The sequence below is a fragment of the Rhea pennata genome, chromosome 14 (genome assembly GCF_028389875.1).
Source record: "Rhea pennata isolate bPtePen1 chromosome 14, bPtePen1.pri, whole genome shotgun sequence".
NCBI lineage: Eukaryota > Metazoa > Chordata > Aves > Rheiformes > Rheidae > Rhea > Rhea pennata.
Window position 1 is genome coordinate 20,488,021 of NC_084676.1, and position 54,534 is coordinate 20,542,554.

Genomic DNA, 54,534 nt, shown 5'->3' on the forward strand with positions numbered 1-54,534 from the left:
CGCCATGGGCGCGGCGAGGGCCCGCGGGGTGGCTGGGGGCTGGCGCTGACTGCGGATCGCTGCTGTTTCTCGAGGGCGGCGGGGCAGCGGCCCCCGCCGTCCTGCCCAGTCGGCCCGGGTCTCGGGGCTCCGGGCAGCTCACAGGAGTTCGGGGGCTGACAGGGCTCCGCGGTGGAGGGGCGCGGACAGGCCCCGGCGGTGGTGATGGGGCTCTGAGGGCTGACAGGGCCCTGAGGGAGGCTGACAGGGCTCTGAGAGCTGACAAGGCTCGGGGGGGCTGACAGGGCTCTGAGAGCTGACAGGGCTCGGGGGGGGGGCTGACAGGGCTCGGGGGGGGCTGACAGGGCTCGGGGGGGGCTGACAGGGCTCGGAGGGGCTGACAGGGCTCGGGGGGGCTGACAGGGCTCTGAGAGCTGACAGGGCTCGGGGGGGGCTGACAGGGCTCGGGGGGGGCTGACAGGGCTCGGGGGGCTGACAGGGCTCGGGGAGGGCTGACGGGGCTCGGGGGGGCTGGCAGGGCTCGGAGGGGCTGACAGGGCTCAGGGGGGCTGACAGGGCTCGGGGGGGGGGCTGACAGGGTTCGGGGGGTGTTTATATCTTTTTCCCCTTTCTCTAATCTGTTTCTTACTGCCCCTTAGCTATTTCTGCACCCCCAAGTGCTTCTCATGACAGGGCACAGGGCTTCGTTCACCTCGCTTTCCTCTCCACGCTGCCTCTACTCCGGACGCAGAGGCCTGGTGTTCCACAGCAGAACAGTAATAATCAGCAATAAGCATCAAGTGCAGAAATAAACTGCAGGTTGTAACACTTTAATTGCAGTGTATTTTGCCAGTGGGTTATAGGTGGAAGTCAGAATGTGGACAGGATTGGTCTGGAGCTTATGGAAGGGCTTCTAGTGTCGTACGAGAAATGTATCGCACAAGAAACGTATCATCCCGTGTTGCAGGGCTGGGATCATGCTGGTCGTGACAGGACTCTGCCATTTCCTCACCCCCAGACAAAGTGTCAACAAGTGAGTCAGCAAGCTCCAGGACACGGTGTTAAGGAAAATACGGTTGCTTCACTATTTTTATGTTGACACAACATCAGTGCTTTACTGTATGCAAAAATTCCTACATTAATAGAGTCATTTAGCACCAAAAAATGCATAACCCAAAGGCCTGATGAGAGAACAGGGAGTTACATGCGGGTAGACTGAACTTTAGGAACCAGGTCCCCGTAGAAAATGCTGCACGAAAAAAGGTTGCACTGAAGGGGAGAGCCAAGGAGAACAGTCCCGAAAGATGGAGAGGGCTGATAGGGAACACAAATGGCACAAGATGCGAAGACGCCGGCAGGAGTGGAGGTAGGAGGGGGGCGGTGGTGGCCGTGCTCTGTAAAGCGGGACCAAAGACGCCCTTTTAGGAGCAGGAGGTAAAACGGCTCCCGGCAGGTATGGGGGTGCCACGCCAGCGAGAAGAGGTGGAGGGGTTTTGCCGCGGCAGTAATCGACGGTGGCGAAGGGGCAGCAGCTCTGCGGGACGCGCCGGCGCTCAGACCCGGCCCCGCCGCCGCACGCGGGCCGGCCGCACGGCCGGTGCCCTCGGCGGGGACGGGAGCGGAAACGCGCTTCCTCCCTGCGGGGCCTTTTTATCCGACGACTACGCCGCAGCGACCCGAGGCGCGCCGGGGGGCGCGGAGGGCAGGCGGCTCCTCGCCGCCCACCGCGGCACGGCTCGGCCCGGGCCGCCCCCGCGAGCCCCGCAGCGGGCCGCGCCGGGGCCGGGCCGGGGCAGGGCCGGGCCGGGGCGGGTCGGGACCGGGGCGGGACCCGCCGCGCGCAGCCGCCGACCGCGCCGGGGCGCTGCCGCCCCTCCCGCAGCGCCGAGCCGGGCCGGGCCGGGCCGAAGCGGGCCGGGCGCGGCCGCCCCGGGCGAGTAAGGCCGGGCCGGCGGGGGGATGCGGGTCCGCCGGAGGCAGCGGAGAGGAGCCCGAGCACGGCGGGCTGCTGCAGCCCGGGGGGGCGGGGACCGCTGTTGTTCGGCCGTCTGACGGGGAGGGGGGTCCTGGTCCTTCATCGCGGGCTCCCCCCAGGAAAACGGGCGGCAGAATTGCGCTTTCCCCTTTGCAAACGAGCAAGTGGCCTGGCCGTCCCGCCCCGCGAGGACGTCGGGGCTAGCTCGGCGGCTGCGATGTTGCCTGGTAATTTTTTTTTCTCTTGGTTTTGACAGCGGCTCCCGCCTGGGCAATTGGCTGGAAGAGTTGCTATGAAGTGCCCTGGACCTTCGGAGAGCCTGAGACTTGCCCTCTTCCTGGAAAATGCCTTAGCCAGCGAGGCTAGGATATGGAAAGTGCCAGTTTTCCAGGATCTCATCCTGAAGGTATTCTCCCTCTGTCCTCTTTGGAAGCACCTAAGGGGCTGTGCGGATGCAGTGCTAGTCCTGCCATCTAGTCCACCTGAATGCAAAAGTCATCTTAAGTGGACTGAGCTAAAGGAATGGAGGGAGGAAAGGTCTTATTTTACATCTTACGCTCCGTTTAAAGCATGGTTTAGAGGTGCTTTGCATTTTGTTTTGACTCAGCCAGTTTGGGGAACTCTGCTGGAGCAGGCAGGTAAGAGCAGACTCTAAGTCAATTTATTTAGCCATAAGTAAAAATGTCACACTATAGTTAATTGTGCTCTACTGCTTTGTAGTTGTCTCCTTCTATGAGTTCCATGCATTCAAATGGGAGAGGAAAGAATTCAGTGAGAGCTAACAGAAACCAGCCCCATTCCTGGCTGTTAAATTGAGTCGGTCAATTATCGTAGGAAGCTACAACACTTAAGGTCCTTCCGACTACGATGGAAACAGTGAGGCTCAGCTGCTTTTGTAAGGTGCTTCAGATTTGTGAAATAATGCACAAAACTTCCCTGAAAGCCTTGCCCCCTTTTTTTTCTTTTTTCTTTACTTTTTTGCAGTAGTGTAGAAATGCTATTTTTCTGAGCAAAATAGCAAAATGGATAATGTGAAAACTTAATGTTAAGCAAATTAGCAGCGTTACCTGCTCAGCCCTTTCAGCTACCCTTACATTAATGTTCAAATGCATGCCACGGACTATCTGTGGCATTGTAACGGCAGCAAGATTAAAGTCTTTCATCTTTCCTGAATGCATCTTAAAATAAAATGCAAGTAAGAAAAAGCCTGAATATATTTGCATTGTGCTGGGGGAGGGGGGTCGTAAACCCAGTTTCTCTGTGGTTCCAAGGCCTCAAGGACTGTAAAAAACAAACAAAAAACTTAAAAGAGCAAATCAAGATATGCTCCCAATTACAGTTTCTCTCCCCATCAAGACTGTCTGAATGCAACACATGCTGCAGCAGAGGTTCTGCCCTTTTCTGAAGGGGGAGAAATAACGCGCATCCTCAGCACCTTGGGAAAAAGAGCTCAGTTTGGTGGTTCAGACATGATGTGCAAGGCTGGACTGGAGTCCAGTCCTCCAGTGAAAATCCAGTACCTAAGTGGTCCTCAGCACAGCTAGAGCCAGACTAACTGAGTAACATGGACAAGTGCTTAAAACTGCTCAGAAGTTTGGGTTTTCCTTTGTTGTGTAGACACAACCAACAACTTTCTTCATTTCAAGCCTCCAGACATCTGAAATGTTAATTAGAGCACTTAAAATGATTTGAATCTTCCTTTGGAGATATGTTAACAAAATCATCAAGGGACTAACTTTTTTTTTTTTTTTTTTTAAAAAAAAAAAAAAAAAAAACTTTCTTTCTTCCCCTCAGGGTACAGATATCTCTCTCTTGTGTTACGAGAAGGTGGTTCTCTGGATTGCAGAAATAAGCTCTCGGTTCCAATTTTACCCTGAAACATTTGCCTTAGCTATCAGCATCCTTAACCGGTTACTGGCATCAGTAAAGGTAAAGAGTCTCTATCAGTTTTTTTTTCTCCTGGTAGCTTACTGATTAGACATATAAGGGATATGAAATCAGTTTGTACCCAAAGCAGATACCGCTGTCTGGCAGCAGATTTAGGAAGCAGCCAGGGTCTTCACTGGGGAAGGCTTTTAAGCACACAAACTTGAGTGTGTGCTGAGCTTCCACTGATTTACAGTCCTTAGTAGAGGTGTTTGTATGAATTGTCCAAATGCTGTGATAAATACAGAGAACTCATTATCACCCCATTGTCTCTGCTAAACAGAAAACAATTTCACTATCACTTTTAGTATTTTAGTTTTGAAACCACTATTTTTATCTCAACTGTGGGCCCCTCTTTTTCTGCCATTGAAGTGACAGCAAAGTTATAAGTAGAATTGAATCTTGCTGCTTAATTCCTTTTAGGTCTATACTGGCATTTGTCAAAAACATACTAGTTAGCATCTTAGCTGAGAAGAGGAATAATACTGCATTTGGCACTGCATAGTCAAAATCATGGGGTACCTTAACAAAACTTGCAGCAAGAAGAGGATTTATTTTGTTCACTTTGGATTTGCTTGCTGTTTGCAGCTTCAAATGATTCTTACTGCAGCTCAGCTAATTCAGAAGCAACTATAACCTAAACGAAAGTTTGAAACTTGTGTATTTGTAGTAGACAGTTATTTCCCCCAAGACTGTTATCTTCCCTGCTCAGTGTTTTCTTCTTCTCCCTTCAGGCCCAATTAAAGTATCTTGAGTGCATAGCAATTTCCTGCCTTGTCCTTGCAGCAAAAACCAATGAAGAAGATGAGGTCTGTATGTTTAATTTTAAACACACTAAGCTCGTCTTTGGTTGTTTCCAAATTATTTGTAGTTTCAAGTTTTTTAACAAGTTGAGCATAATGAAAACTTGGTAACCCTGAGTAATTCCTAAGGGGGATAACAGCAACATTTTCACCGCTGTTTCATCATTGTTTGGAAAAGCTGTGACTTGTATGGATGAAGGACTTGTATTTACTTCTGTAGTGGATCTGTTTCCCTGCTCTGCCCCTTCACCTCTTCTACCCCTTCAGAATCCGCAGCTTGCAGCAGAGCTTGGTCCAGGAGTACATGTGCATGTACATGTGCCTGTACAGTTTAGGGCTTGTGAGCATTGGCAATTCTGTTGCAATAGGTCCTGGGAGGGTAAGGTAGGCAAGATGGAACAGAGGCTTTTCAGAGGAAGTTTAAAATAGATGACTTTGCTTGGAGTCAAAACTTGCTACTGAACATGTAGAGGAAATGACTCAGGTTTGTACCTCAAGGGGAGTATGTAAAGTCAGCAGCTACACATGTAAGCGTGAGATTGCATAGGATAATTATCCAGTGCTTACAGCTAAAACTTTGTGTCCGAAGTGCACTGATAGACTTCCATGAGCCAAACAGTCCTTGAAAAGCATTCCAGATTGCATTTCTCCCCTTTTCTTCCTTCCATTTTGAAAAATAAGGGCTGTGGGTTACAGCCAGAAACCTAGGAGTTGGAGTCATGCATTCTCCTTGCATTTCTGCTACAGTGAAATGCTCTTCATAGCCTTTTTTAAGATGCGCTATCTTGAGGTTATTCTTCTTTTCCCTTCAGCTAAAAACAAGAAGTTAAGTCAATGACCACAGGAAACAAGACAAGCATGAGCAGCTCTGTAAAGCAGGCCAACAGGAAGCCTCCTCCCAGCTTGTCAGACAGCAAAAGCACTAAGACTGTAAGCAGTGAACCTGCATCACAGAGGCAGTTAGAGACTCGCAGCGACCCTGGGAGCTACAGCCATCATTCCTCCCATTGGCCTGGGTTTGCAGGCAGGTGCCTGTGATGAGCATGGCCAGTCTTTGGTTAGGTTGGGAGTTACGTAGGAAAGTGGTACTCCTGAATGAACATTCTGCCTAGCATTTTGGGATGCGTACAGACTTGTTAGATCCCTCAGCAATACACAGAAACACACAGAGCACTGTGTAGGAAGTTGTCTTTATTTCTTAAGTTTTTTTTTTGTTTTTTGTTTTTTTTTTGTTTTTTTTAATACAGGTAATACCATCGGTGAAGATGCTTGCAGTGCAGAGTGGTTGTAAACGCTCTCCAGCTGAGATCTTGAGAATGGAAAGAATTATACTAGATAAGCTTCACTGGGATCTTTACACAGCAACACCAATGGATTTCTTAAATATTGTAAGCACTAAGTTTTGCAAAATTTAAATTATTTTTTGTTTAAAGAAACAGCTTCTTTATCAAATAAGACTAGAAAACGTAGATGCGAGCACATACACACATATACACATTCTTCCCAAGATGTTTTGCAAGCTGCCTGATTTTAGCTATCTGCAAGTCTTTTGAAGAATGTTACTGTGAATTTCTTTAAATGTACTAATATTCAAAACCTTTTTTCAAAAAAAATTATTCTCATTTTTAAAGGACAGCTAAAATGAATGTTAAAAAGATTCTCATAATGCTATATGCCATTTTTTAATACACACTGCAAAAATATTTCTAACTCTTTCCATTCTATTAATACTGTACATAGAAACTTGTCAGAGTTTTGCTACATTTCACACACAGGTCATCTTAAACTATTTTCCTTTTCATCCTACTAATAATTTACCCTTGTTTTAGGCAATTAGATAATCCCATTGTGGCACTTAATTCACACTGCAGTTGCTAAGTATTTGATAGAAACAAACTGCATCTTCCAGAAATGGTCATGTGCTAGTAAGGCAAAAATCATGTGATATGAACACATCCTGGATCCCTTTCTATGGTAATGTGCAAATATTAAGCCATCTCGGCTGCTGATTGTGAGAACTGCCTCTCCTTAGGTGCTTGTTTCCTCAGTAAATTCAGAGTACAATCATAATTACTAGGTTTACTCCTTTTGTATCTGCTGGCCTGAATTGAATCTCATAGATAGCAATCTGGATAATATAGAAACTTCAGAAATTGTTAGGAAACACAGACCTTTTACATTCATTATAAGCTCAAAAACAGTTCAATGGTTGGCAAGTACAAACACAAAACACAAAAAAAGGGGAAAATCCTCTAGGCTTCCTGATATGAATCAAAATTTTCTGTACTTCTAGTTGATAACATATGAAAACATACAAAGTTCACTGACCTCTGCTTTTTTTAATATATATATATACATATATATATATATATATTTAATCTTCTCTCCAGTTCCATGCCATGGTGATGTCCAACTGGCCCCATCTACTAAACGGGCTGCCTCAGATGAATCCTTCCCGCCATGTCGCATTCTTGACCAAACAGCTACAGCACTGTATGGCATGCCACCAACTATTGCAGTTTAAGGGCTCCACATTGGCTTTGGTGATCATCACCTTAGAGTTGGAGAGGCTGACTCCTGACTGGTTTCCTGTTATTACTGATCTGCTAAAAAAAGCACAGGTAGGAGTCAAAATGGCCTTTGATCTCAAATCTGAGGCCTGGACATTGATAAATTAATACCGGGCACCTGGATTTACAACCAACATTGCACCTCAGCAGACAGTTCAGAGAAGCGTGTCCATGTTCTGTCTTTGCTAGCATGGCCTTACTAATATGAACAGAAGAGGAAATAAAACTGCAGTCAGGGGCTGGGAATGGGGAAGGGGCCCTCCATTTGGCAGGGAAAGGAGGTTTCCAAAAGAGCTTGGCTGCAGATGGCTCCCTGTCTCCTGAACAGGGAGGAGATTTTCCCCCAATGGGAGTGTTTAAAAATCTGCCCACGCATTTTTGTCCTCAGGTTTGCACTGAGAAATCCTTGCAGTCCTCAGTGAAATTACATTGCTTTAAAATATAATCAGTTTGGCTTCTCATGATATATATTAAAGGTCAGCTCCGTTTCTCTAACTTTTCTCCAGTTTCATAAAACACACGCTTTTTCAATAGATTGTATACCTAGAAGGCAAAAGACTTGGATTGTCTACTTACCATAGATTCATCTTCTGGTCTTGAATTTGTCTCAGATAACCTAGCCTTCCTCTATCGCTTCTGGCTGTTAATAGTCTCATCAAAAGAAAGGGAGAGCTTGCCCACCTTTTCTGTAGTAGTTCAGGATCTCCTGCTGAAGTGCATTGCATTAGGGCTAAGATGGACCTCTCGAATCCAGTATAGCCTGTCCCTCCCCTCTCTCCAGTCACACAGTTATGGGAGCACTGGCCAGAACAGAGAGTATTTTATCACGAACTTACAAAGAATCTGTATTTTCCTTACAGGTTAACAGCACCAAATTCATCCACTGCAAGGAGCGTGTGGATCAACAGTTAATGCACTTCCAGACATCCAATGCCATTTATATTTTTTATCCCACCAGTCAAGCCATCCAGGCCCATCCCCAGGCAAGGTTGCCCTACTCTTCTGAATGGAAGAATTCCTATCAGGTGAGGCTGCGGGTCACTGGTCACCAGCCAGTTTCAACAGCTTTCACCTCTACTGCAGCCCAAATTCCAGATGACACCATGGAGACAGATGAATACTATGATGGATTCAGGTGCCTGTACAGCGAGGATAGGGGAGCAGATAGCGGAAGGGTGAGCATGGGCAGCTTGTGCCCCCAGCTGAGGCCTGGAGAAGGCAGCTCCCCGTGTCCCCCCTTAGAGCCGCCCGAAAGGGACTAGCGGGAACCTTCCTGCCTCGGAAGCAGCGACTGCAGAACCAGGATGTTCCCGCGAACAGAACAGCCAATGCAACAGAGCAAAAGCCCTGCTTTGTTTTTCAGAGGATAATGACAAAATGTGTTATGTTTCATATCCTTCCTAAATAGTGTTTGCTAACCCCAGTTTTTATCATTTAAGTATAGAAAGTTGGGGAGAGGAGGGACTCACAATCCTACAACTCAGGGATCAGTTCAGCAGAGGGCTACATACTGCACCAGAGAACTAAATGCCTTGAGGTTTGGGTGGGTTTTTTTTTGTTTTTTTTTAATAGTTGTGATGAAATGTGACAGATTCAGCATTTCATCGAGCTCATTGCATTGCTCTCTTATTAAAGCTAATCCGACTTACCCCACGGAGATGAAAGGAGCAGCCATCAAGGAAGGGGGAGTTTCCACTGCTGGTTCCTTACAAAGAAACCCCAGCTGGGACCAAGGTTTTGATTTAATAGGAAAAAGACCAGGAGGCAAAACTCCCAGTTTTTCTTAAGGCCTTATCCTGGAATCCTAGGGTCTGAGGGCTGTGCTCCTTCCTGGTTAACCTATTAAAGACCCCATACAAATTCCTGTGTGCTGTGGGAAAAGCCTTCTTGTGTGGCCCTCGCAGACCAGCTTGTGGTGTTCAGTTTTGTTTTGTCTTGCCAGACTGGACTATGCAAAATGCCTTTAACTACCCCCCCCACCTCCAAAATCAGTTTTTGTTAACAGCTAATTTCAATAGCAAAACAGTTAAACTGACCTTTGTAGTCTGTTGAAGTCTCTACTCCACTTTTAAAACTAGCATTACACTATTTTTAAAAAATAAAGGTTACTTTTTAAAAACTTTTTTTTTTTTTAACTATAGGGCCAGCCTTTTTTAGATATTTTGTTATAATAGTACAATAGTTCGGAGATTTAATCCAAACAGTACTGTCCAAGTAGCAATACCACCCCTGCAAGTCCTGTCACAGAACAGACGAGGTTTTCATCCAGACCTGCGCAGGCTAAATGCTGAGGCGACATCTCACGTAATGACACAGGGTAAGTGACCGTGGGACAGGGATGAGACAGGAGCAAGGACTCACACGCCCCAAGCGTCCTGTTCTGATAACTCTACTCTGCTAGGCAGCAGCACGCATCACTGCGGGAAGAAAGTTTCTGGCCTTCCTTCTCCTGGTTCCTTGTCTTACCTTACAGGAGCAAAATTCCTGGACTTTGGGCTGTGCAGGACTGATGCCCTGTGCAGCTCTGTCCGCAACGTATTACACGTAGCTGCTGCCAGAACTGGCATCGAGAAAAGTGAGTTTTGTGCATCTGCAAGGAGAAAGCCATGCTTTTCTTTTGCAACCGCCAAGAAAGCGGTGCTTAAGCATTCCAAAAAGAAACATTCAGCATCAAAGACTTAAGTGCAAATTACAGGTGTGAGCAGGTGGGATCTCAGCCAGTGCTGAAACCCAGGAGGTCCCGCGAGGCGAAGTCAGAGCTACTGCAAACCGAGCGCGCCGCGGTGCGAGGGGAGCCGCGGCGGCGGCCCCGCGCTCGCTGCGGGGAGCCGGGCTCGGCGCGCTCGGGACGCTCCCCGTCCGTCCTGCCGGAGGGAAGGTTTGCGTCCCGTCGTGCGGCGCCTTCCTTTTCTACCACAAGCTGTGTCTTGGCTGCCCGACTTTTCGAGGAGGCGGGCTGTCGTCTGTAGTTTTCGTTAAATAAAATACAACCTCGGTCCGTGCGTTCTCAGCACCCTCCTTTACGACTGCGGCTGAAAGCTGGTGCCCGCGGAGATCCTTGCGAGGCGCCAGGGTCCGTTTAGTTCTGTTTTTCTTCCCATCCTTTCTTACGCCTCGTCTCAAACACCTTCACCAGCTGCATTAGCCGGCGGGACGTAGCAGAGAAACTGCACGCGCAGCCGCGAGCACGCTGCGGCGCTGGGAGGGGAGCACCCAACCCGGCACCCGCGGGCCCCTCTGCGCCCCGCCGCTGCTTCTCCAAAGGACCCACCGGACCGACGCTCCTGCTGGGCCGCGGCAGGGTAAAAGCGCCGCCTTTCGCACCCCGGCGCCCCGGTTCTGCTGCCCGTTTCCGGGGAAAACTTTTTGTGTTGCAGACCAGGGGAGCAGCCGAAGCTTTCAAGCAGGCCCGCAGCAAACTCGCGTTCGACGACGTCTCCTTCGGAATCCAGTAACGTTCCCGAGCGAAAGCTTCTTTCATCAGAGATTTGAGATTCGCGGCCTTCCTCTCCCATTCCAGAGGGCGCGGAGGCAGGCGCCGCCACCGCCGACGGCGGTTAAAACCCCAGGCGACGTACAGCGCGCCACGGCAGACGTCTCGGCCGCTGCCTCGCGTCGGCTCGGGGTGCCCGCGGTTAACGCCACCGCGTAAGCGGATCTGCAGCTGCATCCGAAGCCGCCTGCGGTAAGCATCCGGGGAATCGTTCTGTCCTCCGGGAAGTTTTCTGAGCGATGCCGTCGCTGTTCGTCAACGCTGAGATTTGGAGTCAACCAAAACACGGACGGGCGACGAGCACTAACTCACCCACGGGCACAGCGGCGCCCTGGCCGGGGCAGCGTCCGCCGGAGCGCAGCGCTCGCGGCTCCGTCCTCCAGGGACGCGGAGCAGGGCAGCGAGCGGAGACGCGCCGGCGGGGTGCCAGCGCCGGGGTGCGTTTTATACCCAAACATACGCAGAAAGGGGGTGAGCAGAGGAAAACGGGAATAACAGCGAGTGTTGTGAACTTGACAGCAAACGTTTAACATACAAAACGTGTTTTTGAGATTGCTTGTTTAACAAGTCAGTTTTGTGTTTATTAAACCCAACTTTGGTACAAGCAGGTCATTCCTGCGATTAGTTTACAAGTTTTAAAACAAAACTAAGACTATATGGCTTCACCGCATTCCTGAGCGAACTTAAGAGAGGGGCACTGAGACGACTGCCTCCCCCTTTTTTCTTCTTTTTAACAGCTGCCTACGGGGAAGTCGGTCTGTTATAAACACAGAGCTCTCGGCCCTGAACTCCCCGTCTCCAGCTTTCAACCGTTTCCCCTCCGGTAACGAAAGACATTTCGGTGTCGTTGCAAACGGTTCCACGGCCGCTGCTCCCAGCAAGGGCTTCACCGGAGGAGCCCGGCGCCAGCGCGCGGGGGGACACGGAGGGAGCTTCGGGAAAGGGGGCGAAGCTGGGCGTTATCCCTACGAAAACCAAACGAAGGGAGGGCTGGGGGATTTTGGTTACGGAAGCCGTAAGTCTAGGGAAGAAAGCTAATAAGGGGTTATTGCTAGGAAACGCGAGGTGGCTGGTTAAGGCCGTTAGAAGGTTCTCTCGTTACAGACCCAAACCACAGCGAGAAGAGGCACAAATGAAGCCAGTTGAAAACTGGCCTCACGCTAACACCACGTTGCTCCTCCTCCACTTGGAAGTTTGGTCACAGCGTTAAATACTTTGCGTGGGCTCTTACCCAGAGATTAGTGTCTTAGTTTAAGTGCAAGCCATGCATCAGCCTTAATTAGCAATTTATCTTTGGGCAAGTAGCTTAAATTTCAACTTTATCATGAAACCTGATCAAGCCAACTTTTCCCAAACGTGAGATACAATGCATCTTAGTCCTTGCTATATAATCTCTTCTGTGCAATGTATTGCAAGCATTAAGGTGAAAACATCAATTAATTTCTTCTGCATGAGATGTTTTGGCCTTAATAAATCTTCTAAGTAACATGTCTTCCTGATGTTATGGAGCACGCACTGGGAAGACTAAAAAAGCTACAGAAAGAACAAAAGAGAATCAATACTTAATTTTCAGTTATTTATATTAAGTGTAGACAGCATGAAAGGTCACAGTACAACTCCAGCATATGCTGCCTGATGATGGGCAGGGTGGGGTACCTAGGAGATGCATTTTACTTCAAACCATCCCAACCTGGGAGGGTTTCTACAGCAGCCAAGCTCTTGTTTGGAATTGGTAATTAGAGGGTCGATTTAAAATTTTAATGAGGGAGGAGTGCTGAAAGAGAACACCTGAGAAGTCAGCGATTACTGTGGGAAGAGGAGCAGAGCAGCCTCTGTCTGCCCCACTTTCGTCTGCCCCACTTTCGCCACGACCGCAGCTGCTCAGGACCAGCGACCCCCTGCTTCTCCTGAAACTGTAGGACGAGGAGGGTATCCACCTCACTGTAGGAATGCTTTAAGTAATACTTTGCATTTCTCATCCTTTTACAAGCATATCTCGTCCTTTCCACAAGCATTTCTAGTAGTTTTCTACACAGATTAATGAATGAATAATCTTAACATCACTCCTGCAGAGAAACACTTGACAAAGTCCATTGCCCCAACTGACCACGTGCCCCATCTGGCAGGTGACCAGCTACTCCACCTCCATATGCTTTTCCGCTTAGCTCTCGTGTACCCAAATGCACTTTCTCTTCTCTGCTCTCCAGTAACGTTTGGCTTTACAAGTATTTGGCGGGAGAGTTGCAAAACATTTCAGAGAGACCGCTTGGCACCAACTGCTAGTCCCTGCTGAGGACTATCCATCAAAAATACAACAGGCTCAAGCGATGGGAACAGGCTGCACACCAAGCGAGCAGAACTGCCCCTGCCTTTGAAACAAGCTGCATGTTAAACATAAAAAGCAAAGATCTCTTATACAAACCAACTCCTGCAGCAACAGCACAGTGCTCTCATTCCTAATAGGATTGCCAAGGCAGCCAGCACCACCAGCTTGTTGCTGTTCTTGAAATTGGAGAATTGGAGGGTGCAGAAGCAGCTTCCATCAGCAGCACTGCTTCAGCAAAGGCTGTGCATCAGCCAAACTCCACCTTCTGTTTTGTCCTGTTTAAGGGCAGATGGATCTCATAGTCCAGTGGCAAACAAATCAGAGAGATGCTAGGTAAACCAAATATAACTTCAGAGGCAGCAATGTCCCACGGGACATACGCTAAAACCAGGTTAAACTTCATCAGCCAGCCTCCCTGACCTGCTACTGCAGAATTTCTCCCCAGAGATGAGGTGCCGCCCCCACATCCAGCGTGATGGCGAAAGCCCCTATTTTTGTTTTGGAAGGCTCCTAGCAGTCACACAGGAACTGCGGCGATCCAGGTAAGCTTTCAACCGTCCCACGTTATCATTTCAATAGAGATCCACTAGATAACAGAGGAAATCCACTGCTAAATAAATGACACCACAAAACTCAAAATAAATGTGAGATTTAATAAAAGAAAAAAAGTACAAAGTGAGTGGAAAGAACTGAAAGTCAAAAAAAACCCAACGACAACAAAAACCCCAGCACATTGCGAATGGCAGAGGCAGCAGACGTGGCAGGTGGGAGAAGCGTGCCAGCTCCTTGACAGAGAGCAGACAACATACAGTGGTAAATGTTTACATGATTCAAAAAATGGACAGTTTTTCCCATTAGTACCAACCTTGTACAGATACATGTATAAAACAGTTGGAAGATGTGTAACCAAACAGCTTCAGTTATTTCTGAAGGGTTTCTCTTTCACTTCTTCTAGCCTACAAGACGCAAGTCTTCAGACTGTAGTGAGATTAGCATCACAACGTATTCATAATTTGTTAAATAACAATAAAAATAACAATAACTACACTATATACCACATTTCATCTCATCTTAGCCCAAAAGGAAAAAAATCAAGTACTAAAGAAATTAAGGAAAAAAAAAAATCAAAAAAAACCAAAAAAAAAACAACAACAAACCCGCTCAGTCCTGTTGGGGAAGTTAGGATGTTAACTGCTCTAAGGAGCTGAGTGGCCATAATGAAGTTAAGGTCAACAAAGAACTACATGGGAAAAAGGATATCCATCACAACAAAGTCAACGTATATATAATAGTCATCATTAAAATAGTTACATACATTCTGAATGTCTTCATCAGAAATAGCTGGAAATTTCTCCACAATGCCCATGGATTTTGAAATTTAAATTTACTCTTTCATGGCTATCATTACTTTTAACTACCAGCTATTCTAGTGGGGGAAAAAAAACAATAATCTCTGATGAGCCAAGTCAGAAAGAAACCAATTGCATAGATGTTGCTGGCAGCAGCATGAGATCAGGGGAAAGCTATTGACTGCAGACTCGACTGGCGAGGCAGCCGTTTGCACGCACAGTATCATCGCCTGGGATTTTATTCCTGCCTTCTGCAATGTTGGCCTGTGAGAAGGACAGCGAGGAACCAAGTAGTGTTGCTTACTCATGCAGTTAGTGCACCAGAGTTTTTCATGAGTAAGAATCAAAATCAGGCTCCTTGTTCGCCGCGCGAGCAGGCTTTATTCCCTGGGGAATTTGCATTGTCTTCTTGCACGTAACAGGACCTTGTGTTCCTTGTATGCTTCTCTTAGAAGAACACATTAACTCCCATAACAACTGACAATTACTCTTTATAATATATCTAGCTTTGAGGCACAGCCTTAAAAATTAAGTGTTCAGCTTTCAGCAGACTCTTAAGTGCGCATAATTTTTTACTCTTTTAAAAACGGTCTGTTCTAAAAGGTACCTGTGACATTTTCATGAGGTTCTTCCATACAAGTATCAAGCAACACTGACATGATTTTCAGTATATCCATATAAAAGGCTAATGTCCATATGAAACAGTTCAACACCTGAGTATATATTAAAAAAAAGAAAAGAAAAAGAGCTGCTTTAATGAGATATGCAAGTTATAGAACCTCATAATCCAGCAAAATGCTGCCTTCAAACAGACCTGTAAAGGCTCAGATGCAAAGCTGTGCACCTCTATTTAAAAGTCAAATAAGGAATTTGCTAACGTATTAGCTTAAAGACAAATATTTAAAAAGAGAAGTCTTATAACATTAATAAGTAAATAAAAATGCACACACTCACAACTAACACTTAGCCAGCCAGTGTTTTTATGAACTATAAACACACTATATGGGCACTAATATATTTGCTTTCTTTTAGCCTACTATCTGATAAAATTGGGTCTATCTATTTTTCCTTAACAACACAGCTAGTGAAGCTCTATCAAGTTATTGTCCTGCTTCACCACAGAATGGTTTGAGTGGAAAAAAGTAATATTGATCTTAATTATTCCTGCAAGCTCAGCTGCCCAGGAAAACATGGCTCTACATGACAAAAGCATTAAAGAAAACACCTTCTAGGAGGAACATAGGGCATCAGCATAAATATCATGCATAGTTCTCAATATCTGGAGACTCTCCTTGTTAGGCACATGTTTACAGATGCCATTTTTTGTTTGTTTCGAACAATCTAAAGGTAAAGACGACCGATTAAATAGTGTTTCCACAACAGTAAAGCACACTGGTAAATGACAAGTGAAGTTACACAAATCCTGCAGTTCCACATTATACAACAAACTTATGAAAAATCTTCCTAATTAAGTGTTCTACTTTAGCTGTAAAGAAAAATCAAAACATTGTCACATGAATTTTATTAACCATTCTCTCTATATATATTATACATGACAAAAAGTGTTTAGAGAAATTCAGGATTAAAATATATAATTGCTGGAATGAAGGTTACTCGGACTATGATTCCCAGGGCAGAAGTTCTAAGCACGAGGTTTTTCACCCACTCAAATCAAAAGTTGTTAGAAAAAATAAACGTTTCAGCATTCCTCAGACCACTCCCCAGAACTGTGCACGTACAGGGAAGGTCTATGCGGGGCGGGGGGAAGGCTGAGCCCCATCTCAAGCACTCACCTTAGCCAGTAAAAAGTAATCTAGAAAGCAAGGATGCAGCTGTTGGCAAGAGGAGTTCAGACAGTTATGGTCACTTTATACACAGTTACTTAATCACTAGGTTTAGAACAAAACTTCTCCTCGCTTTTGGGATTAGTTGACTTTGTTTAAACAAAAAGAAAAAAGTTATATGGTAAGTGTACTTCCTTAAAACCTACTGATAAGTTAACAGCAAGTCGTTACACTGCCACCATGGAAGATGCTCATTTTCTCTTTCACTTTGGTCCACTCACACACTGTTATGACAGAAGGATCACAAGGTGGGAAACGCAAGCAACAACACATGACAGTACCAAGTCCACTCTTGGCCTGAAAGTCTGTGTGTGATTAACTGAAAGAAACAAAACAAAACAAAAAAGCATGAATTAAAGTTATGAAAATTAAACAAAAGCAGAATGTAGTGAAATGTTAAAACAAAAACAACAAAAAAAAAAAGCCACGCACCGAAAGCACCTGAAGCCTCCCTGGCCTCTGGAGACCCACCAAGCAGGGCAGGCTGCCACCATGCAGCACAAGCCCTCCGGCAACAGCCCGCACAGTGGACAACCTCAGCAACCACATTACCCCCCTCAGCCCCTGCAATGCTTCCATCTCCCTTTTTGACTTTATTTTAGTAGTAGCTTGGTTTTTCCTAAAAAGAAAACAAGCTACTACTGAAATTCCTATGCTGAAACATGAGATAAGAAATTCAGCTACCTTTTTAAAACTCAAAACGTGAGAAATTACCTCCCCACCGAACACCCCTGTCTTTACTCCTGCTGCCTGCATTTACACGCCCGCGCGGGGTGCAAACCCCGCCGCGCCGTGCCGGTGCGGCGGTGCAGAGCAGCCGCCCCGCTGCGAGCCCCCCGCACGCTAAGGGCACGATCAGGTCTGTAAAGCACCGGCCGGGGGCGGCTGCCTCCACGCTCTGCCCGGCCTCCCGGGAAGCCCCCGGCGCGCCGGGCTGCGGGTGCTGGGGCACCACCGCCTGCTCTGCCACCGCTTCCGGCAGCGGTCAGTTTGCCGCCTGCTAAAACCACCCAAACGCCGGGCGGTTTCCTGCGCGGCGCTGCCGAAGCATCCCGTTAGGGAGGCCAGCGAGGACGGCGATGCCTCGCTCGCCGGTAAGCCTGCGCGTCCGGCCAGCATCAACGCGATCGGCAAGGTCAGCGCAAAACCAAGCTCCTGGGAGCACAGCGGGTGGGACGGGCTAGGACCGTGCTCCTGCTTCATCCTCTCGTGCTCACAGGCACCACCAGACTCCCCCGGCACTTCTTGATCTTTCCCAGAGGGAGAGAGGCCTGGGAAGACAAGCCACTGGCAACGCAAGGCAAGAAGAGCAGTCCCCAAATTTTCTGGTTACGAATTTAGTTATCTTGCTTGAGCAGAAACCCCCGAATGCCACTTTTGTAACTGGCTGCATTTTTATTTCCTCACAGTGGTCTCAACAGCCAGTGTCATACAGAAACCCAGCCCCAAAGCACCTTCTTGCCTTAATCTATTGTTTCACTCCTCGTAACAGGAGTCTGAGAGCTGCCCTCCTCGACAGGGCTCGGGATCTGAAGAGCCTCCTCACCCTCCCACTGTGGCACCAAAGAACGTTTCACCGCGCAGAGCTCTGGTCCATCCTCTCCCTTAACGCACTGCCCACCGTTGCCTTTTCACGGTCCCATTTGGGACTGTGGCCAGCTCTAATCAAGTGCCACAGCCCAGAACCGGAGAGGTGCTTGGAATTGCATCTGCAGGTAGACTAAGACCAGCGAAGCGCAGGAAACCTGTTTCTGTTGCGAGAGACGGAGCGGACAGGAAGCTGTAACGTTTCTGCCTGGCCAGCGCACGTTTAGCACATCGCTGCTGAAAAGTCCCATTGCCCTGCATCACTCGCTCACGTTAAAGCTTGCAATTCGGCACACTCACATTCTGCAAAGCGGATCCAGGCCCCAGGCTGCCTCAGTATCCAGCCCCTAATTTGCATGTGAATTTAACAGGAATAACCCCTATCTTCAGCACAATATTTTACAACCCATTTTGGATTCTGTGCATGTTGACAGATGTGGAGATAAGGGTGTTTTGGTATTGTATTTAACATCAACACATTTACATTCCAAGCAAATATGTAAAATACATACTGTTATCTCCCATAGGAAGAAACAAATCACTGCCATGTCAGTACACAGAACAAGCTGCTCCGGTACTACAGTTCACTTCAGAGAAATGACAGAGCTCAAGATCTCATCAGCAACATGATGCCAAACACTGCTGTCGAGCAAACCCAGGGCGTTATTACTTTTGATGTTCTTTTTCTTTTCATCATTAAAATGATCAGACAGCATTGCCACAAGTTGTTCTGGATTTGATAGATGGTAATCTGAACATTTAAGTTTCTTTGTACAAGAAGGAACAAAAAAACCCTTGCTAGAATAACAGTTACTAGTCTGCATGATGGTTCACTTTCTAAATTGTTCCTAAAGTGGTTTTTGAAGACTGACTGGAATAGAAGGTGGATTGTCCTCCCTCACTTCTTTTTTCAAAGCCGTTTTCCCTGTTCCTGCTCTATCACTACACAACCAGGTAGCTGAAAGAGCATTATTTACATACCCTTGCTCCACAGTCCTACTGGCCTCCGCAACGTCAGTTAGGATGCTACTTGCAGCAAGCTAAGAAAATAATTCCTCATTTAGAGGAAAGCAACTTTCTCAGCAATTCAGAATGAGCAGAGCTGTATCTCAGAGTCCTATTTCACATAGAGCCCCAATGAATCTCCAAGGTATCATCATCCTAAACTGCCTTCTTTCCTTCTTCATAGCTCTGCCTCTAAAAAATAAAGTAATTCTACAAAGAGGCCCCTAAAAGCTACAGGACACATAAGGCAGTGCACAGCAGGGGACCACATCTAGCAGACATGAAAACTGTGTTAAGACAGTCTCCCACTTCTCTCTGCTGGGGAAAAGATGCAGCTTATTTCTAGCCACCTTCCCATCTGCCTCCAGAAGCAAATCATTCCTGCAGACCCTTGAGCTGGCTATCACACAGGCAAGAACAAGCATCACCAGACTCTCAGCTTCTGGAGAACAGCCCAGAATTGAGAAGCCCACTTACAGACACCACAGCTTTTGGGCACAGGATGGCCCCATCGCTCCCTTCCTTTAGGCAGAGATTCAGAAGAGTGGCACTAACAGGACTCTAAAATCCACTTTTCCAGTTGCTGTCCAAGCAATTGAAAAAAGCAGCTGAAAATGCACCCAGTAGCAGAGGAGAATGATTTGAGTTAGATCACTTACTTTTTCTTGTCTTTGTCCTTCTTCAGTGGCTGCTGTGAGGTAGCCTGCAAAGATTGGGACTGCAAGGTTTCCACTGCTACTTTCCGCCTGTTGAAGGCATTCATTTCTTCCTCCAGCTCCCTCCTCTTCTCCTCCACCTTCCTCTTCTCCTCCTGGTGTATCCTCTTTAAATGCTCAAATTTCTCATGCAGCTGGTAGGAGACAGGCTCTCTGATTATCACATCCACTACACCTGCCAGGCTGCACTCCCTCAGCCCTGCTCCCCTGGGAGTGCAATCACAGATCCCACACACATCCCCACCACGCTAGAGAGCCAACCTAGCTAACGGGACACCAGATAGTCAGGGCCTCGGCAACATGCAACAGCTGTGGCCACTTCACCAAAGCAGCGAAGACACAAATTCAGCTCTGTCTGTCACCACATATCAAAGCATGAAAAAAGTGAGCCCTAGACAGGGTACAGAGAACCTCAGCTCAGTTCTCAGCCCTGCCATGGGGCTGGGGACACTGCAGGTCCTCCCATTCCTCCCTGGTTTGAGGAGGGTCAGCCTATTCCCAGTCATGACAGCTGCCCATGGCTTCACATCACTGTGCTTGAGGAATCCAGCCTAGCTGCCCTGTTTACTCCATTGTCCATTAAGTCTTCAAAGATTAAGTTGATGTAACCGCTCACCGAGACATTCTGCACTGCCTTCCACTGATCAAGCGGCCTTGCCTCGCACGCGTTGCGCGAAGGGGAAGATGATTGTTTCAGAGGCACTCAAATCAGCAAGGCTCTTTTCAAAACATTACCCTGTGTCCCCTCCTCTGAGCCAGGGAAGGTGCATGTTTGTGCTTTGGCTAACAAGATCTGCTCAACATCTGCACGTGCTTTAGAGGATTTGTACATTGCCTAGACCCAGATCCTATGGCTGACTGTATATTTTGGGCTCTTCTCACAGGTTTTTGGCACACCCACCTCTCTCTCCTTCTCTTTCAGCTCTGCCTCCGTCTCCTTGACTTTGTTAACAAACATTTGTCTCATTTCTTCCTCTTTCCGCTGGAGCTCGCCCAAGAATTCCTTTCTTTTGGTCTCGTACGTTTCTTGGAGGCTAGGTAAGAAAGCAAACCAAATCCAGACTCTTTGGACACCAGTGACTTAGGGATAGGGAAACGCATGCCTGTCTGTGCTGCTTAAAGACAAACAGACAAGGAGGCAATGACACCAAAACCAGATGCAAAGTTCAAAACCAGTGATAGTATATGGCAGCCCAGCATCAGAGGTACGGCCTCCAAACCTCCCATTTTCTTCAGGAGTCAATACCCAACAGTTGCTAAAACTGCTGCTGAACATGCAGGCCACTCACCTGAATGGCTGGCTGTCTGGATCTGTGTCCTTGAACCCCATCTCCTCCAGCTTGCACCTCCGGTACAGCTCATAGTGGCGGGTGTGAGTCTGCTCCCGAAGATCTTCCATGTTGACTCGAATCAGCATTTCTCTCAGTTTCACAAAGTCACAGTGACTTTCATTCTCAACTGATTGAATCAAAGTGAAAAGTTAGCCAGCTGCACACAAGAGGGAAGGAGCACAAACGCACGTACGGAATAACTCCAGATTCCCCTCCCAGGGGCCTGAACGCGAGGCAAAGGTAACAGAAGCCTTCTGGATGCAGGGGCTGCCCTGTTGACATTGGGAATCTGCACAGCGCCCCCAGCAACCTATCCAAGACACTGGTGACGATGGGAATTCAGAGGAAAGACGGGCCAGCCCGCAAAGGGCTGCACAGGACTCGGTGCCTTACTGTGGTGCTGAGCGAGGGGCTGGGTTTCACACCAGGCCACGGGGCGCACAGAGCAGAGTGGGGAGGGACAGTGCTCCCACCGTGTCCCCACTGAGGAAAACGCAGAAATGGATGTTTCAGGAAAAGATTCCTGCTCCAGCACAAATCCAGCAAGAAGCAGCAGGGCCGAAGGGCCCAGGTTATGAAGCTGCCCTGCAGGCAGGCACTTCTGTGCCCACAGGACACCTTTGCGCACCCGCACAGGTGGAGAGGGCGTGAGCCCACGCACGCGCGCGCAGCGGGACGTTGGCGGCCGGGTGCGCGGCTCGCAGAGCCTCACCTTGCACCACGCCCCACGGGTACTGCCGAGCTCTCACCAGCTTGTTCCCAACTTTCACCTCCTCCGTGCTGCCAACCACGGCAAAGGGCAGGTGAGCCTGAAACACAATCAACATAGAGCCTCAGGGCAGGGGCTGATCGCTCTCGGGTATCAGCCCCACCACCAGCTCCTCTTCCCCAGGCACAGAACCTGCTTGACCACCACCTTCCCTCCGAAGCCCCGAATGGGCACGCGGAGTCTCTGCTGTGGACTGGGATACTGCGGCAGGCAGCAGCACGGGGCCACAGCGCAGCAAGCAGCTCGCTCTTTGCAACTGAACGGGACAGGGAAGTACTGTAGGAAAGTCGTGATCCTCACGGATCTCCCTCTATCTGTGTGTCAGGTTGCTCTTGAAGCTACAGTCTCTGCACACATCAAGACTGGGCACACGCTGCCTTGCGGAGAGCGCAAGCAAAGACATCCATAAACAGCCCTTGGCACAGCAATTTGTGTGTGGGCATCGGATGGGACATCTGCAGGATACAACATGTGCCCGTTGCTCTGTAAGACTGCAAAGCATCAAGCACAGATAGGAAATAGGGCATCGTCCTCAAGGCAACGTCCTCAGCTTTGTTCAGCACAGGAAAGGAGCCAGTGGAGCGGGCGCGTGGCTCTTCCAGCGTGTCTGCAAGGTTCACAAATACAACTTACTGCTCCCTCCCAGTCTTCCAGTGCAGGCAGAAATGTCTGAACATTTCTTCATCTGGAAAGCTCCCCCTTCCCCAAAGCCCTGCCACCTTGCTGCAAGGCAAACTTCAATTAGGAACACATGCTTTACTCTCCATTCCTCCTTCACATCATCGCTGCTTTCCTCCGCAGCGGCAGCGGGAGGCCACGGACCAGGAACCGCCACGGCCGCTGCGGAGAGCCTGCCTTCCCCTCCTCCAAACGGCCCCATCCCAGGCGCGCGCCCACCCATGCCACTGCTCCGGCTGCACGACACGCTTCGTTCCATCTCCCGCCGAGTTCAGCAGGGCGAGACGGACAAAACCCTCAGCACTTAGGAGGAAACAAACTCCAAAGTGTGGAACTGGTGGAGGAGCAGCCAAAAATATTTTGACAGAGAAAATAAGCAAACGTGGTTTCCATTTTTCTCCCTAATGCACACAACTTGTATCCTCGAGATTTTTCACAGCCTATGAATTCAACTAGTAAGAACTATCAGAGTGAAAGCATATACCCAGCTGACCCAAAAACAACTGGCTATTGAAAGGTTTTTTTAAAAAAAACAAAAACAGAAAAACAAGAGGTTGAAAGAGAAAAACCAAAGCATTTAATCAGAAGAAGTTATGCAAGAAAATATTCATTTTAATGAAAAAGCCATTTTGTATTTAAAAAGTCAACACAAAGTCATTTCAGCTGTTTCTATTCTAGTAGCTAATTTGAGAGATAGGGACAGTTTGAGAGACAAGAACAAATTCTAAAAATTGAAAGCGTTTTTCAGATGCTTAAACCAGGTCTGAATTTGATCTTCAAATTTTAAAGAGGCAAAACACAGTCTAACAATTTTTCTTTATTTACATTAGGTCCTCTCTGCTTAGCTTCCTTAAATCAGAAAGCTAAAATACAGCCTAACTACACATTTCTCATTCAAAGTTTCTCCCTCCTCAAATGAGAAGTAGCCTAGAAGTAGAGAGAATTAATTTTAGAAGAAAGTATTTTTAAAAAATTAAATAAAATAAATATTAGAGCCAAGCTGAGTGTCTCCAGGGATCTCAGAGAGATTAAACAAGAGTCATATTTTAATTAATTCTGTATGCAGCAGCCTTAGGCATCTGCCAGATCCACAGCTCAACTTTCAAACAGATTTAGTGTCTAGACAATCCCAAGGAAAACTTGCCTTTCAAATGCATTTTTGTGCAGCAGTTTAATCTGTTACAACTTCTGGAGGCAATGCAACTGGCAGCGCTACTCACATTCATCACGGAGTTGATCTCAGCAACAGCTTCGTCATCTGTGGGGAACTGGTAGATCTGCACACCATTACTGACCAGCTCGCTCATTATCTTTATCTTAAACTTGTGCAACTCGCTCTTGGAGATGGTGTCTGCTTTGGCAATGATTGGGATGATGTTCACCTACAGCAGGAGGAAGGGAAAAACAGCCAGGTGAGCAACACAGCCAGGTAAGCAGCTCTGCAGGGAGTTTTGACGCAGGCTGGGTGCTACCCCGATGGCCTGGGCCCTGCCAGGGTGGCTGCTTTGCCAGACGAAGGTGCTGCTTTTTGCCTGTGAGCCGCAGCACAAGCCAGCTGAACACTAGAGGGAAGAGTTTTCTAGGATTATAATTTGGCTGCGAGACTTCCAGACAAACTGAAGACAAACACCCTGCAATAAACATACACAATGAATAGATCAAAGCCTCTGCTCTCACCTATGTATTTTGTTATACGCTTCAACCGAGGCGAAGACACTATAACTGTCACCTCTCGAGCTGTCACCTTTCCAAATCCACAGCCTGTGCTGAAAGGCTGTTTGAGAAGACAAGTGCAAGGATGAAACACTGCAGCATGATGCGAAGCCTTCTCATGCTTAAAAAGAAAGAGCACGGATGTCTCAGACACTTTTACAGCAGCTGCAGAGCCTTTCTGAGCACTCCCCAAGCCTTGCCGCGAGAATCACGGCTCGTGCATGCTGTGCAGATTACATGAACCACTAGGGAAAGGTGCAGGACACCACAGAGCTGGTAGGAGATTTGTTTTCACGCTATTGTTGCTCGGCTTTGGTTTTGCATCAGCGGTCACAAGACACAAAAACCGCTCACCGCGTCCGAGCTCACAGCCTGCATCCATCAGGAGGGATACTGCTCACTGGGGACTGCATCCAAGGACGGGGGAGCACTCAGGCAGGGCAGGAAAGCCCTCTTCCCTCCCAGAGCCGCACAGGAGGAGGCAGTAGAAACATGCACGTTCTTTGGGAGAGAGAGAGCCTGCAGCCTGCCTCCGACTCTGGTGGGCCAGGAGTGCAGCATCACGGCTACTGGAAAGGCCTGCTGGAGAGCAGCACTCGTCACAGGAACCACGCTGCTATGCCCAGAAAAGTCAAGTGCAAAACTGCTAGCCACTGCTTAAACAAACAACAGAAACAACACTTGGCTGCCTGAGCGATGTCCAGATCCATAGCAGGAAAACTCAAGAACTCGGGCAAATGAGGGGAAAGCCCGATTTGTCATCTAATGTTCCCCTACAGCCAACATTTTTTGTCCTACAGAGCTGAAATTCATAACAGCCATTTGGTCTCCAATGGGTGCCCATTAAAATAAATGAGCTTGCTTTCCCAGCCCAAGCTCTCTTTGTAGCTCAGTGTTTTTCCATACCTCTTGCTTTTCAGTGCTCTGGTTTAGTGCTCACTAAGCAGAAGAACATTTACTCTTTCCAAAAGAAAAGCATCTTGATTTGCCTGTTGCCTCCGAATCGTATTTCCTGCCTACATGAGTACAGCAACAGTTGCACTCGTGCAAGTGAGCAATGCCAGGCTGCCTCCCAGATAGCCCGGGCTTGGCCCGCGACCTCCCTCTCGCCCCAGCCCCACAGCTCACACAGCAGGCAAGCCCAGCACTGGCCAGGCAACTGGCAGCAGGCAGTTCAAGTCCTCCTTCAGGTACAATTTCCAGATGCCCTAGAGCTAGCTGGCAGCTATGCTAATGGTTTCAGACTCCTCCTGGGAGAGAGGCACCTGAAGAATTTTGCAGGTAGGGGCCCAAAGAGCCTCCTGCATAAAATGAAGCAATACTGCCTTGTTACACAGGCATTGAGAGCATAAATTCCTTGTTTTTCTCAGCCGTAGATCCGGCCTCTTTTATCACAGATCAAAAAGCCCACACAGAACAAGGTCTGATGGCCTTGCTCCACCTGCTAGTCCTGGTAAAACCAATCAATGCAGAAGTACTGCAAATTGTACCTTGGAAACAAAGCAGGAGAGGCATGAACTGGCCTGAAGAATCCCCTCTGGCCAGTGACCCACCTAGGATGTTTCAGTTCACAGAGGGAAAGCAATTAGCAGCAGCTTGTAAACAGCACACGCTGATGGGAAACCACCCAGGGACAACACACAGCGAGCCCCAGGATGCCCATGACAGCACAGTTACACGGCCACTTTCCAGGGCAGGGCTGCATTTTAAATTAACAAATCTAGTACCGAGGAAATTTATCTTACCTTATCCTCTCTTTTTCCCAAGTTACACCCTATGGAAAACCAATCCCTGTTAGGTCATACATATTTCCCATTTAACGGCCAGCCATCCTTTATTTACCTAGAACCCAGTTCAGAAGATGTTTCTGGATGCAATTAAGTACTCTAGATAGCAGCTGTTCACAAGCTCAGCCAAACAAACATTGCATTACAGCATGATGGAAGACTTTGTTTAAAAAACAGCTTTACCTCAAAGGGATTTTGTAAAAATTCACACTTAAGGCAAGATTCATTACTGAACTTATGACATAGATTTAAAAGTCTGCCTGACACCTGAGACGATGCCACCAGTGTGGCACAGCAAAGATACTGCTGGACCAGGTTTCTACAACCCCCCTGTTAAACTAGTCTCAGAACAGAAGCCAGCACAGCATAAAGCAAAGCATTGCCTTTTTTTTTTTAATACCTTTTGCACTTCTAGATCACATTTGTCAACTGTAAAACAGGGGTCACTGACAGGCTAAAGCCTCCCAAAAAAAAGTCAGGTTCAGGTGTGCTCACAGGGCTGCAGATATGGGTCAGTGCACCTTACATCTCTGCTGAAACACGGTCACCCCTTGTGTGTCCCTAGTCTGATACTGAGATGGAGATTCAGAGCTGACTGGGCTTTGCATAAGCTCCATGTCATGCTGCATATGCACTGGTCTCTAAGCACAAACATGTTCAGTTAAGGAGCACAGCACAGTCTTGAAAAGATCTTTAAGAAACGCCTGGAAAGTACCTTGAAGTTCTGGGATGAACCAATGGAGAAAAGCCATATAACCCCCCTAACACACACACACACACGATCAATGGTCTCCATTTGTTTATTCATTTATAGGTACATCCTACACCTATAGGATGCTAGGCCAACACACCATGAAATCCAAGATGTTCTTACAGTGTGGTTAAAAAGAAGAGAAGAAATCAAAAGGATAAAATGACTTTAGAGATGACTATTCAAGTGGAAGTTTAGAAATACAAAAAAGCTTGTGCGTGCACAAAGTTCCCATCTCTGCACAAGTACAAAGGATTTACTTTGGTATTATCCAAGGACCACATTAAAGGCAGCCATGGGGAGGATCTGAAAAGCAGGGAATGCAGAAGGAAAGGAAGAGGAAAGCTTTGTCAGACCACCAGCACCAAGGGGAATCATGCAAAAGCTTTCTTCCAAACATATTTCTGAGAACATGTAATGCTGGCACTACGCCAAGAGCCAGAGTTTATTAAGGGAAAGTTTTCAGATGCCTGATGAAGTCAGTGTAACAGCCACCATGGTTACAAACAGGCCACTGCAACGGAAAGCCAGTGCCTATTCTGGAGAGAAGCCAAGTAAAAGGAGGCCGACTTCCCCGGGTGGTAAGGGTCAGCAGCAGGGGACTCGCAAGGGGGGAATTCTACCAGCCAAGCAATCCAACAGGGCTGGTGTGGACAAGAAGCAAAGAAAGAAGCAGGGGATCCTGCAGGGTCTCAGCTGCCTTGCTTGCCCCTCACATAAGACTAGTTGCAAACTGATGAGCATCTGCCAGTCTGAAAGGAACCATCTTGCTGCTAAAATATTGCTCTTCAAGATAAGAAATTCCTGTTAAGACAGGAAAGATAGCAGAGAGGATGCTGTTAGCATCCTTTGAAGTTAGTGACCTTTGAAGCCTGCCTCCAGCTCCCTGGAAGCCAACTAGAATAATCAGAAGTGTGTCAGAAACGTCCTCCAAGCTGCACAAATGTCAGCAGTCAGCTAGTTAAATAACCCACTGCCCCCTAAGGCAGCAATGGCTTACGCACAGAGAAACAATCCCCAGCAAGACCTCTCTTACTGACCCTTTTTTTAGGATCCCTATGACCTTGAGAGTTTCCTGCCATATTTACATTTTCGGAAGATACTATGATCTCCCAAACACCAGAGCAGGCTGGTTCTCACACAGCAGTAACAGCTCACGCACTCCTTATGCACCAGCATGCACAGCCAACTTCACGTCAGCCCTCATCTCTTTTATGTAGGTCATCACCTTGGGAAGTGTACTGCTTCAGTCATTCTCAGTGCCCTGCCCCAAAGATGGGTCATGACAGTAGAGGTGGCTCTGCAGTTTCCAAAATAAAACTGTAGGACTGAAACTCATCCCCACCTGCATATCTGCAAATAAGAGCTAACAAAGATGCAGTTGAAGGCTCTGAGGAACAGGACTAATCTGGAAAAGGTCATTACAGCAACAGACACTCTAAAAAGACTTTACATAGCTAGTTTGAAAATAGGTTTTTCATGCGAAAATTTTCAGGAAAGACACTGAGAAAACATGCACAGAACCTCAGCAGCAATCAGGGCAGACTTTCATTGGAATCTTAAGAGCTGATCAACTGCTGTGCAGGGAACAGTCTGATACTTACACAGAAGGAACAGAGCCTTCCACACAACAACCAGTATTAACAGAAGCATCACTGCTACCAAAAAGGATGATCTCAGCCTCCAACTCCCTACCTTGCTATCCAGCTTCTTCATTGTAACCAGGTCCAAGGACTTGAGCGAGTGTCCAGTTGGAGTGATGAAGTACAGGCAGACATGAATCCTTGTGTCATGATAGTTGAAGAGAGAACGACGGATTTTCAGCTCTTCTTGTAAATAGTTTTCAAACTGCGTATCAATGTACTCAACAATCGGCCTGTAACTAAAAATATGCCATTAGCAACCCAAATACTGGAACTCAAGATTAAACAGTTTTAAGGTTAAATGAATTCTCCTAGACATATCATGGTATCATTTTTAAAAAATAGTTAGAATAGGCATAAATAATTCAGCCTTCCAAAAGGAGTAGTGTGACATTTACACACAGACCTTTCAATCCAAAGGTTGCTGGAATTTCCTGACACTGTACTGCAAGGCCTAATGACAGTGAAGCTGCAGCATGGAAAGATGACTATTTCCAAAGATCAGACTTTGCCCACATTTCAGGGGTGAACCATCTGGCTGCAGCAAGGCAAAATGACCAAGGAGAGAACCCTGGAGTCCTCAAAAGCCTTTACCTGGGACTTGAACAAGATGTCTGTGTAATTAAATGAGACAGCTCCAGAGAAGCCAGTCACTGTTAGAACAAATGATTCCCACCCTGCACTGAGGACAGCTAGTTAACTGCTTGTGGTCCTAGAAGACACCATTCCCTGCTAAAAAGACCTCCTGTGACCTCCCCACCTCTGTGCAGCTCCCACCCAACTCCTACTCGCAGTCCCCAGCACCAGAGCCACCCCACGCGGACACCACATTCACAGAAACACAGACTCTTCTTCTGCAATACTGCCAGCAAAGCTACAAACAGTTCATGCCTAAGCACCAGAGACCAGCCCGAAATGCCCAGCAGACGGCACGTGACCTGCCTTTCGTCTTTATTTATCTGGTCTCCAAATCCAACCGCATCCACAATTGTTAATTTCAGGTGAACGTTGCTCTCTTGCAGGTCGTAGGTCCGCGGCCGCAAGCGAACTGCGCTCTCATAATGACTGGCTTCCTCCGTCTCAAACGTGGTGTTGAAGAGTGTATTCATTAGGGTGGATTTCCCAATGCCGGTCTCACCTAAGAAGGAGGAGTCAATTCATGGCAGCAAGAATTTGTCACAGGTACTTCAAAGAGCATTAATTACAGAGCAAAACTAAATTACATTGTGAAAGGTTAGTATTAATATATTATTATAAATATTTTTAAAATATATATATAAAATCCCCTGCAGCCAGACAGATATAATCATAAAGGTAACAGCATTCTTTAAGGCTTCCCCTGCTTAATGCAAAGCTAACACAAAGCACTTTGGTGTATGATCCTCACTGAGGATGTGAGGCCAAAGTAAAACACTATTTTGCTCTCTGCTTACTCTGACTTTGCCTGGGATCCTACACCAGAGAAGCTGGGGAGAGCACAATTTAGCAGAGTCTTTTGAATCTTCAGACCAGATGGAGTAAAACTCAACTGCTTCTACTGACAAGGACTTTTTGGCTCAGTTGTTTGCTGTCCCAGAGCAATAGCTCCAGTAATACTGCAAATCAGTGCAAAGTGTCAGGCAGTCGGTGTACTTCGGAGAGGATGGAAATTCTGCCAGCAAGATTTCTTTTCACTCTTCTCTGTGTGCGTTTTCACAGGTTTCTTTACCACCTCTCTTTGCTTTATCTTGCCAAAGTCTCTGGGAACTTATCCTCTTGGAGAGAGAAGACCCCATGTGAAGTGGGAATCTGAGCACCTCTTTCACTGTGTGCAGAGGAACAGGCAGACTGCTCCAAACCTGCCAGGACCACTTGCCACCAGACTGAAAATATCCTTTCCACAGTTGCATAGATGCTGGATGAAGGTTTCACAATCCCACTGGGCAGCTGAACTTTGGTCTGCCTGGAAGCCTTAAAGCAGCCTGTCCCTCTTTTACAGTCCTATTCCTGTAGTCCACATGTGCCATTAACAAGCATCAAAGGGCTAAAGCCTCCCATTCCTCTGTAAGCACCAAGTCAGCTCTGCAGCTCTCTTGCACTTCTCTCTGTAAAGCACAGCTGTGCCCCCAGCAGCAGGGCTGAAGCCGTTTCCACTGCCCTCTTGCTCTCCTGCCACAGGGAAATATGGGCCCTATCAAAGGGTGCAGTTTGGAGAAAATGTCGGTCAGGGCACTAGGGAAATAAAATGTGGTGCAAGATCAAGCAAAAAGACAAAGCTGCGTGCACACACAAAACTTAACACACAGCCTGGCAAGCCCCAGGCGGAAAGGAAGCTCTTTATGGTAGGCAGCCTGATAGGAAACACACGCCAGTTAGCACTAGGTAGAAGTTTTCTTTATTTCAAGCTCAAAGAAAGCTCCAACACAAGGCACTCAGTAAGCCGCCGAGATCTGCCTCCGCATATACAAACTGTTCAAGGCAGCCCCGTCGCACAGACACATGTCACAGACAGTAGGAGGTGGGAAATCCTGTCTCCGTGCCATTAAGGCCATCGGGAACCTGTGCAGCAAGGAGAACCAGCTGAACAGGAGGGGACGAGCAGGAAACTCTTCCTTCATATCAGACACGAGCTGGCGGGCATCCAAAAAACTTTAGCGAGACAAAGGTTGTCTGACAAAGAGCAAGAGTGCTGCTGTGTTTTGAAGGGTTCCAGCTGCACAGGGAGATCTTGCAACCCAGCCCAGAGGTGATGGTGCTTGCAACATAGCTGGTTTCATCTCACAATGCTCTTGATTTCTGGAGCTTCTCTTAAGTATTTCTGCTTCATTCCTTTCTTCATCCCTGTTGTCCCATGACTCTTCATGCCACATAGACCAAGGAAACACAAGAAAATTGTCTAGGGGAAAATATTTTCCTGGAGCACTAGAGCAGGCCCTTCCAAGGCGTCTTCGTCCTTCTGGGGCAGGAAAAACTTCTGCCAAGTTGAACCTCTAAGATACGCAGAGGCAGAGAATATGGAGTCAAATAAGGACCACAGAGTCAACCTTGGTATGTTCCTCCAAGAACAGATAGAGGTGAGATTAGGAAGTTTTCTGTCTATAGGCCCCCATTCCTCTGCCACTGAAGGACACCTGGGATGCATCACCAACCAAGTTGTCTCCCAGAATACTTGGCTTACAGGCTGTCTGTGAGCCAGAAAGGCTTTGAACTGCTGCTCCTGGTAAGTAAATGAAACTGATATTTTCCAGATTGGCCTACAAGGGGCCCCATTTAAACCTCTCATTTATTAAATACAGCCCCATTGGCCAAGGGAGTGAAGACAAACAAAATACAGAAAACAGCCTTCTGCTTCCTGCATATTTCCTACAAACAGCCACTACTACTCAGCTGCCCATGGCCCCCTCACCGGGCTCTTAGAAGCTCGCATAGCACTCCTCAGAGGCTACAACAGACACATAGATTGGAAAACAGGAAGACGAGCAAGTTTCTATTTGAGAGTACTGCCATGCCAGCTACCAAGGATTTGTTTCCCCCCCTCCCCCATCTTCAAGCACAGCAGATTCTGCTCTTCACCAAAAAATAAATACCACATGGTGCTCAGAACATGGCAGAGGCATACACTGTGTCCTACCAGCTGCGGTTAAGTATCATGCAATAAAATAAAAACAGCCTGGTGATCTACATTTGTCTGAAAGAAAAGTCATATGGAGAACTTAACTACTGATATAAGCCACATTCTCCTATTCAGTTTTGGACACAGTTGAGAACAGGAACTGGCAAACAGTAGTACAAAGTGTTTTTTTTTTTCCCTGTTGTCCAAAAAAATATCATAATATCTTCCAATATTTCACACATTGTACATTCAAATGAAAACGCAGTACTATCCATTCTGGCGTCCCCAAGAATGGCACCAGTCAGAGGTGCAATTACCCTTCTCCTGAAAAGGGAGCCCGTAAGTGCTGGAGGTTACACTTTGATTTCACATATGGTTTTACTTGTGGTTTAGATATGCAAAACCAACTTATGTACAAGCATCTAAAATATCAGGATTTCACCATGCAATCTATAGAAAGCGATATTCTGTTCAGGCAGAATGAATGCCAGGTAGAAAACTTATATATCTGGAAGTATTTCTACTGGTCTAGCAGATTACAATACTTAGGACTTCATATGAAAAACAAGAATCAGCCAAAGTAAAAAGTAATGCACATCTCATCACTGCAAGGAATTAGTTTCTAGTACTCTAGCCAGCATCACCTGCTAAATCTTGCCAATACCAAAATATAAAGAAAAGGATATAATGGAATTATTTTAAAGTCTGCCTCTTGTACCTTCTGACAATTCTCAAGACAAATACTTCATAATCAATACAAACTGGAACTTTCCCACACGCTCTCTTTCCTAGCACAGAGATGGTCTTATTTCAAGCCTGTTGACCCGCTTGTCCTCAAGTTTCTCAGAAAGCACCAACCAGGCACAGCTCAGGTACTCACCACCCATCTCTAGCCTTAGGGTACAGGCTTATGTTCAGAAATGATCAAGTTACCACTTGCACCAGTCAGCTAACACATGGCCACCATTTGCATCTACGCAGACACCAAACACCAAAAAGTAGCTCACATCAGCTACCCCCATTTGCAAAGGGAAATATTTAACTTGCCACATACACTTGTCCCTTCACTCTTCCTACTGCAAAGCTATTACAGTCAAGGAGGTGAGCAATACCTCACTAGCTACAGCAGCTCTCCTGGTGTGACCCATGAGGCTCAGTCACTTGGTTTCCTCATCCTTCGTCAGGGCCGAGAACTGAGACCATTCAACCTCTCTCCCTCTCTCTGCATTTTCCTGCCTGCACTTGTAGCTCTGCTCACTTGCAGAGCTGCAGTCTCACACATGTTACCTTCCCTCTTCCTCACATAAAGCAGAAAGTAGCTATATTAGAACCTTTACCAAAACTCTCCCTAATTTTGGGCAATGAGTGTCCAAAAATCGCTAGTCACAACTCAAATATCAAAGCCCACAGATCTCAAGCTCATCAAAATCAACAGGTATTTTTGAAGAATTAAGTTATTTCTGATTTGCTTAGTCACTGTTGAGGCCTGTGTCACAGCAGGACACATCACAGATCCTAGACCCAACCTCAGGGCATCATTGGTTCAGCCCACGTCTATTTGCAGAATACTGTGCTCACCCACGCAGAGGATGTTGAAGCTGAAGCCTTGCGTGACAGACTTGCTGACCAGCTGATCGGGGAGACTGTCAAATCCAACATGGCCCCCCAGGGCAAGGTTCCTCTTCTCTTCGTTCTGGTAAAGACAGAACATTAGTTAGCAGTTAGTGCATGGAGGTATAACAGGAACCACCAAGTCCAAGAAATAACCACCCTCCCTGGGTTTTGCAGAACCACCTAGGCAAACCCTACCACCACCATGCGAGCTCACCCCTTCTGAAATGCCACATCTCAAACACTTTGGCAGCCACTGGCAACAGAAAAGAGAAATGTTGATCTTAACAGGAAATTATCTTAGAGCCAGAACCAAGCTATCAGCTACAAAGGAAAGAAAACATTAGCAGGAGCTCCAACTTCATGCAGCTGGGAGAGATTAACAAAGGAAACCACCACCATGTGTTTTATCACTAATTTCTCCTCCTCCTCCTCCATTTTATTTTCTTAAATCCTCCAGCATTGAATTCAACTAGACAGAATCTGCATTTTCCTCTGAGTACTTGATCTTTTTTCTTTTGCAATTGCCATAAGCATTTTTGCTTTGTTCAGCCACACTTCCAGGGGTGTCGGTGCATGGAGAGCCAAAGGAACCCTCTGGCTTTACCATCTGCGACCACGGTGGTTTCAACCATGCCTCTGCTGTTCCTGTTCCTGCCTCCTCCATGTGCTTCACCCCTCCTGCCGCCTCCTCCTTCCCCAACGGAAGGATGGACCCGATTACCTGTACTAGAAACCTCATTTAAAGATTAAGATGATAAATATCCAAAGAACAAGAGGCAAAAATCTGAGACACCTCCTATCACAAATCAGAAAGGGGCTGACATGCAAGGAAGTACCAGTCTGGGCAGCTAGAATGGGTCTGCTCTCAACTTCACCCTCCTGTGATGGCCTTCAGAAAAAAGAAAAAAAAATAAAGAAAAAGAAAAAGAAAAACCTCATCAGCTCCCACAGAAGGGAAAGGCCAAACTCTTGCACCATGAAAAGGGACGAGCACAAACCCACAGCCCATGGACACAGGGCCCCCAGGATACACATGCAGGAGCTCCTGCACCAGGCAGATGGGCTCCCCACAGGCCCCTTCTCCAACAGCTCACCCAGGCTCTCCCCTGCAATCTGTTGCAGGTACTCACACCTCTTTCAGCTCAAGTTTGTCTTGGCAGGAACCAAATTTGTCCCTGGGACTTCACAAGACACAGTTACCAGCAATGCTGCAGTCCTATCAGTCCTTGCAGAAGGATGGCTACATTGCTCATCCCTGCCACACACCATCAGCCAACAACGCCGAGCAAGGAGCAGGCAGAGCCAGACCTGCTCTGCTGCACAGCAAAGGGAGAAGAAAAGACTGACCCAGACAAGCCCAGCCTGGGCGCAGGATGTAAAAGGATCAAACTTGTTCGGGATAACCAGGTCAAGTGCAGCTGGAGGATGACTGGGGGTGGGAAGAGGATTTATGCCCTGTGTTATACAGAAAGGCAGACTAGATCATCCATAAAATCCAAATGACAGGAATCAAGAGAATAGGTCATTTCTGCTTCTAGTGGTTAAGAACAGGAGAGTGGATTTACACAGCCGTTTCATCAGATTTGGCCACCTCTCTGCACAGCTGAACAACACGGTCCAAACCAAGGGAGACCCCCATGCTCACAAACTGCCTCCAACATACCTTTACCCTTCCAGGGAGAAGCAGATGCATGACTCCAGTGTGATTCATTTACCCTCATGGTTTCTTTGGTGAGTAAGCCTGTGTTTCTTAATCATCCGTACCCAGGGAAAGAAGGGGATGGAGAAAGCATCTACCTTTCATTTGGCTCAGGTTCTTCTGTCTGTCCCCCACAGTTTGGCCTTACTGGCCATTACTAAGAACATGAGACTACAGAAGCACAGCTGGCTGCTGAACTTTAATTCCCAGGAGGGAGAGGAAGTTGGGAACTTAATTTCCCATGAGGAAAAAAAAAAAAAAAAGAAATAGAGATACGCTTCGCATATCTGTTTATGCCTGCAACAAGACCCTAAAAATACGAACGTATTCAACTGCATCTTAAGCTCCCTTTAATTCTGCCATCTTTGAATGAACAAATATTCTCAGTTTTGTAAAATAAATGATTTAAATCACAACTTGTAAATAGTCGAGACAGTTACTATGCATGAAACAATTTTTTTTTTTTTTGGCTGTCCTAATTAGCATTTGTTATCAACTTTCTGATGAAATCAGGCCAGCGTTCTCCCATGGGACTCCCTGGACAGAAGCACAATCGAATTGTAACCGGGCTCTTGCAATCAATTTTATTTCATTCCATAAGGATCGATCCTTCTCATTAACTAAGCGGAAATAGCCATCATTTAAAGTTTTCCTGCGGGAGACACTGAGTCAATTAAGGTTTTGCCGAGGCGAAGAGTTTACACAAACACCAAATAGCTTTAAAAGGGCTTAAAAAACATAGAAGCCTCAAAGTGCACTCTTAGGGAGACTGGGAGGACCATCACGAGGACCGAAGTTGCACTTTTGCAGAGACTAGGAGGAGCGTCACGAGGACCAGGAGGCTCCCAAGCCTCTGCCTGGCTCAGGAGCCGTGTTAGAGGAGCTCACGTGAGGCTCCTTGAAGCTCTCAGTCCCGGCCACTCAACTCCAACTTCTTTTCCCTCTCTTGCCCCTCCCAACCATGCTACAGGGCTCAAAATACCAGTTACCATCACTGCAATGCAGAGACAGCAAAGCAAACTGTTCTCACAGACAGTCACTGGGTTTGATAGTTGCACTGTGTTTTTTTTAATTATTATTTTAAATGATAAACACAAAACCAAGCAAACAAAAAACACAAAACACAAGTCTGTGTGACATTTTGGAAAGGAAATAAAGCCTGCCGATGGCTATGATTAGCATGAGAGTGCCCCGAGGCTTGGAAGATGTTTCTAGGCAACAGGCAGCACCACTGTTCGGGATTTTAAAATAGGCTCCAGCTAGGCTAGGCTAAATTGAAATCTCGGCCATGCTCTGGCAGGAGAAAACTCAAATGCATTTGCATAGGGCTTTATTTTCTCTTCTCTTTTCAGTGTTGAGCTGCTGCTCATTATGGGACAAGAATACATTTACTCAAAACTGCACATCATCTCTTCAAACCGCTAAGCCAAACAGCCAACTTCACTGAAATATTTTTGTCAATGACCTTGAAATGCACAGTTTCCTTTTATTTTTGTAGGCAGTGATAATAATCTGGTTCATGTCCAAGACGTTGCTGATACCAAAGCAGAAAACCACTTGCTCTGCTTCCAGCGCCTTGAGCCATCACTCAGCTACCAAAGGAATTTGCTATTGTTGCTGTGTTATGAGAAACAATGGCAACAACCACTGTAAAGCACAGAGAGCAGAGAAAAACATTATTTTAATCCCCCCACACCAATCCACCGGATTTACAAACTTGAGAGCCTTGAGTATGCAATCAACGTGCCTTGTGTTGCTTGACACCTAGACTTGCTCTGGGGAGGAAACTGCTCCCAGCCCCGAGCAGTGACCAGTGGGACCAGTTCAGGCAGATACCTGCAACTGATCTACACGTCTCAGCCCCAAACGAACCACCATCTTTCAATGAGCTGCTCTGGCTCTTCCAGGCTAGTTCAAGGACAGCTTGACACGGTTCATCTGGTAATAAAGACAACAACGTAGCATTAAAAATGACCTTAAAAAGAAATATAGATATACACACCATCGATTGCCTACTGAGGGCTTCAGAATATCCAGGGATTTCAGCAGAAGCGAGCCAGTCACGCTGAAGAGCTCAGTGTAAACAACCAACCCAGAATATAAATGCCACAATAAACGAGGGCAGCAGTAAGTCAGCAACAAGGTTTTTGCATAAGCCAAGAAGTTCAGCAGGACTTCTTCCGCATTTGCGCTCAGGGCCAAGGAGGTCACGTGTTTGCCTCTCCCACCGGCAGTGCTGCTGGACCTAGAGGTGCTGCCAGACCCAGCCAGCAGCACGACTGCCCTGCAGGATGGGAACAGGCTGAAAACACGGCAGAGCCGGGTAGGAACCATCACAGTGGCACTGATACCGCAAAACACAGCCCTGCCCTGTCTTTTCTTGCGGCACCAGCTTTCTGTAGCACTCCCATCCTCAGCAACGCCCCACAAGATTTGGTCTTTGATCTCGCAACTCTCCCCTCCCGCCAGCTGAGGCCTCAACCTGGCCCTGCGAGTAACAGAGGCTCTTGAGGATCAGGACAGCCCATTTAATTACAGAATCACGGAATGGTTGAGGTTGGAAGGGACCTCTGGAGATCATCCAGCCCAACCCCCCTGCTCAAGCAGGGTCACCTAGAGCATGTTGCACAGGGTTGCATCCAGGCGGGTTTTGAGTATCTCCAGAGGAGGAGACTCCACAACCTCTCTGGGCAACCATCACACTGCAAAATCTCCAGGAGCTTGTGATGGCTCCGAGCACAGATTCCCACCACAAGGAGCTGCTATAGCCCAAGCACCCCCTCCTCAGGCATTAGCGGCATCCTGCGAAGGGCAACTACCACGATTTTATTCCAGGCCTTCGAGCACTCTTTGAAGATCTCTTACGCCTTGACCTAGTCTTTAGAGCTCAAACCAGAGATACAAGGGGATAATTTGTAATAAGAATCTATAAACTGGTGGGAAACAATTCAGACGTTCAAGAGCAGAATTTATTAATAAATCCAAAGTCAGTTAAACATTTTAAGCTTGCCGTGGATGCGCTGGCCTGGCCAAGCTGCCGAGTCTGTCCCAGCAACACGCACGAAGGGCGCCCGAGGCCACAGCCGCAGCGAGCAGGCAGCAGCCTCCCAAAGGAAATCGATGGCAGCTCTGCTTTGACATCACATCACAGGACCCCTCGAAAGGGCACCGAAACTCTCCGGCACCAAAGCTAAAAGGAGGAGCTGCCCGTGGCAGCACAGATGGCCCTGTGGAGCCGAGCACCCCGCGAACTGAAAGGCAACCTGGAAACCGAGCACTAAGTGCACCGCAGCACACCAGCCTGGCCAGGGGACGCGGCCAGCCCTGCGACGCCAGCCTGGGAACGCACGTGCTGCTCCGCTCCCGCGGTGCGGATCCAGTGCCGTCCGCTCCAGCACGGCCACGAGACGCTCTCGCGTCTCAGCCCACCAGCTGAAGGCCCAAGCACAGCCCCACTGGGGCTCCCACCTCTGGCGCCGCATCCTTCTGCATCACCCCAGCCCCAGCCCTGCACGGGGCACCTCACCGGACGCTGGGAGCGGGGCCCAGGGACACGCTAGGGCAGCCGGGAGCGAGACGGCAGCAGGCAGCTACTCCTTAGCCACATAATTTTCCCAGCTGGGCTTCTGGTGCAGAGCAGAGGAGCTAACCCTGTTTTACACCCTGTTCCTCCTTGCTTGCATGCCAGGAACAGTATGAGCAGACTGGAATTAGGAGATAAAAGACCATCCTGACATCACTTGCTTAAAAGCAAAATAAAACAAAAACAACAATAATAAAAGCACCACACAACTAGATACCGAGAGATACCATTTTTTATATTCATCTCAGCAAGGAACGCTCTCCGGCAGCATATGCTTGCCACTTCTGCTCGAGACACCACTCAGTTTTGTTTTCCTGAATGCAATAGGTAAAACCAAACACATAAGCAAAAGTGTAAGTAAATGCCACAAGCCTCAATGCTGGTAACTATTTTTTTCCAATTAAGAACTTGGCCTGATGGGAGCTCTAATCTAAATCTTAGATCCCGCCGCAACAGATTTAGCAGCATACAAGCAACATGTGAATATGTTCTTTAAAACCAAGAGCAAAACCCCCAAATGACATTGCTGTTTCTCAGCAAAAACCTGAGTTAAGTGAGGACTCCTGGGTTTATATCCTAAGGGACTAAATAGCACAAGATTGTTCTGTGCCCACAGTGCTTTTTCCCTTTTCTACAGCTCTCCAAAACCTGAGTGACCAAAAAAAAAAAAAAAAGAAAAAAAAAAGAAAGAAAAAAAAGTTGACCTTTTCCAAGGCAAAACAGCTAAGGTGAAAAAAGAAGGGAAAATGGAAGGGTTTTTTGTGTCTTTTTAAATTATTTTTTGCCTAAATAAAAAGGGCTTACGTCTGAGCGATAAGCTTCATCTCAAGGTATCTGGCATGCCAGAACAGTCCCTTCAGCACCTCCATGGTGCCCGCTTCATGGTCTACCAGGTCTCCAGGCACGAGGGACAAGGCACAGCCCCTTGGAAGGCAGCAGTATTTCATGCTCCTCTCTCCTTGAACATTTATTTTTTTTTATTTTTTTTTAACTTTTGCCCCCATACATACTTACGAAATAGTAAGAGGCAACAACACACAACCTCTGCACATGACTTTCTGCCATAGCGCTTCAACTCCCACTACTAAGGCAAATTTTTTGCTTATAAACTTCTCAATCCCGGATGACACCTTGAACTTAAGCAAGGCTAAATTCACCAGGATTCTGCAGAGTGGGTCCACCTGCAGTCAGGCCGCAGTCGTTTACCTTCACCCCAGTATTCATCAGGGGCTCTAGAGTACCAGATATACCTGCAGGCACACTATTTTGCTCCGCAGCAGTACATGCAGACATGGAGTCACAGATCGGTATGCCAGCTACTCTGCAAAACGTAGAACAGACTATCTCCTCAAATTTACAATCAAATCGAAACACAAAGGAAAAAAAACCCAGGGCCAGCGGTGCTGCTGGCAGAGCACAGTCCCCCGACCAGAAGCGTGCGGGGCCTGCCCCTCTGCCCGGGCAGCCTCGCTGCGCGCCGGGCTCCGCACGGCGCCCGGGCGTTCGGCACGGCCGGCGCCAGCGGGGACGGAGCGGGCAGCGCTCTGCAGTCGGCCGGCTCGGCACCTGGCACTGCCGGCACCCGCGTGAGTCACGCAGCGATGACTTCGCCCTCTCGCTTACCAGTCCCCCATCTGCAGAGATACCTGCGGCACGTGTAAGATGCTTCTCTCCCGAATGAAAACGCCTGGAATCGGGCAACTTTGCAGCCCTCATACAAGGGGTTTCATTTGCAGCTCAGCAGAGAAAGGACTGGATGAGACTTGGCTGCTTATTAAATCCAAGTAAAGCAAACTGGTCTCACGTACGAGCCACCTCTGCCAGCACAGGCTTTGCCCTGCCCCGCTGTCAGGTCTCGGCGGCAGGGCAATTCCGGCCACCCACAAAACCACTACCGAAGAGAACGCAGGCGGTCTGCTGCGGCGCCAGCGCACCCACGGCCGGAAGCTCCAGGGAGGCACAAGAAAAACAGGATGCAATTCCGGTGTTGCGGGAGGGGTAACCCCAGAAGCAAGTCGGGCCACCAGGCATCCTCCAGGAGAGGGGCCATCTCCATTGCAGACCCGTGCGTGGTGATGCTGAGAGGGGCCTGCCCCAAGCGCACCACCTCCACGGAGGTGCTCGTAGCTTTATCCTCACCTCAGGAGGAAGCTGAGTCACACAGCAGTTAAGGACTTGCTTAGAGACCTTCCGGCAAACGTCCTCAGAAGAATTCAGCTTTTCTGTCCAAGCAGGCACACTTTAGGGTTTGGCCTGGTTTCTGTACCAACGCAGAAAAAAAAATCTGGCAAGTCTCCTCTGTCAGAAGAGCCTACCCATCTCTGAATGCTCTCGAAACAAATGTCACTTGACATTTGCAATAAAACAGCAGTAAGTAACGACTCAAATTTTCATAGAGAAAAGGTTTATTTTGCCAAGCTTTGCAGTGGAAGGGAAGTAACAGCAACATCATATCTCACATTCACAAAGCACCTTTACGATGCTAGCAACACTCAAAATAGACACTCTCACGCGTTACAGTATAGTTTTTCTTGTGCTCGCAGACTAAGAACAACATCACTGAATGAGCCTCCACTGTGCATCCTGCTAAGCAGAACCTGATAGCATGAAAGAGGTAACAAGAGAAGATTCAGGGCTATTTAGCAACAGTCAGAGGCTACTGAACACAGCAAGCACAACAGATCTCGATGCAGTACCCACAACCTCCCAGGTCCCCTTGGCACTGAAGACGAAAGGGAACCCGTCCAGCTGGCGCCTGACCTACAGACCTTAACACCTTTTACAGCAAAGTTGTCACAGCTAAATGCCACCAAGTCTCCAGCTCGTTTGCAAAGTACAAGCACATATTCAAGCCTCAAGGCTTTCAGTTAATCTTAATCATGTGGTTGAGTGCAGAACAACTGAGATCTGAAATTTTAATAACAAGCAGAGAAAAAAAAAAGAAAACAAAACAAAAGAAAAGATAAGAGAACTTTAGATTTGGGGTTTATGCTGATTTATCACTCGTCTGGTGATGGCGGCCTGCTGCATTTCAGCCTCTCTGCTGCCTTTCAGTCCAGCCCTGCCTGGTGCTATGTGGCTAGTGAACAGTCTGCACCTCAGAGGCGGTGTGAGCAACACGCCTGCACAGAGGGCAACGGCGTTTCCCTCGCTGTGGCAGCCCTAGAGCTGCAGGGCAGTGATGCCTCACACTGCTCTCCACTCCCTGGGCAATGGCATGGCAAAGACCTCTCTGCCCCAGCGAGCGCCTCTTTCCTGACCTACCACTGGAGCGCCGCATCCCTCCGCCAACCCTCCACGTCCAGGACACTGTTTCAGCCAGTCCTCTTCGGCACACACACAACACACTCCCCCCAGTAAAAAAAAAAAAAAAATCTCACGCTGACAAAACAGTTCCCAGCCCCCCTTTAAACCGCTTTGGTAAAAATGCCAAGAATTTTCCCAGAACACTCGGGCCTTTATTCAGCATCTCTCTGGCTTCCAGCTGCAGACCAAGCACGGAGAAACATCACTGAAGAAGCCACATATAGAGCCGCTACCAAGACACGCCAAATAAAAATAAAAGCCACTTAAGATTTCAGAGGCAAGGAGACTCAAAAGCTGAGCTCCTCCCCTTCGTCCCTCCTGTACTGACAGCTAAAGCAATGCCTTGCTTGAAAGCTTTTGGCCTCATTTTTAAAGACATCCATAAACCCCAAGACTAGTGAGGGCACTGGGAAGAGCACGTGCTCACCAGCTCAGCTTCTGTGTTTCACAGCATCTCACATGCCCATGCAGGATGCTCTCAGGGAGAAAGTGCTCTGCCATGCATGTGCAAAACCCAGTGTGCCAAACATGCTCGACTGTCCCCTTGCCGGGGCTCAGTGACTGAGATGCAAGCGAGGAAGCAGAGCTCTGCTAAGAGCAGGACTCTGCAGGTGAACATCCTCACTGCTTCCCTGTACCCAAGCTGCCAAAACACTGTACCAGTTTCTTACGTGCATCTTGTACTGACATCCCAGCCACACGCCAGACACAGAGCAGTCCCAGGAACACTTGTATAGTCCATATATTCCCTTCCTACATCAGGCTGCTCACTTGTAAGGAAACAGCTGAGCTGCAGACACTTGCTCCAGAGTCTCATCAGTCCTTCTTCAAAAAATAAAAAACAAAATCTAAAGAATCAAATGCATTGTCACAATCTTTGAACAGCAGTTTTTGCTCACTTTCAGAGCTAAGCTTCTGAAGGGAGCACAGAGCTGCTTATCTTACATGCATCCAAGATGATACATTTAAAACCTGTGAATGCAACATAAATTTTAGTTTTCTGCAAACAAACTGACTGTTTCTGGCTTAAATTCCTCTCTAAGCTTTTCCACTGAAAGCAAAATTCCATGTGCTTTCTTGTCATAATCTGTTATCTAGCCATTTCCCTATAACATCTGTGAGGTCTAATCGCATTAATTAAGAAAGGATTAAACATGCATTTTGTCCCTATCAAAGAACTGCTGGATAAGAGTTTGCTAAACTCTTTTTGCTAAAGGAGTAAAATAGGATTTGCCAGGCATTACGTATAGCAATCCTGTGCAAAAGTGAATGTTGCCCTTGAGAACGAGGAAAGTTGGTGAAAACAGAGAAAGATATGGAACCAAAAATGAGAGACATTTCCTCCAAAATGACCTTAAAGGATGAGAAAGTTCAGCATTTCGGCAGCCTGAGAATTCCATTCCCCCAAGAGCTATTCAAAACCAAGAAAGCAGAGTCCAAAACACAAACATAGCTCTTCCGTCAGTTTTTTTTTTAAAAAGAACCCAAAATATGGAAGAAAAACCACAACGAATTACCCCAGTTCATTTCTTTTCAAATCTTTTTATTCAGAATACGCTTAGGTTTCTAATTTAATGAAACTTCACAATCCCCTGATGAGACACTGATCTTACCACCTTATGTACTAAGAGACTGTCCCAAGTTCACCCAGGGCAGCAGATGCTTTCCCAGCTTGTGTTCATCAGATCTGACCCGCAGTAACTCCTCCCTTCCCCACCATCCCTCTTTCACCACGAGGCGCACGAAGCAAGGACATGCTTCCTGGATCTTCCTTGGCAAATACATACAGTTGCAGGATAAAGCCAAGAGGGAGGTTTAGTGCCTGCCCCCAAGGAGTGCCAAGGAAAAGGTTTAGGGCAGTTTAAAAGAAATGGTGAAGAGGACAAAAGGTTATGGATCTCCACCACGTTACCCAGTGGCTGAACCACCCATGTTGGATATCAGCCACTAAGATTATTTGTTTTAGTTACCACTTAAATAAACATGGCTAATTCCCACATACATTTCCAGAACTTATTGCCTGATTACAATAAATACTGTTATTCTGTATATGTTTAGTCAAGGGAATAGATATAATATAATGAGAATCCAAGAGTTTTGGTCACCTCTATATAATTTTTTCCAATTTGCTCATACAACCGTATCACAGCATCTCTACAAAGTGCACTTCCAGCCACTGGACAAGCCTCTTTTGGATATTGCCTGGAAGACACTAGGAAGAGAAGCTTTATATACCACAACCACTCAGCTCCACAAGCTAAACCAGAGTCATCAGCTTATTAGCGTGATTACTATATATCCTATTAACCCAGGCCTTCAGAAAGCCTCAAAGTATATTAGCACAAAATACCGTTAATATGAAGACTCAAGGTAACTGCAGAAGAGAAGAAAATCTCAATCTGAAAAACGAATATAGCAGAAGAGGAGTTGAAAGGACTACCGAGTCTCTGTGAAGCTACAGAACAAGTTCACCAGTACAAGCTGAAGACAGCCCGCGTGCCGCAGAAGGCAGGGAAGGGAGCGCTCCTCGGCGGCCAGCTCCGGCAGGCTTTTCCCAGGCAACGCTTGGGCTGCAGCAGAGCTGAAAGACAGGATCAAACTGGATTAGAAGCCAAGGGCCAGAGCAGCCAGCTTTAAGCAGGGACCAGGCAAGAGGCCTCCAGAGGTCCCCTCCGACCAGCACCGCTCGGCGGCCGCAGTGCCGTTCCCGCGCTGGCAGGAGTACCTGCTGCTGAACACGGCTCCATGCCCAACGCAGTTCAAGGCATGCCTGCGCAGCCCTTTGCGGGCGGACAAGAACGCACCCTGCCTGAGCTCCAAGCCAAGCAGAAGCTGAGGGATGTGTCCTGCTTCCCAGTTACAGCAAGGGCCAGGTAAGCTCCTGGAGACACATCCTGCACGTTTCTCTGCCCATGTAATGTAGTGGTGGCAAGAACTTACTACAGCACCTCATACAGAAGCTTGGGAGAAGGTGGGAACAGGCCCAGATACCTTGATGCAAACCCAGCAACAGCTCCCTTGCTCTGGGAGAAACAAGCTGGTTTTGAAGCTGTGCGAGTCGGAGAGGGTAGGAGCTTTCCATTTCTGGCCCGAAGGCAGGGTGCTCCATGGGAACCTCTCTCTAGCTGTCTGACATCTCTGGAATTTCATGTGTGTGGGAGACAGGCGCTTTCTGGCTTCACAAAGGAATCTCGACATCTAAACAAAGTCATGCCTCCAAAACACTGACCCCAGCGGCCGTGGTCCGCCTGCAAGCTGAGGGTGATGACTGGGGATGGATCCGAGAAATGCCCTGGCCCCAGCTCATCAAAACACAAGTACAGGACAGGACACCATAATTTCTAAGGGTTGCAGCTAATCCAAAACAAGCCGGGTAGCTTCCCCCATCCCTGAACAGGCCCAGGTCGCGTTCTGGACAACCAAGATAATCACACAAATATACCCCTGCCTACAGTGGTGGGGTGGAAGCACACCACCAGTGCCCTGTACCTCTCCCTCCATTTCACAGCCTCCCAAATTCCTCTGCTTAATTGCACAACCAGGAAAAGCCAACTCGGTTTCATGCTATTTCATCCCCTCCCAACCTCGGAGCCAAAGGAGCATGAGAAAGAACGACGAGAGGAGCATGCCAGTCACTGCTACAAGCAGCCTCGTCCTGAGAGACACTGAGCGCTCAGTTTGCGTGGAGGCGCCTTTAGACTACTGGAACGGGGACAGCGGGGGCATGTGGCGACGGCCAGCGCCTTTCACTGCAGCTGGCAACGGCACCGGTATTCTCCTACAGAAGATAATATTTGGGGAGCTTTTGGCCTTCCAGTAACGCTGCAGATTCGCTGACAGCTGTCACCGCAGCACTGACGAATTCTGACACCGTGCCGGCCTCCGGAAAAAGAGTCATTCTTCAGGCTTTCATTTGTTTTGCCGATTTAGAGGGCACACAGGGCCTCAGTATTTGCCAGCTCATGTCCTTCCATCCACTGCCTCTGCGCTCGCTGTGATTATGAGCAGTTAAGAGGAGCTCTGAAGCTCCCACGCAGAACAACATGTTGCATTTCTGTTGCAAGAGGAAGAGACGTTCTGGATTCACCGACAGCAACTGCATCACAGCAGGGAAGGAAAAATACAAAACCTTTTTCAGGGTAACATTTGTTCCCAGCACATACATTCAAAAATGTGTGTTTAACTGCAATGGGCTGTGGTTTAGCTAATTGGTCCTGCGGTTGAAAGAGTCAGAGCTGGCTTCCTGTATGAGCCCGGGCGAGCCTCCTAGGGAGGACAGCAGGGCTAGGAGAGGCAACCACCAATTTGTCTGCTCCAATGGAAGACCATTTCTCCATCCTTCCTTCCCCAAAAAGCGTATGCTACAGGCAGAAGAGCTGGCCAGGGCACCAATGGAAATAGCTGCTCCCGCTGTGCCTGCTTCCCAGTGCATATTACCAGCTTACAGAAAAATCTGTCACTTCTGCTTTACACTACATGGGAGATGACTGATTTCCATTTGGAAAAATCCAAGTGATGAAGTCCAAGGTAAAATAATTGCATTGAGAGAAAAAAAAAAAAAAAAAAAAAAAAAAAAAAAAGACAGACATGGAAATTTCACCCTGGAACTTTTAAACAGCATAATCAGCTGGGCACAAAACAGGGCAATAAGTATGTCTGAATCTAAATGAAACCCAATTTCTACCAGATTTGAGCCACAGAAACACTTTTCTTGAAAGTCTGATCAAAAGAAAACATAAGCCTAGGTTTGGGATCTGCAGTCAACAGATTTTTGGCAACCACTCAGTCACTGCACAGAGCCCCAGTGCACAGAGCCATTCTCAGACTGCTCCTCCTTGTCCACCTTTCAGTGGACTAAGGTGCAACACCAACCCCTCTGCAAGGCGGGGGGAGTCCAGGCCCAGTAGTCAGTGAAAGAGAACACAAACATACAGAAAACAGCAGCAACACGTGAAGTTCTGCAAGACTCGGGCAGACGTGGTGAGAGCACAGACATGGTCCGAAGGTCGCTCTTCTCCCCCAAAGCCGAGAGCAGCTCATGGCGAGGCAGTCGTGTGCAGACAGGCTTCCCCGACAGGGAACGCTTGCACGGCGCTGCTGGAACCAGTCGGACCCCCACGCTCGGCTCTGCAGCCTGCTGTGGAAAACAGCTCCTTCTCTTCCCAGGGAAGAAGCCATTACTCAATTTTCCTCTGCGCAAAGTGTTGTTTTTTCTGGCAAGATCTTCTAAGATGCATAAGATTATAGTAAAGCTACCAGCAAAAGCCTAGCTATTGGTCATTAACATGAAGAGACATCTCTTCTGGACTGCATGAAAACAGCCACTCTGAAACCACGGCTCCCACTCAGCTGCGCGCAGGGACCCAGTCCTCTCTTTGCTGATCTTCATGAACCCCTTGACAGCGCACAATCACAGAGCTCGCAGAAACCCACCAGCCATGACATCTTCAAACTTACGGCATAAGGTTGGTTCGAGGTACGAATTTACCATTAAAGCTGAGGACATCAGATCCTCCTCACATCCATGTGTCTGGAAGCATGCAGCAAAATAAGCCTTTGGACCTCTAGAATCAGAGGGTGGGTTAACATAGATCTTTAAGAGCTTTAGGAGGCCACTGCCTTTCTTTTTTTTTTTTTTTTTTAAGGCAAGAGAATGAGGTTTGAAAGAGCTAACAAAAGCAAAACCATCTTATAGCCTGTGCCTCAGCTCTCATTCCCATTCATTCCCCTTTACTTCTTCAGTTGCTTCTCCCCCACTTCTTTCCCCTTCCAGCTGTCCTAGCTTCCTTCAGAGCTTCTGCATTTCCCTGCTGCATTTCATGCATTTTCTATTTCTGCCTGTACACGGTGGTTATGCTGTTACCCACTCAACATACCAACATGCTTGCTAATATCGCCAGTGCCTGCTCGAGCACAGTCACATGTGCTAGCTCAGGAGTGTCTGGAACAGGCAATGGAGCAGCTCTTGGCTTTGATGATTAAGTATTTCATAATCAAACCAGGCTCCCATATACATATGCCAGATTAACAGAAAGTAATAACTTCATACAAGGTTAGTTGTTAGTGAACCAGAGGGAGACAGAGGAGAGATACCCACAGCACAAGCCAACTGCTCCGTCAGCTTTATTTCCACTCTGGTGGTAACTAATGAAGAGAACTTGCCTCATGTACCTAGAATTGATGCCTGCAGGCCAGGTCCTAAATGCAGCAATGGTGAGCACCATTCTCAGGGCAGACTAGCAGAAAACTTCAGTCTCCAGGGGTTGAAGCCAATCTCTCTCACAAGCACTGCATTCACAAACACAAAGCCACTCTTGAGCACCACTGGTGCAATTCTGCTGCCTTAAAGGCAGCTTTCTACGGGCGAGCTTCCTCTCATTTGCTTTTGTTGGTCACTTCCAACAGTAGCACTTCAAGGGGACTTTATTGTGCTGGAGATGGAGGCATTCTGGAGTACTGTACAAGGGAAGTTTGCATCTGGGAAGGTTTGAACACACACTACCAAACCCAAGGGTTGCCACGGTCCAGGATGTCAGCATCAGCTGGACATGTATAAATAGCTTAACCAATATGAAGAGCATGAGCTATTGTCTATCAAAACCTCCTTCAGCATAACTTCCCACTGCAGACACAAACAGCAGGTAAAAGAAGGAAAAAAGAGAAAAAAAGAAAACAAAAGAAATGAATGAGTTTTTCTTCACTTCTTCCTGGCAGTAGCAAGCTATTCTCACCCAGACTTTACGTTCTGGGAGCAGAGGCACAGAGTGACATAAAGCGATGCCGAGAAAGCTATAAACCCTGCAGAAAAAATAATGTGGAACGCTTTAATGGTGAGATTTCCGTCAGACTGCTGGAGGAAGAGCGCCAGAGCCGAGACACGCACCGAGGACGAAGGAAAGGGAGCTCCGGGGGTAGCGCTCTGCCCTACGTCCACTGCAACCACGGCTCCCGCTCTCCTGCCCGCGTCCGCCACGCGCACCGACCCCAGCAGCAAGAGAAATCATTGCAAAGGCAAAAAAAATCAACAGAGAAATAGCCTGGGCCTCCAAGTCTCTAAGAATCCACCCTCGCTACAGAAAAACTAAAGTCTCATGGATCTCTGGCTGTTTCCCTTTGGTGCCCAAAGGGAAGCCAAGCATCTTTGGGTTTTTTGATTTTTTTTTTTTTTTTTTTTTTTTTGGTTTAAATAAAAGCAACAGCGTATGGAAGTAAACGCACCGAGCACCCCCGGTTCGGCTCCGCTGCCGCCCGCCGCACCTGCTCCGCCCGCGGCGGCCCCGGCGCTCAGCCGGCCTCGGCCGCGAGCTCTGAGCGACTTAGTTCTGCAAATTCATGCCCGAGCTGGCGACTTTTGGACGAAGCGGAGTTTCTTGGCAAAAAAAAAAAAAAAAAAAAAAAAAAGGAGTGTATCGGGAAAACGGCAGCAGGGACCGGCCCGCGCGGAGGCGGCGCGCCTACAGCGCCGGCCACCCCACTGCCGCTCCCGTTTATTTAGCTGAAAATGGGTGAATTTGGTAAAGGCTGGTATTTAGCTAACGCCACGGCGGCCGAGCGCCGAGCACCCCCCGCCGCCGCGGCCTCCCCGCGCCGCGCGACCCGCCGCGGCCCTTCGCTCCCCCCAGGCGCGGCCCGGGGCCGGCGGCGCCCGCCCGGTGCTCACGGAGAAGCGCTCCAGGTCGGTGGCGGCCATGGCGCGGCCGCGGCGCTCGCTCGCTCGCTCGCAACCCCGCTCGGCTCCGCCGCCGCCGCTCCCGGCGCTGAATGGATCCAATATGGCCGCTTCCGGGAGGGCCCCGCCGCGGAGCCGCCGCCCCCGCCCGGCCCACGGCCCGGCCCGGCCCGGCCCACGGCCCCGCGCGGAGCCGCCCTGGGTCCCCCCGCAGCCTCCCCCCGGGGTCCTCCCTACACGGAGCCTCCCCTCAGGGGCGTCTCGTGGGGTCCCCTCCCCTCACAGCCTCCTCAAAGCCTCACGCCCTCCCCTCAGCCTCCCCTCGGGGCCCCCCCACAGCAGGTCTCCCCCTCGGGGTCCCTCCCCTCACAGCCTCCCTTCAAGATCTGACCCCCCTCCCCGCCTCCCCTCGGAGCCGCCTCCCCCCGGGGTCCCCCCGCAGCCTCCTTGGGGTCCCCCCCACAGCAGGCCTCCCCCGGGGTCTCCCCCCGGGGTCCCCCCCGCAGCCTCCTTGGGGTCCCCCCCACAGCAGGCCTCCCCCGGGGCCTCCCCCCGGGGTCCCCCCGCAGCCTCCTTGGGGTCCCCCCCACAGCAGGCCTCCCCCGGGGTCCCCCCCACAGCCTCCTTGGGGCCTCCCCCAGGGTCTCCCCCCGGGGTCCCCTCGCAGCCTCCTTGGGGTCCCCCCCACAGCAGGCCTCCCCCGGGGTCTCCCCCCGGGGTCCCCCCCGCAGCCTCCTTGGGGTCCCCCTCACAGCAGGCCTCCCCCGGGGCCTCCCCCCGGGGTCCCCCCCGCAGCCTCCCCCGGGGTCCCCCCCCCCCGGGGTCCCCCCGCAGCCTCCTTGGGGTCCCCCCCACAGCAGGCCTCCCCCGGGGCCTCCCCCCGGGGTCCCCTCGCAGCCTCCTTGGGGTCCCCCCCACAGCAGGCCTCCCCCGGGGTCTCCCCCCGGGGTCCCCCCCGCAGCCTCCTTGGGGTCCCCCCCACAGCAGGCCTCCCCCGGGGCCTCCCCCCGGGGTCCCCCCGCAGCCTCCTTGGGGTCCCCCCCACAGCAGGCCTCCCCCGGGGTCCCCCCCCCCGGGGTCCCCCCGCAGCCTCCTTGGGGTCCCCCCCACAGCAGGCCTCCCCCGGGGCCTCCCCCCGGGGTCCCCCCGCAGCCTCCTGGGGTCCCCCCCACAGCAGGCCTCCCCCGGGGCCTCCCCCCAGGGTCCCCCCGCAGCCTCCTTGGGGTCCCCCCCACAGCAGGCCTCCCCCGGGGTCCCCCCCCAGGGTCCCCCCGCAGCCTCCTTGGGGTCCCCCCCACAGCAGGCCTCCCCCGGGGTCTCCCCCCAGGGTCCCCCCGCAGCCTCCTTGGGGTCCCCCCCACAGCAGGCCTCCCCCGGGGTCTCCCCCCGGGGTCCCCCCGCAGCCTCCTTGGGGTCCCCCCCACAGCAGGCCTCCCCCGGGGTCCCCCCCACAGCCTCCTTGGGGCCTCCCCCAGGGTCTCCCCCCGGGGTCCCCTCGCAGCCTCCTTGGGGTCCCCCCCACAGCAGGCCTCCCCCAGGGTCTCCCCCCGGGGTCCCCCCGCAGCCTCCTTGGGGTCCCCCCCCACAGCAGGCCTCCCCCAGGGCCTCCCCCCAGGGTCCCCCCGCAGCCTCCTTGGGGTCCCCCCCACAGCAGGCCTCCCCCGGGGCCTCCCCCCGGGGCCCCCCGCAGCCTCCTTGGGGTCCCCCCCACAGCAGGCCTCCCCCGGGGTCCCCTCCACAGCCTCCTTGGGGCCTCCCCCAGGGTCTCCCCCCGGGGTCCCCTCGCAGCCTCCTTGGGGTCCCCCCCACAGCAGGCCTCCCCCGGGGTCTCCCCCCGGGGTCCCCCCGCAGCCTCCTTGGGGTCCCCCCCACAGCAGGCCTCCCCCGGGGTCTCCCCCCCGGGGTCCCCCCGCAGCCTCCTTGGGGTCCCCCTCACAGCAGGCCTCCCCCGGGGCCTCCCCCCGGGGTCCCCCCGCAGCCTCCCCCGGGGTCCCCCCCCCCCCGGGGTCCCCTCGCAGCCTCCTTGGGGTCCCCCCCACAGCAGGCCTCCCCCGGGGTCTCCCCCCGGGGTCCCCCCCGCAGCCTCCTTGGGGTCCCCCCCACAGCAGGCCTCCCCCGGGGCCTCCCCCCGGGGTCCCCCCGCAGCCTCCTTGGGGTCCCCCCCACAGCAGGCCTCCCCCGGGGCCTCCCCCCGGGGTCCCCTCGCAGCCTCCTTGGGGTCCCCCCCACAGCAGGCCTCCCCCGGGGTCCCCCCCCAGGGTCCCCCCGCAGCCTCCTTGGGGTCCCCCCCACAGCAGGCCTCCCCCGGGGTCTCCCCCCGGGGTCCCCCCGCAGCCTCCCCTCGCTGGACCCTCGGGCCCTTCCCAAGGTCCTGTCCCCCCCCGGCCTCCCCTGTGGCCGAGACCCCCAGCGCCCGCGCGGGGCCGAGCGCCGGCAGCTCCCGGAGCCGCGCGGGTTGCGGAGAGCTTGGCGGCTGAGCGCGAGCAGGGCGAGCGCCGGCCCCGGCCCCGCGGGCACCGCTGTGCTCCGCAGGAGCGCGGGCGCTGCTCGGGGGAGCGGGCCAGGCGCTGTGCACAGCTGTGTAGATACCAGCTTCCCCATCTCAAGAAACGTTCAGGAGCTCAGTGCTCTGGAAGGGCACGAGACACTGCAGGACAGCAGTGCCTCTGCGCTAAAGGGAAGCGTCGTCGCTCGTAGGAGCTACGAGAAAGTCGCGGTCACGGCCGAGCCTGAGCCAGGGTGCTGCGCGAGCAACTAGCCGTTACGTTGTGTGGTATCTGCAGCAAGTTAAAGCACACAACAGAGGACCGTCAGGTCGTTCTTCATCATTCCTTCCCACCCCAAGCCCAGAGCCGACCCCGCCACGAACAGACTCTGCTTTCTATCCCATGAAGCCGTTAGTATTTTACAAGCTATTAGTGCAGAGCAAAGTTTTTTCTTGCTTTCTGGTGCCCTCTGCTGCAGTGTGCCTATCAAGGAACAGCTCAGCAGAGCCACACTTTACTTTGTCGTGCAGCCCGCTCACTACACCAGTCCTATACCCCCAATAACGTGCCTGCTGTCCTGATTTCTGCCTCCCCTGTCCTTCTGCTAGCTTCTCCGCTCTCCCCATCCTCTCTCTGGGAGCGATGCACACTTCAGATTGGAAAGTCTGGGCTAGGAGCAGACACTCCTTCCCCCAAACAGTGACACCATGTGGAGAAAGGACTGCAGAGAATCACTTTTAGCCCCCTAAGAAGTGCAGGCCTTCTTACAGCTGATTACACGGGGGTCAGAGTAAAGCTCCTGCCTGAACAAAAGGGCAGTGGTTACCCTAATTCCTAAAGCCCTCGAGGTCTCACAAATATCTGCCATCTAGAAAACTCCTCAGCAGCTTTGTACACACAAATCTTTCTGTCTTTGCTTTGGGACAGACATCTACTCAGCTGAACTGTTTCTCAAATACCATTTTCAGTGCTGCTTCTGTAGTCAGAGCATGAACCAGCTGTAGGGAGTATTGAAGAATCAAGATAATTTGAGCAGGGTCATAGGCTTGATGCTCTGCTCCCCTCCTTGCTTGCAGACATAAACTGCTGTCCCCCCTTTTGTCCCCCCCTTTGTTGCCGGTGAGGATTATCCATCAAAAATTGGTTCCTAACCTCAATTTATCCAGGCTGTGCTAGATATGGGCTGCTAATCTCACTGCACAATGTGCAAGACACATGCTGGATTTCACCCACTCCAGAGGAGCATGTGGAATTTGATCCTGTTGGAGTCCAACCGACCTCCTTCCAGAAATGGTCATTAAGAGAGGCAGTTTCCCTGATGTGGTTTCACAGCAGTCCTAGGAAAACCTACAGGCCTTTTGTATACATCTTGGAGGAGATCCACAATCCCCTCCATGGTTAAACACACAGACGATGAAGGTTACCCATCAAATCCATGAAAAATCCAAGGAGAGATACCCAATATCCCGGTTTCTATGTATTCTTCATCAACAGAAAGCACAATCCCTAAATGAGGACTGAAGTATTTAAAGACATTCATTCAGCCACAAAATTTAAACAAAATTCATTTAAAAACTCTATGAGATGCACTCATATTACCTTTTATCTTCTCACTTACCTGCTATTTGTGATCTTATCAAAGGTCTCTAGCTGCCACCGCAGTATAAGTTTAAATGTTTAAACATATGCTTAAATATCATTATGCTACGTACTTTAGGGAGATGATTTACTTTAATTGAGAGCTTTTTTCCTTGGCAGTAAGGAGCAGAATACAACATAAGGCTCAGAGAAGATGATTCTCAGGCTGCTATTGGTTTCTCTGAGCCTCAGGTCAGATGGAAAGATTCAAGGCATTAAAGAAATCCTGAGACATTACAACAGATCAAGAGACACCGTTGCTGTCTCTTGGCTCTGTGATTTAGCTGCGCTGCTGAGACCTTGCACAGCTGGAGTCTTCTCTCTCTCGTTGTCCATTAACACTGCCACCTGTGTGCGGCAGGTCTCTGGGACAAGGGAGCACTGTGTAAAGGCTCAGAGTTATTTTTAAATATCTTGTTATTCCAAAGAGCACACTATTTCTAATACCAATTCAAGAGCAAACCTGCGGATTTCAAAAGCTTCAGATCCATAAAAAACAGTTTAAGAGAAAAGAATTGGATCAGGTGACTCCTTCAGCTGCTAAGACAGCTGTTGTTATGGAAATTGTTCCTAAAGGGTCGGGAATTAAATGTGTGTTACAGTGAAGTCAGCTGGATGCTCCTGCAAAAAAATTTAAATGCCTGTGGAATATTTGTACCTGCTACATCCACAGTATATTTAGAGATGGACTGTAAATTTTTT

General features: G+C 49.2%; 2 protein-coding genes across 9 annotated transcripts; one reads left to right on the forward strand and one right to left on the reverse strand.

The window, feature by feature from the left end:
- Positions 1–1,868: 1,868 nt before the first annotated feature.
- Positions 1,869–11,350, forward strand: CCNI2 (cyclin I family member 2). Of its 7 annotated transcripts, XM_062587356.1 has the most exons (8): positions 1,940–2,360; positions 3,749–3,883; positions 4,615–4,689; positions 5,931–6,071; positions 7,074–7,304; positions 8,114–8,278; positions 9,727–9,828; positions 9,949–11,350. In XM_062587356.1, exons 1-7 carry the CDS (start codon positions 2,247–2,249, stop codon positions 9,799–9,801), a joined length of 936 nt encoding a protein of 311 aa, XP_062443340.1. In that variant the 5' UTR covers positions 1,940–2,246; the 3' UTR covers positions 9,802–9,828; positions 9,949–11,350. The 7 variants fall into 7 exon arrangements, 6 of the variants coding, with proteins under 6 accessions (XP_062443336.1, XP_062443340.1, XP_062443342.1 ...); XM_062587352.1 differs by adding an exon at positions 1,869–1,916 and having other exon boundaries at positions 2,211–2,360; positions 8,114–11,350; XM_062587358.1 differs by having other exon boundaries at positions 8,889–11,350.
- SEPTIN8 (septin 8) lies at positions 11,312–49,793 on the reverse strand. Of its 2 annotated transcripts, none has more exons than XM_062587350.1 (10): positions 49,700–49,793; positions 33,416–33,530; positions 29,188–29,383; positions 28,298–28,484; positions 23,572–23,733; positions 21,617–21,713; positions 20,863–21,031; positions 20,475–20,607; positions 19,517–19,707; positions 11,312–12,279 (listed from the first exon to the last, which is right to left on the reverse strand). In XM_062587350.1, the coding sequence occupies exons 1-10, from the start codon at positions 49,727–49,729 to the stop codon at positions 12,225–12,227; spliced, it is 1,335 nt and encodes a 444-aa protein (XP_062443334.1). In that variant the 5' UTR covers positions 49,730–49,793; the 3' UTR covers positions 11,312–12,224. The 2 variants fall into 2 exon arrangements, with proteins under 2 accessions (XP_062443334.1, XP_062443335.1); XM_062587351.1 differs by lacking the exon at positions 11,312–12,279 and adding an exon at positions 13,706–16,584.
- Positions 49,794–54,534: the final 4,741 nt, after the last annotated feature.

What these genes read in the sequence shown, in the direction of transcription:
- CCNI2 (XM_062587352.1), top strand. Translation starts at nt 2,247, where the DNA reads ATGAAGTGCCCTGGACCTTCGGAGAGCCTGAGACTTGCCCTCTTCCTG. An exon ending in CAATGGATTTCTTAAATATT is followed by an intron (nt 6,072 to 7,073) that starts GTAAGCACTAAG and finishes TCTTCTCTCCAG; the next exon opens with TTCCATGCCATGGTGATGTC. An exon ending in ATCTGCTAAAAAAAGCACAG is followed by an intron (nt 7,305 to 8,113) that starts GTAGGAGTCAAA and finishes TTTTCCTTACAG; the next exon opens with GTTAACAGCACCAAATTCAT.
- SEPTIN8 (XM_062587350.1), bottom strand. Translation starts at nt 49,729, where the DNA reads ATGGCCGCCACCGACCTGGAGCGCTTCTCC. An exon ending in CAGATAAATAAAGACGAAAG is followed by an intron (nt 28,485 to 29,187) that starts GCAGGTCACGTG and finishes GCATATTTTTAG; the next exon opens with TTACAGGCCGATTGTTGAGT. An exon ending in AAGGACAAAGACAAGAAAAA is followed by an intron (nt 12,280 to 19,516) that starts GTAAGTGATCTA and finishes TTCTTTCTGTAG; the next exon opens with CTTTTTTAGTCTTCCCAGTG.